This window comes from Camellia sinensis, chromosome 8, assembly GCF_055761805.1.
Source record: "Camellia sinensis isolate YWXY chromosome 8, ASM5576180v1, whole genome shotgun sequence".
NCBI lineage: Eukaryota > Viridiplantae > Streptophyta > Magnoliopsida > Ericales > Theaceae > Camellia > Camellia sinensis.
This window is the reverse complement of record NC_138968.1, coordinates 156,045,062-156,109,428: the sequence shown is the minus strand read 5'-3', so window position 1 is coordinate 156,109,428 and position 64,367 is coordinate 156,045,062. Positions and strand designations below refer to the sequence as shown.

The 64,367-nt window shown below is 35.9% G+C and overlaps 5 protein-coding genes and 1 long non-coding RNA gene across 8 annotated transcripts in view; 1 reads left to right on the top strand and 5 right to left on the bottom strand.

The window, feature by feature from the left end:
• Positions 1-5,809: 5,809 nt before the first annotated feature.
• On the bottom strand, positions 5,810-6,952 carry LOC145798207 (uncharacterized). Its single transcript, XM_082885700.1, has one exon. It carries the CDS (start codon positions 6,950-6,952, stop codon positions 5,810-5,812), a length of 1,143 nt encoding a protein of 380 aa, XP_082741826.1.
• A 9,551-nt stretch (positions 6,953-16,503) lies between these two features.
• On the bottom strand, positions 16,504-24,284 carry LOC114260158 (peroxisome biogenesis protein 22). Its single transcript, XM_028200215.2, has 8 exons — positions 23,597-24,284; positions 21,545-21,781; positions 21,407-21,454; positions 20,030-20,086; positions 19,849-19,950; positions 18,379-18,444; positions 17,779-17,880; positions 16,504-16,919 (listed from the first exon to the last, which is right to left on the bottom strand). Exons 1-8 carry the CDS (start codon positions 23,699-23,701, stop codon positions 16,815-16,817), a joined length of 822 nt encoding a protein of 273 aa, XP_028056016.1. The 5' UTR covers positions 23,702-24,284; the 3' UTR covers positions 16,504-16,814.
• A 2,859-nt stretch (positions 24,285-27,143) lies between these two features.
• On the bottom strand, positions 27,144-28,573 carry CYCP2;1 (cyclin p2;1). 2 transcript variants are annotated; one of them, XM_028200214.2, is made up of 2 exons: positions 28,146-28,573; positions 27,144-27,618 (listed from the first exon to the last, which is right to left on the bottom strand). In XM_028200214.2, exons 1-2 carry the CDS (start codon positions 28,472-28,474, stop codon positions 27,339-27,341), a joined length of 609 nt encoding a protein of 202 aa, XP_028056015.1. In that variant the 5' UTR covers positions 28,475-28,573; the 3' UTR covers positions 27,144-27,338. The 2 variants fall into 2 exon arrangements, with proteins under 2 accessions (XP_028056015.1, XP_028056014.1); XM_028200213.2 differs by having other exon boundaries at positions 28,047-28,571.
• A 2,742-nt stretch (positions 28,574-31,315) lies between these two features.
• Positions 31,316-34,782, bottom strand: LOC145797231 (uncharacterized). The gene is made up of 3 exons (XR_014338502.1): positions 34,026-34,782; positions 32,083-32,140; positions 31,316-31,556 (listed from the first exon to the last, which is right to left on the bottom strand). It is a non-coding gene; the product is annotated as an uncharacterized LOC145797231 (long non-coding RNA).
• Positions 34,783-39,813: 5,031 nt separating this feature from the next.
• LOC145798206 (uncharacterized) lies at positions 39,814-50,372 on the bottom strand. The gene is made up of 8 exons (XM_082885699.1): positions 50,007-50,372; positions 43,634-47,601; positions 43,405-43,555; positions 42,905-42,997; positions 41,824-42,058; positions 40,653-40,908; positions 40,437-40,562; positions 39,814-39,834 (listed from the first exon to the last, which is right to left on the bottom strand). The coding sequence occupies exons 2-8, from the start codon at positions 47,378-47,380 to the stop codon at positions 39,814-39,816; spliced, it is 4,629 nt and encodes a 1,542-aa protein (XP_082741825.1). The 5' UTR covers positions 47,381-47,601; positions 50,007-50,372.
• A 12,906-nt stretch (positions 50,373-63,278) lies between these two features.
• The window catches only part of BBX10 (B-box type zinc finger protein with CCT domain-containing protein), a 3,702-nt gene continuing 2,613 nt past the window's right edge, over positions 63,279-64,367 (top strand). For both annotated transcript variants that reach the window (XR_003628554.2, XM_028200212.2), the window contains exon 1: positions 63,279-64,367. This exon is cut by the window's right edge and continues 96 nt beyond it. Coding sequence is in view for 1 of the 2 variants with exons in the window: in XM_028200212.2 (XP_028056013.1) it covers positions 63,876-64,367 (492 nt within the window). In the remaining variant the exon portion in view is untranslated.

Genomic DNA, 64,367 nt, shown 5'->3' with positions numbered 1-64,367 from the left:
TTTATGGTATATTTATCTGAAAACTGCTTAGGTATGATTAAATTAGATTAAAATGAGCTAATTAAAGAATTTTGGACTTAATTACTAAACTACCCCTAATGGACCACTATCTCACACATTTGAGCCTTATACTTAATATGAACATTTGCTCAGCCATTTCTTTTGAGCACATCACCGACTAGAGAGAGGGAAATAGAGAGTGAGAGAGAATTGAGTTGAGCTTGAGTTCATTGGTGGAATTGCTTGGTAAATGGAGTGTAGATTGCTTAATTGAGCCCCTAGTCTTGCATTGGGGACCTAAGGTAGAGTAATTATCCTTTTGTTTACCTTGTTCTTGTATGATTCATGTCAAATTTAGAATTGAGCCATGGATTAGTTCTAGCATGTTGTAATAGAGCATAATTCATGCATGCATGTTAGTATTGTTGAGTTGTGAGTTGATTTCATGGTAAAATGGTGCATGCATGTCCATAATTTTGTAATGGTCCATGTTTTTAACTTGTTTTCGGATCAATTGGCTCCTTAGAGCATCTAATTGGAGCTTCAAATGATTTGAATTCATGCATGTTTGCATGTTCATCTTGTTCTTGAAAAATGGTTTGAAATTGGGTTTGAATTAAACACCTTTGGGCTTTGATTTCTCAAAATTGAGCTTTGAACCATGCCATTCTATATGTTTACTAGTGTTTTCTGGAAATTCAGCCCAAGAGGATCGGTTTTGATGCATTTAAACTTGGTTTTTGGCTTGGAGGTGCAATCTGGGTTTTCTAGATTTTGTATTTCCGTTCGAGCGGGGAAAGTGGCGCTCGAGCGTGGAATCCGAGCATCCAGCATTTCTCTGCACTGTTTTACAGTCCGCTCGAGCGGAGGATTGGGCGCTCGAGCGGAGTCTTGTGTCTCAAGCTCGAGCGGACGTCGAGCGGAGATTTCACCCATCTAGTACTTTTACGGTACGCTCGAGCGGAAGATTTGTACGCTCGAGCGTGTAGCCTTGTTGCATGTCCGCTCGAGCGGGGAAACCTGCGCTCGAGCGGGACTCTATTTTCTGAAAATTCTGAAAATGCTTTTAAAAGTGCATCTTTGCATCCTCATCCCATTCTAGGCATTCTTAGGCCTAGTTTAAGACATCTTCATGAGGGCATAGATGTAGAACACACCGAGGCATTAGGGATTAAGTTACTATCTTTCCCGGCTGTGTAGCTTAGTGTGTTCAATCTGTTAACTGTGTAGGATTGGCGACTGGGGAGACACGCTCTAGCATACTGTAGCCCAGAACTCTGTGAGTAACGATTGTGTAAAGATATGTTCATAAATGATTATTTTCTGAACAACTGAACTGTACTACTCTCTGAACTGATACTGTTAATTGAATGAATGTATGTCCTATATTCTGAACTGTATTGTGGCATCCTTAGCACCTACTGTTTACTGTTACTGTTACAGAGATCTCTGTCGGTTCCCTTGTTGGAACCACTACTGTTTACTGACTGATGGCCATCATTACTGTTCGGTCTTTTAAGACCTACTGTTATGCTAATGGGTGTACCACATATGACTGTACTGATCGAACGACTGAAATACTGTTTAAATGGACTGTTTTCATTACTGTAAGGACATTCATTCTTAACCTCTTTAAGCATTATGCTATTCACTGGGCTTTAGCTCACTGCTCATATATATATGTAGGTGTTCAGGCACCAGACCGCGGCTAGGAGCGTCAGGGTTACTCCAGTTTTGTCAAGCCAGCCTTTGTGCCTCACTGCGAGGTTCCGAGCCTATCATGTTAAGGCTTAGGGGCGTTTTACAATTTCCCCCTTCTGTACTGTCCTACTGTTCTTTATAGACTGAATGTTTACTGTACTGTTATGCAGGGATTGAGTCCCTAGTCTGAATGATTGTAAATATTGTGTATACTGTTTTGTACTGTTTATGTATAAATGTATGAGAAGTCTTTTGCATACAGACTGTCACAGCTCATTGGGCATTGTTTATTTACTGTTTTGGCTTTCGCCAGGCCCTGTACTCTGTATTACTGTATTACTGTTCTGCAGGCCTTCGGTAATCTCGGATTACTGGCCGGTTACGGTGCTAAACCCATAGGGCCGAGTTTGGGTCGTGACAGAGTGGTATCAGAGCGATACTTAACCACGAGTTATACCGCACACACGTGTCCAAATGAGATATAGGGTGTCCTAGAAAAGTAATTAGGGCATTTCATGAGCATGATAAGTGTGTGGTTATGTTATGACTGAATATATGCTAATGTGTTAAACTGTTAAAACAAATAACTGTTTATAGTGAAATGGATAACGCAAACACTGCAAATGAAACTGAAACCTCATCCTCTGAGGCCAGAATGGCCAGACTGGAACCAATGATGGAACTGATAACTGCAAGACTGGACCAACAACTGAATCAACAGCCCCCACCTGCTCCTCCGGTCGTACCGGAACAGAATGTGAATGTAAATGATGAGGACATAATTGCTCTCACCCAAAAGTTCAGCAAAATAAAACCGCCATCCTTTCAGGGAGGCCTTGAACCGTTAAAAGCTGAAGCTTGGGTTCTGGAAACTGAAAAATTATTTGAAGTTTTCCCGTGCTCTGAAGCACACAAGGTACTATTAGCCACATTTACATTGCAAGAAGAAGCTAGAAGGTGGTGGATGCTCATCCGTAATGAAAATACCATTCTGACTTGGACTCAATTCAAAGGAGTCTTCTTTGAAAAGTACTTCCCTCAGTGTGTAAGGGACAGAAAGGTGACTGAATTTGAACAGCTGAGACAGGGCACAATGTCCGTTGCTGAATATGAAACGAAATTCACCGAGCTTGCTAGATATGCACCGCATATGGTGGATACTGATTATAAGAAGGCCAAAAAATTTGAGGGCGGCCTTAATGTTGCAATTCTTGACCGAATAAATGTTCTGAAACTACCGAATTATGTAAATGTTCTTGACAGAGCCTTGATGGCTGAATCAAACATTGAAGCACTGAAAACTGAAACGCCATTGTCTGAATGGCGGGGTAAAAGGCAGAATTTTAAGTTTAAGAAAGGCAAGCATAGTCCATCGAACAAGAAACAGAATACGGGGTCAACGACTACGTCTAGTCAAGGAAACCGTACAATACCGCCCTGTTCTGAATGTGGTAAAAATCACAAGGGAATCTGTTATAAGATATCAGGAGCTTGTTACAGGTGTGACAAGGTGGGCCACATGGTTAAAGACTGTCCCTCTGCTCCACAAGCTAGTAGTAAAGCTACACCAAGCGTAGCGGCATCAACTGTTACACCGAAACCGAACCCCAAAGCTACTGGGAAAGAGCCTATGAAGCAGGGCCGAGTGTTCGCCCTAGTACCGGAAGACGTCCAGAATACCGAGATCGTTGTGTCAGGTATTCTCTCTATTTGTACACAGAATGCTTATGTACTGATTGATTCGGGGTCTACGCATTCTTATGTGTCGCATGCCTTTTCTCGAAAATTGAATAGACCCTTAGAACCCATGAACTATCTGTTAGCTGTATCATCACCCGTTGGGGGATCTATGACCTGTGCATACATGTACCCTGCTTGTGAAATCATTGTTGGAGATGCATATCTGTTTATTGATTTACTGCCATTGAACATTGATCATTTTGATGTAATATTGGAGATGGACTGGTTAACGAAATATCTTCCAAGGACTGGTTAACTCCACGAAAGGTAGATGATCATCTCAGTTACCTTTGAGGTCTAGTACACACAAACGTAATATATCTTCCAAGGTCTGGATCGTCCTTTCAGATTGGCCATCAATTTGTGGGTGATAAGCCGTACTAAACCTTAGAGTGGTTCCCAAAGCTTCTTGTAATTTGTTCCAGAAGTGAGACACGAAGCGGGGGTCTCTATCGGATACAATTGAAACTGGGGTGCCGTGCAAACAAACGATTTCCTTAATGTAGAGAGTGGCGAACTTAGAGAGGGAGTACATGATTTTAATTGGTAGAAAATGTGCCGACTTCATCAATCGATCTACGATAACCCATATTGCATCATTCTTCGAGACTGATTGCGGTAGCCCGACCACGAAATCCATAGTAATATGCTCCTATTTCCATTCGGGAATAAGGAGTGGTTGCAACATTTCTGCAGGTCTTTGATGTTCTACTTTAACTTGTTGACAACGCAGGCATTTGGAGACATGGTTTGCTATGTCTTTCTTCATTCTTGTTCACCAGAAGTGTTCCTGCAGATCGTGATACATCTTCGTATTGCCAGGATGGATCGCATACCTCGAGCTATGAGCTTCTACCAATATCTTTTTCTTGAGTTCTGGAAGGTCGGGTACGCAAATTCGATTTCAAAATTTTAGCATCCCCTTGCTTATCGTGAAGTTAGGATCGGGCGTGTTTCCTTGCTCCTCATACTTTTTCTTCAAAAGTTTATCTTCACATTGGCGGGCTCTAATTTCTTCAATCAACTCTGGTTCCACGATTATGTTGGTGAGTAACCCATAGATCTTGCGGGGAACGAGGGTACATGCCAAACTTTTGGTCGTTTTTCGACTTAATGCGTCTGCTACTACGTAAGCTTTGCCGGGATGATGATGGATCTCTATGTCGTAGTCCTTCATAAATTCTAGCCATCATCGTTGCCTCATATTCAATTCCTTCTGTGTAAACAGATATTTGAGACTCTTGTGATCAGTGTGGACCTCGCAGGCTTCTCCGTAGAGATAATGATGCCAGATTTTGAGGGCAAAGATCACCACAGCCAATTCTAGATCATGAGTTGGATAGTTCCTTTCGTGAGTCTTTAGTTGGCGGGAGGCATAAGCAATGACCTTCCCATTTTGCATAAAAACGCAACCCAAACCATTGTATGAGGCATCGCTATAAAATACAAACCCTTCTGCTTTAGCGGGGAGTGCTAGTATTGGAGCTGTCACGAGTCTGTTCTTCAATTCTTGGAAGCAACGTTCCTGCTTGTCCGTCCATTCAAAGGGTGTGTTCTTCTGAGTTAGCTGGGTCAAGGGTGAAGCTATCTTCGAGAAATCTTGCACAAAGTGCCGGTAATAGCCGGCTAGGCCCAAGAAGCTTCGAATCTCTGATACGTTAGTAGGTCGTGGCTAATCCACGATTACTACAACCTTTTGGGGATCAACTGAGATGCCATCTTTGTTAATGATGTGACCGAGGAAGTGTACACTAGTGATCCAGAATTCGCATTTCTTCAACTTGACATAAAGTTTGTGATCACGTAATGTCTGTAGAACTCTTCGCAAGTGGTGTCCATGATCTTCTGGCGATTTAGAGTATATAAGAATGTTATCAATGAAGACAATGACGAACTCGTCAAGATAGGGTTTGAATACTCGATTCATGAGGTCTATAAAGGCTGTTGGAGCATTGGTGACGCCAAATGGCATGACGAGGAACTCGTAGTGCCCGTAACGGGTTCTGAAGATAGTCTTTTCGATGCTTTCCATTTTGAATTTTAGTTGATGATAACCAGAACGCCAGTCAATTTTTGAGAATACTTGGGCGCCCTGCAGTTGATCAAACAAGTCGTCAATTCGCGGCAGAGAGTACTGATTTTTGATGGTGACTTTATTTAGCTCTCGATAGTCGATGTATAACCTCATTGTACCATCTTTTTTCTTTAAGAACAATACCGGAGCTCCCCATAGTGAGGTACTTGGTCGGATGAAGCATTTGTTCAGTAGTTTGAGTTTTTATTCTTTCAATTCTGCCATGGACATGCGGTAAAGGGTCTTTGAGATTGGTTGTGTACTTGGTTAGGTTTCAATGGTGAACTCGATTTCTCAATCAACTAGGGTGCCAGGCAGGTCTTCAGGAAAAACATTCGGAAATTCTCGAACCACGGGGATTGCATCGAGTGTGGGGGTCTCTTGTTGAGTATCAATCACATAACAGATACAACCACAACAACCCTTTCTTAGCAGTCGTTGAGCTGTCATGAAGGATATAATACATGGAGGGGGAGAGGCTCCAGTTCCTTCGAAGACAAGCTCGAGTTGGTTTGGCGGCCTGAGGAATACCTTTTTGGCTTTACAATCGATAGAGGCACAGTTGGCAGCTAACCAATCCATTCCTAAGATTACATCAAAGGTACCAATGCAAAGGGGTATCAAGTCTACGTGTAAGGTTTCACCTTTTAAGGATACAGTACAAGATTTGTATACATCAATACTAAGGGTGGAATTTCCAGAAGGAAAAGACACGGATAGTACATGTCCTAAGGGTTCAGGTGTTGATGCCAACTTGGTAGCAAAATGTGGTGTAACAAAAGAATGAGTTGAACCAGAGTCAAAGAGGACATGGGCTAAGTGACCACAAACAGAAAGTGTACCTGACACAACATTTTCAGTAATTTCTGGGTCTCCAGGCACCAGGGCAAAAGCTCTTCCTTGGCGTTTCTGGTCCTTCCTCACTCCTCCAAATATCGCGAGTTTTTGAACTGTTGCAGAGGGGCTAGTTGTAGGATTGGTAAGCTTTGGACAATCTCTCAGCAAGTGGCCAACTTGGCCACATCTAAAGCATGCTCCCGTATGTTGACGGCATTGTCCCCAATGGGTCCTTCCACAAGTAGTGCAAGCTGGAATGATGCCACCTCTGGGATTTGCAGGACCTTGATTGCTTGAACTGGTTGTGCCCATATTTACTCTCTTGGAAGGTGCAACACCGGGTCTTCTGTTATCTCTTTCCCAAAATCGCTTCCTCTGGCTTAGTTCCCCAGAACGTAGGGCCTTAATCCCTTTTTCTGCAATGTATGCTCGATCTACCACCGCCGCATAGGTTGGTAGCTTCAAAACCTTTAGCTTGTCCTTAATTTCAAGATCCAATCCTGTTTCGAATTTTCTAGCTTTTTGAGCTTCGGTGGGAATGACATATGTCGCGAACCGGGCCAGTTGTGTGAACTTACTTTCATATTCTGCCACTGTCATGGTTCCTTGCCTTAGATGTATGAATTCTGATGCTTTTTGTTCCTGTAGTGAATCTGGAAAGTACTTTTCATAGAATACTTCTAAAAATCTCGTCCAAGTCACAATATCTTCCTTCTCCAGGGTAAGAAGTCACCATTCTTGTGCATCGTCTTTGAAGGTGAAGGTGGCAAAAGTCACCTTCTAGCTTTCTGTGCAAGGTAGCACGCGAAAGATTTTCTCTATGTCCCTGACCCAAGCCTCCACTACTAGTGGGTTTGGACTGTCGATAAACGTGGTGGGTTTCAGATCCTGCAATTGTTTAATCGTAGTCGGTTCTTCTCGTCTCTCTAATGTCCCATTGATTATGCTGGTTTGCAAGGCCTGCAAAAAGTTGGTGACTGCTCTTTCCATGATTTGTTCCATTGGGATGGTACCGCTGACTGATGATCCGGTTTCATTTCCTTCGTTTGCCATTATTACAAGGTAAAATGATATAAGCGTGACATCATATTGATACAATTTTGATACAACGTCATATATAACATATTAGTTTTATTATCACCACAATCATATATAACGTATTAGTTTTGCTATTACATTAATATCACCACATTCATATATAACATATTAGTTTTACCATCATGTTAATATTACCACATTAATACCATATATATATATACATCATTGTTACCATACATAGGGCGTTAGTCTGGCGGTCACACAATAATGTCTAATCCTACTGATACAAAATATAAGGATTAGACTAATCATGGTCAGCTCTCAAAAAGGGTCTTCTGGTCAGACGTCTAGAATAGACCGTTAGGCCACCAAGAGAACTGGCTTTGGAAAAATGGCCCATGAAATAACCCCGGAAACTCACTCTGCATGATGGACTCAAACTTCCACCCACTGAGCTCTACTCCGAAGCAGCTCCATACTACCTGGACTATGTAAACAGGAGTACCGTGATCATAACCCCAAAATTCCCGTCCAGTAATCTATATCGGTGTCTCCAAGTATGATACACTATCGGTAAAGTCCACAGCTGGGGTATAGGCAATGTGCTGTGGAGGAGGTGTCATAGTGCGAAGGTGGCTACTAGGGTATGCGGGTCCCTTCCTCTCTACAAAGCCTACGGATAGAGGTGCGACCAGAAAATGTGGCAGTTCTAGGTCCGGAGCAAGACCAACAACGTGGGTCGGTCTTATGTACCTTTCACGAGTGCTGCCTCAGCTAAGTCTCCAGAATAAGAAATCCTCATCAGGGTCAGCCTGCAAATAAACGGGTTTTCCCATGAGATGGTCAAGTGTTGGATGGGCTTGCCTGACAAGACTCTCTGAGTCACCCCAGCCCTCTAATTGGTTCGGGAGGAGATGAGCTTCTAGGGGCTCGTACCAGAATAACTCCAATAGGTTTGCCATTTCCCACAACACAAGAAAACTTAGTCTAGACATATATATAACATGGTTTATTTGCGTTAGACATACCACATAATACCAAATAATGCAAGTTTAATATATATATATATATATATATATATATTTATTTATTTATTTTTATTTTTTATTTTTATTATTATTTTTTTTATTTTTTATTATTATTATTATTATTATTATTATTATTTTAAATTTCAATTTAAATAATCTGAATTGCAAATAATGTGAAAATTATACAGAAAAAATTTTTAAAAAAACTTATACTATATATATTTTTATTTATTTATTTATTTATATTTCTTTTTTTAAAAAAAAAATCATTGCTCTGATACCACTTTTGTCACAACCCAAACCCGGTACCCAAAAACTCGGCGTCATAACAAGATAAAAATGAAATAATTTAAATAATTTTGTAGTTGTAGCGCAAGCGGAAAAATTAAATAAATTAAAATAAAATAATTGGGTACCAAATGCTTATTTAAAAGGAAACAAATATAGTTACTTGAGCTTTATTGTATTACAAGAGTCCGAAAGGAAAAAAAAAAAAAAAAACAAATAGAAATCAAAAAGGAAATAAAACAACACAACGATTCATTTCCCATCTTGATCCTGCTAAACCTCGTCATCTGAAAGGGGTAACAGCTACAACCACATAGCAGAGTAAGAAATATTATACTGTGAGTATTAGGATACAAAATAGCCATAGATAGTTATTTAAACTAAAACATTAACATAATTTGAGTTAAATACGCAGATTATTTAACTGAATAAATAAACAACTATAACCACGGTACAGAAGAGAACAGAACAGGGGTCACTAGAGTGACAATCAGAACAGGGGTCAATGGATCCATGACAAACAGGGGACCACAAAGTGGTCAAACAAGGACCAATGGTTATTTAAGTCCCCCAAGGCGTGGGACTCCCGTAGTGGTACTTACACAATATAATTGTTTATAAGGTTATAGTCAAATATTCTTTAAAATATACACAAACATATCCATGAGTTTTCTTTTAACCAAATAGGGTTCAGAAATTAAACCATATAACTGAAATATTTATATAGTTTATAATAATTTATAAACATAACTTGTATAAAATAAATTATGGTGAATCAAAACATACGTAGACTATATTATGAAAACTCAAGACATATTTAAAACATATTATACTAGCTCAAGGTATAATATAATTCACCTTAACTTAATTTTTTATTCTTCCTTTCCTCCACTCAAAGATCCTCACCCCTGCCGTCCTCTCATCTTTTCTACTTTCTATTTCTTTTTTCAGTTGCCTTAAACATGCCAATCTTCCCTATTTATAGGGAAGTAATCCGTGGGTAACAAGTTACGGAAGGGTCCGTGTATTTGACGCGTGTAAATCTTGGCTGATCACCCTGATTCACCCTTATCTATTTATTTATTAACTTGTTGATTTTATCTCTTACTTTGACCATTGACTATTCTACTCTCTTAGGACTTAGGACTTAGGGTTGGTTTGGGGTGTCCTAAAAAAGTGCACTTTTTGTCTTTTTACGAAAAGATGTGCAGAAAAGTAGAGAGGTGATGTGATGAAAAAAAGATAAAAAGATGGATTATATAGTTCATGCCAAACCAACCCTTACTTTGACCATTAATCTCTTAAGACTTACTTTGACCAATTTACTATTCTAAAAGTTATTACCTTCGTTGGTAATCCATGATGACTCCTAAAATTATATATGACCATAAGTTAGGTTCACGTCTAAAAACCTCACTACCCAACTATAAACATCACTTACCACTTACTAAAATATTTAATTTGTGGTGTTTCACAATGTATTTCCTTAGCAATTTAATTGATAAAATTTCCAATTTTCTAAATTATGCATTTATTTTTTATTATTATTATTTTATTTTTGAGTTCTATTTATTGTAATATTAAATTTAAAATATTCAGGTGTCACATTTTTTTCTCTTTGTGATCTGCGTAAAGGTTGTTCTGTAACTGGGACAATTTCTTTTCCAATGTGAGAAATCTCTTGTGTATCAATAGGTTCAGGAATGGCAATTTCTTGGATAATCGTGGAAGGCATAAAATCACGATTTTCCTCCAAAGAAATATTTTTGAGATTCATACTCCCACTAATGTTTTCATCCTCTAAGAACACAGCATTCCTAGTTTCAACAATTCTTGTGCTGTGAGTGGGACAATAGAATCTAAAACCCTTTGATCTCTCAGGATATCTAATGAAATAACAACTTATAGTTCTAGGGTCTAATTTCTTTATTTGTGGGTTGAAAATTTTTACTTCAGTAGGACAACCCCGTACATGTAAATAATTCAAATTAAGTTTTCTACCAACCCACAACTTATAAGGAGTTATAGGCACAACCTTACTAGAAATCCAATTAAGAACATGTACAACAATTTTTAAAGCTTCACCCCACAAGTAATCTGGCAAAGAAGAGTCGCTTATCATGCTTCTCATCATGTCCAAAAGAGTACGGTTTCGTCACTCAGCTACACCATTTTGCTCAGGTGTACCAGGCATTGTGTAGTTAGCAACAATACCATTCTCAGCCAAAAATAAAGCAAAAGCATTTGGATTTTGACCCGACTCAGTGAATCTACCATAATATTCACCACCTCTATCAGATCTTACACTTTTAATTCGTCTGCCAAGTTGATTTTCAACTTCAACTTTATAGAGTTTGAACATATCCGGTGCTTCTGATTTTTTATGAATAAGATACACATAAGTATACCTAGAAAAGTCATCAATAAAAGTAATAAAATATTTATGTCCAGAAATAGTTGGAACAGTAAAGGGACTACATATATCAGTATGAATTGCGTCTAATAATTCAGTAGTCCTAGTAGCATCCTTTTTCTTTGTCTTTGTGTATTTTTCTTTAATGCAATTCACATAAGTACTAAAATCAGAAAAATCAAGTGAACTTAAAATTCCGTCTTTAATAAGACGTTCCATCATTTCTCTTGATATGTGGCCCAAGCTCTTATGCCACAACATGGATGAATTTTCATTCATTCGCTTTCTCTTTTTATTTACCAAGTCGTTTACATTAAAGGATAAAAGAGATTGTGCATAAGTGGAATCTAAATTCAATAAATAAAAATTATCATATAAAGTACTAGAACCAATCATATGAGAATTGTGGAATAAAGAGACTCTATTATTTCCAAACTTAAATTCATAACCACATGAATCAAGTTGTGAAACAGAAATTAGGTTTCTAGTAAAAACAGGAACATAAACTGTGTTTACTAAATCTAAAATAAAACCAGAGTCTAAAATTAGACGGAGGGTGCCAATAGCCTCAGCGTCCACTTCTATTCCATTCCCAATCGTAATGGTTCGTTCTCCTTTATATAGTTTCCGACTTGTAAGGTATATGGAATTTGTTATGTGAATACTTGCACCAGTGTCAATCCACCAAGAATTTGGTGAAACATCTACCAAAAAGGGATTCATAAGACACAAAGTATTGAGTGTTACCTTTCTTGTCTAACCAACTTTTAAAACCTAGACAGTCTTTTCTTATGTGACCTTTCTTTTGACAAAAATGGCATCGAATCTTATTTTCTTCATTAACCTTGTGAGTTTCATCATTTACATTCTTCTTCTTCTTACTTTTGCCTTTCTTGAAAATCTTTTTGGTTGGACCTAAGGTGGTAAGGTGAGCCATATCAGGCTTTTCAACTTTAAGCCTCTCTTCTTCTTGAACACACATGGCAATTAACTCACTCATCTTCCACTTATCTTTCTGCGTATTATAATTGATCTTAAAAGGACCAAATTGCGCAGGAAGAGAAGTCATAATGAAATGAACAAGAAAACCTTCAGAAATTTTTATGTCCATTCCCTTTAATTGAGAGGCCATGTTATTCATTTTTAAGATATGTTCACGAACACCACTCAAACCATCATATTTCATTGTCATCATTTTAATCATGAGAGTACTAGCAAGGGATTTGGAAGTTCCAATGAATTGTTCTTCAATAGATTTCATATAGCTCACTACACTTTCAGAAACAGGGATTGCTCCTTGAATTGCAGGCATAATTGAGCCTTTCATAATCATTAGACTTAAGCGATTAGAGCGTTCCCATTTTTCATATAAAGCCATGTGTTCCTTAGAACTTGTATCATTAGGCTTTGTAGGAATTGGCTCTCTTAATGCATAGTCTAAATCTATAATTCCCAAAACAATTCCAAATTGTTCCTTCTATTTCTTAAAATTAGTTCCACTCAAAGCTTCAATACCAAACAAGTAACTATTAATTGCAGTAGGATTCAATGCTGCAAACACATAATATCCATTACATAATATAATCAAGAAAACTACTTTTCACATGTCATAAAAATAACACTACAAGTTAAATATATCTAACTATAAAACATACTTAGTTAGATACGAAATCAAGTTATCCTTCCATTGGGCCGAAAAACAATATATTTTAACAATTAATAAAAGTAAATGAGATGACTAATAAAAATAAATAACATAAAATAAAATAAAATAATCATTAAGACTGTAACGAATTTATCACCGTTGGGCAGAAAAACTCAATGTCTCTTATTTTATTTTATTAACTAAAGCACGTGGGAAGTTTATCACCGTTGGGTAGAAAAACTTATTGCTATATTTATTATACTAATCATCTCGATTGTTCAAACATACATAATGTTGAACCTCCGTTGGGCTGATCAACAATGTTTCAACTCATAAGGTGTGTAACAAAACATTATAAGTGCATAAAATATTATCTTAATTACCACTTGTTCAATAATTTTTAATTTTTATTTTAATATCAATAGAATAAAAGATTGGTCAAAAATAAAAATAAAATTGAGCAAGTGTAAATCAAGGTTTTGCACTTGTTACACAAAACATCATCATAAAATGAAATTCATACTTATACGTTTTCATGCATCAAAATTGAGAATCATGCTCTGATACCAATTGATAGAAAACTTTGCGGATCATAAACTAAAACCATCAAGGATTTAGTTCTATACATGAAAACTATATGAATTTCTACTATATAAAATAAGTGAATACATACCTTGATCCATGATAGTATGAATCCTCTTGTAAGAAAGAGAAATCTTGAATGGAAGACCTTGATCTTTAAGTTCTTTACTTGTTTAAGATCTTCAAACCACTTCTCTCTCTCGGCGATGAGAGCCTTCTTGTCGTGACAACTTGAGTTTTGTGATAGAGAGTGTGGTTTGGGACCTTACACTATTTATACTAATATTCTTCTCATCAAAGAATCCATTCATTCAATAAACTTCATTAAATAGATTAATGTATCTTATACATTCATAATAGATACATAATGTCTCTAAGATTCATTCATAATGAATCTATCACATTTAATGCATTGACATTATCTCCATTAGTCTTCTATACATTATGTATATAGAGGTGTATTCATAAATGATTAGTCACCATCTAATTGATGTACATGTATTTTACTTAATGAGATGAATCTAGTATAATCATACATAAGCCTTATTAAATCATATTTAGGAAAAATTCTTACAACAACAACTATTGCCACCCACCATTTCAAACAATGATTTTGGCTTTGAACATTTCTGATCATTTTTTTAAAAAAAATAATGCAAAGACATCGGGTAGTTTGATTGATCACCCAACGAAAATTTAATTATTTCATTCATAAAAACTAATCCAAAGACATCGGGTAGTTTGATTGATCACCCAACGAAAATTTAATTATTTCATTCATAATTTTTTTTTTTTTTTTTTCTATCATGCGAAGAGATTAACATAAAACAACCAATTATTTTGACTTTTTTTTTCTTCTCATTTTGCCAAATTAAAAGACAATATCGCACAATAAAAAAACTACAAGCCTGGGAAAAGTATTGTTGAAGATTGTTGTATTTTGTTACAAAAAGTAAATAGAAAAGAGAATTTTTGATTTTTTTGTATAATTTATTAACTTTTTAATTTTTTTAATAATTTTTTGACTTTTAAACTAAACAGTGATATTTTTCACTTATTCAATCACAAATGACCATCTGTTCAAAAATAAATAAATAAATAAAAATTCACATATAACCATCAATTCTTTAAAAATAAATTGTTAGTTGATAATGCTTTAATACATGAAATTCATGTAAAAAATGTGATGGCATGTTCACGCTAAGTACATTAAAGCCTATTTTGAAAAGTGGGTCAAAAGTCACTTCTCAGCTTTTAACCGACTTCTCTCTCTCACAAAAAAATCAAAAAAAATCAAAAAATAATTTTTAATTATCTTCTCAAAATACCCCTAAATATAAAAAATTAAAATTTTGATATTGAAATATGTTAGCCAACAAAGTAGCAATGAATTACCACTAATAATAATAATAATACAAGTATGAAAAGATCGTATCATACCCACAAAATCATTCTCACATTAAGTTTTGTATCATAGTGGAACGATTTCGGATCTAATACATTACAAAACAACCTTTGATATAACATAAACAGAAATATAGAACAGAATAGATCATACTTGGCAAGACGACCTTGGGTCTAATCCATTACAGCTATATTATGGCAATTAGGTCATCACATAACAGATATTTTAACTTATCAGATATTCGGAATGACGTGGGTCTATCTTGTCAAATATACAAAACGACCTTGGGTCAATTTTTGATATACAGAATGATGTTGGGTCCATCATATACATTCATATCTCATCATATATATTGAAATTTTTATTAAATGTTTTATATGGGTATAAGATCTATATGGGATCCATATTGTGTAAATCTCACCCCCATATGAGATATTTAGTAAAAATTTTGATAGAATTTTTAAGATTTCTAACATTGCTCAGTATAATATTTGTGCATCTACTAATCTCGAACAAATTGAATATTAATAAAATGTGACATATATTCCTCAAAATAAACATATAAAGTAATAAAAAAACATATGATGAAAAAATAAATAATCCTAACATTATTGAATTGAATTTTATTTGAACAGACCACTCATGCCTCAATCCCCAACCAATCCATTTACGGAACAAATCCCAAAGTTTGATTCAGGAACTCTAACCTAATGCCATCCCAGAGACAGTGATAGCTTAGTAGTTAAGAACTCCTTTACCAAACACCACGTTTGGTACCATCCTATTTATTATTATTAAGATTAGATAAATAATTTAATTTTGTTGTATTTCCTAAAAACAAATACATATAGAAATAATTTAATTACTCATCTGATTCTGTGTGCAAAGTGAATTCAAAATTTCTCTCCGGCTTTATTACTGAATTACCATTGAAAGAATCATGAGAGAAGAAACGGAAGAGAGCTCACTGAAACACTTGAGAAACAAATATTGCATCCCTGGAACAGGTCTCCATTAAGGAGTTGTTTGGCGTATCCTAAATAAGTGTACTTTTTATCTTTTTAAACTAAAAAATTCAGGGAGAAAATATAAATGTTTGAATTAAATTTTTGACTTTTTATAAAAAAAATGTGTAATAAAAAATTATAAAAATTGATTTGTAGAAGAAAATTAAGATTAGGAATTGTGCAGCCATAATTGTTGACTTTGGTGAATAATGTTAACTTTTTAACTTTTTGACATCTTAGCTTTTTCTGGACATGCCAAACTTGGCCTAAATATTACATTTAATCAAACAGCGAAAGAATGTTTTACGGAATTTAATAGAATAATGTTAACTTTTTAACTTTTTGACATCTTAGCTTTTTCTGGACATGCCAAACTTGGCCTAAATATTACATTTAATCAAACAGCGAAAGAATGTTTTACGGAATTTAATAGCATATGACGCATAAATTACCACAAGAAAACATCCACAATTTCTATTATTGTAACCAATTAGGAGTCACTCTTCTATGAATGTAATAATCAACCACAAAAACTGATTACAGACTGACTAACTTGGCACAAACTGACTCCATCACAAATATTGTAAATTCCTCGGGGCTGAATAACAATTAGAAGAATAATACAGCAGAACTAAATACTACAGCATAAGACAGGTCTTGTGACACCAAAACTAAATTTGTAATAGTGTAGACCATAAGCCATGGGCTCTGACAAATTTCGACTTTCCAACAGTGTCACAAAAGATAAACAAATTATCATTCTTAACTGCATATGTTTAACTGGGATGAATTACAGACAACCATTTTATGAGTTTTAACAGTCAATGTTGATTAAATGTAAGCTAATCTACTGCACAAAGATGAGACACACAAAACTTTTTTGGCTCAATAGAGAAGTATTACACATTGGAGCTCTCAGCTGAAAATCAGCAACTCCTGGCGAGCACCAGAAAACATTTGAGTGACAACAATGACCTCGATACAAGGTATGATGCAGCACATTAAACCCTACGGAGCAAAGAAAACCTAAAAGAAGTGAAACACATGGCTTTCGCATCAAATGCTTCCAAAGAACTGTTCCAAGGATGGAGAGCTGAAAACATTAGCAGCAGTTCGCTCAGGTTTGATGGGAGAAATGTGGAGTTGATATTTGATGAATCGCTGCAACCAATTTATAAATTTAAAAAAAAAAAAAAAAAAAAAAACAAAACAAAAAAAAGAGTGGGAGAAAAAGTCAGCAACTGGCATGATGATTTATAACAAAATCAGATTTGGTTACATTGAATAATCCTTTAAAAATAATTAGCAATACAAAATGTGCAACGTCAATGTCATATCTTCCACAGCCCATGTGGCGTAACTAGCATTCTAACATATCAAATCTTGATGATAACATAAGATGCACAGTTTTGATACAAACAGGGATATCATCAAATATAGTATACCATCAAGCATCAACTATCTTTAGCAGTTTCTAAGAAATGAAAATATAATTCATTTTGCCTCTGCATAAAAGAGGAGCTCTCCATGGCAAGAATGCAATGCCATTTTTTTAAGGTAGCTTGTACAGAAATGAAAATTTAACTAGAGAGCTTTTTGTTTGAACACTTTAAAGCATGCCAGGAATTTGAAACCAGAGGTGAAATATTGCAAACTCAAAATGTACGAGTAGGAAATTAGACTTCATAGAGTATCCATTAAAAACACATCCAAACATTGTAATTCAAAGTCAATCAAACATTCTCCTCTCTTTTTCCTTTCCTTGTGGCTATGGGGTTCTCTCTAGTACTAATCATTGTAATGATATGATCTGTTAACATGACGCTGATATTAACTACAAAATTAGAAGGTTTTTGACACGTTTTCTCCTTAATGGTCGTTAACATACCTTGTTAAATGCATTGTTAGGTAGTTATATTTTCTGCCCTTTCTTCATCTTATTAAGTAGGTAGGTTGAACCTATAATTCATAATGCAATAGACAATTTGATAACTATGTGAATCAAGAATTTGAAGTTTACCGCCAGCTGATAAACGATTTCAGGATTTGAGTCAATATGCCAATCTGGCTCTAGTTGCCGAACGAAAGATGTCCGGCCATTCTCTATGCTACAAAAGAGAACCTGTAGGTGCATTGCATATGGGATAAGAAAATGGATGACAAAAATATGAAAGTAAAAAAAAAAAGAAAGAAAGACGTAAAAAAAAGTTGCAAAGGCATACGAGGAGAAGAATGCATCAATTAAATTAAAGATTAAGGTCGATGTATCTTAATATTACAAGTAAACCATATGTGATTAGCTAAGACCTTAACTCCATCAATACTCCTTCCTAGTTTCTTACAACTCTGGCTATAGAAGAGTACATATATCCTTTTCTGTATGAGAAGAAAATTTCAAGAGCCAAAAAACAAAGCAAAGATAAAAATTGTGTATCATCAACAATTTTTTTCTTTGATGAGTAATCATTAAAAAATTATAATTTTTGACATGCCACTTGATAATTTCAATGGCAAATCATGGGAAACCAATCTCAACAAAAACACATTTCCAGCTATTTAATGGAAAGAAAAATGTCAATTGTAATATTTTGAATACTGCCAGTAAGCTTACACTAATTACCTTGTCTTTGACCAAGCCACCAGATGTGAAGACCCCAGCATCTTCTAAAGCTGTGAGAACCTTTTTCTGCATAAAATTATTTATCTATGAATAACAAGGATACTATATTCTATTTATTGCAATTGACAAATATGGACCAATTGCGAAACCTAATAAATCACTGGTGCAAAAAGAAAGCTATGGCAACCTGCTAATGGTTTTAGTCTGCAAAAGAAACTCAGAAATCACAAAATTGGCAATGCTAGAGGAAGTCAATAATTATATACACTGCTGACTAGAAGTACTTATCAATTAACAAGCACCCATAGATATACGTATACATACCCACAAATGCAATTGCATATTTGTTGTCTAGTCATAAATATGTCCAACCTTGTCCTTACGATGATTTGCAATGAACATCAAATGGTACCAGTGAGGTCATGTTCAAGAGACATGACTATGGAGCAAAAAGACCATTAAACAGAAGTTTTTACATTGCATGAACTAGCAATAACAAGATCAAATGTTCTTGTATATTCCAATAACTTCCAATCCTTTCCTTCATATTCTCATTCGAATTTTAATTGAATTAAGATCTACTCAGAATCACTTTTGCAAGAGAGAGAGAGAGAACTGACATCGAGAAAATGTTTGTGGAGTGCATTTCTGAAAACTATTATTGCAAAATTTCATAGAAACAGCCTGTTAAAACTACTTAAAAATTAAAGCAGTGTTCTGTGTATTGAAGAACTTGCGCCAAACAAAATGACCTGAAAAGAAACAGTGTTCAAATACATCGTTTTCAAAAAATAAAAATAAAAATGTAAATAGTTAAATTGAAACCACAACGAACAACTTTTTGACAAAAGGGGGGTTAAAGTCACACCAGTAGTGGTATGCAACACAATTATAACATATCATGATTGACAGTCAAATAGTTAGAATATATGCAATTGGCCTGTATAAATTTTTTCTTGTGTGTTTTAGTTCAACAATGGAATCATATAATTAGGCTGTACTATATAGATGCCTACACAATTATTACATGTCATGATTGATGGTTAAATAGTTAGAATATATGCAATTGACCTGTATAAATTTTTTTCTTGAGTGTGGTTATTTTTAGTTCAACAATGGAATCATACCCTAGAGGCCTGCAGTTGAAAACCATACAAATAGAGAAATGCTATCAATTCCATAAGTATTCAGTCACGTTTCACATATATTCGCAAAAAAGAACTGTACGGATTTTGTGTTTTTTGTTTTGGGTGGGTATGAACAGATTTTGTTGATCCATCAATTTTAAGCATTTCATCTCATAATCACTTCCCCAACAAAAAGTAAATCAATAAGAAAACTTTAAGGTGCCAATAAGTAACTATGAAGTCAGCCTAACAAAATTTAGCATGCAGAGGAAAACAAATTATACTATTGATTAATAGTAAAAAAAAAATTAAAAAAAAAAAAAGCAGAAAGGTTTACACTCACTTCACTTTCATCATCCAGAACTCTTTCCATGAGATAAAGATCACAGAATTTTGTAATCTCCAGCAGTACTTCCAGCACAGAGGATCTCACAGTCGCTTGTTTCTGCTCAGAGCAAGGTAACCACAATGTCAATCATTTTCTAATTCAGGCACAAAATTTAATAGACAGAGAATGTCACCACCTGAAGCTCCTCTGGACTAGTTTCCTCAAGAACCACACCAAGTAACCGGCATGTTACCTGGAAAGGAAAACAATGAAAGCATTAGAATCATAAATTGAGTTAAAAGATACAAAGGATATTCTATCTTCCAAGTTCCTAAATGCAACTCAGATAAATGCAACCAAATCCATGCATAGGTTGTACAATATAAGTGTATCTTCAATAATTACATCACCATTAGTATTTTTTGTTGTTACTATTATTGTTGGTGGCGGTGGCAGAGGCTCTATTATTGTTGTCCTCAAGGAGGTTGAAAATGCATTAAATTTAGTATTGGGTACACTACCCGTGAAATAAAATAGCCAAACACAAATCAAATAACTTCAAGACGTGAGGATGACAACAAAATTATCCATCAAACTGTAAAAGATCCAATCCAAGGGGTAAATTAAATTACAAAAACTACGACAATCTCATAGTGAGGTATTAGTTGACAAGGAAAAAGGGTGTACTTAATATTTTCTAGAGAAAAATTAACGTGTCTAGTTAAAGATGCAACGTAATGAAAAGCATAAATCAAGAGAGGGTCAAGTATATCAAAAAGGAAATCATGAGAAAAATCAAAGATTAAAAAAGATAGAACCAAAGATTAAAGTAAAATAAAGAATGCCAAAGAACAAATCATGGAAAAGATTAAAATGATTCCCATGTGGTATCAGAAGACCTAGGGTGTGTTTGGTTTGTGTTTGTAGAGTAATTTTTGAGATAAAAAGTACGAAAATTTGTTTGATTTGCCTTTTTTTCAGAAATGGTTTTGGAAAATTGTTTTGGGGAGAGAGTTTTAAAAATAGTGATTGATTTGATGTGTATGAGAGAGAGTGAGTGATTTTGAAAAGTAGGTAACCAAACAAAATTTTGAGATTTTTTTTGAAAAAATTTGTTTGGTTTGATTACTCTTAAAAATTTGTTTGTAGAGAATTTTTTCCAATTTTTTTTTTGAAAAACAAACCAAACAAGGCCCTATTCTTCATTCTGCTGAGCTTCCCAAATTCTACTTGGCAAGAAAGTTCATTTCAAAGACCCCATTGGTGAACCAAAAATGTCCATCAAAATTCTAACATCATTGGAAAATAATCAATTTAGAATAATTGAGTTCTACGATTAAAAGTTTGACTTGCAAAATCTGTCAGGAGCATGCACCAGCCAAGAAAATTAAAATCATCTAATTTCTTAAAAAAGAAACATGCTCAAATTGACGAGAGAAGGATAAAACTTCCACTCACAACAGGAACCGGTTCTATCAAAAAATGACAGGCAATAGAAGTATAAAACAACATCATCTATAAACGAGCGACCTCTACTAAATAAGAAAAATACAAGAAAAACTAAACAAATTACCTTCCTTCCTTCACTCAGCTTCTGTCTAACTATTTGTCCTAAAGTTGGCTGCAGGCAGTAACAAAAAAATTAATTACAAATCAAATTAGTATGAAGCAACGTATAATCCAAAAACAGATAGAAAAAAGATTTAGTTGCCTTTATGGGCTGGAAGAACTCATCAATAACATTTTGTGCTCTTGAATCTTCTGAAGACAAGTCTCCGGAAAATGTCAAATTTGCATTTGAATGAGTACTGACGACACCAGAACTACTAGGAGTAGTAGCTTGCCGTTTAGGCTGTCTTCTTTGAGCCCCACTAGTTGATCTCAATAGTCTCCATGTAAAAAGTATGGCAATGGCAAGCCCTGCTAAAGCCCCAATAGACTGTGTATCCTGCAAATAATTACAAAGTAAAAACCATCATACTAGAGCAAATGCAGATTATCCAGAATATTTTTTTTTGATAAATAAATAATTTTATTGAAGGAGCATCAAGATGATGCAACAAAAACAAGACTACAAAAGTAATTACCAACTCCTTACCAACCCAACAAAACTTTGTAATGCTATAGCTTGTAGATACTACATTGTCTCATTAAAGAAAAAAATAATTAGAACTTCGGTGTTATTTTCCTCACCCACCCCCCCAGGGGTGCTATTTAAAGTGCTAAAGTCAACACAAGAATCTACTAGTAACTGGCTCTCCTTATGGGGCGTATCTTTAGAAATAGACACACTACAAAAGATTTAGTGCCACAATTGGCTGACCAATGTGCCCAGCTACGAAGCACGAACATGCGAACACATAAATTTTTATAAATTGCAAGACACGATTGGAGCCATGTTCAAAACATATATATTTATATTTTTATTATATGTATATTTTTAAATATTTAATATATATTTTATGTCAAATATTAATTTTATCAAATTTATCAACTTTAGGCATGCTATTTTAGTAAAAAAAATTAAAAATTTTAATTTTTTTTGAAAAAAATAGTACTCAACCTCATCGTGTCCCAACATGTCTACAGCGTGTCCAACTGTTTTCAACTGTTTTCAGTGTGTTGGACACCTGTACGCAACCTCCAGAGAGGTGTCCGTGCTTCATACGTGCCCAGTTTCCAGTATAAACACAGTACTTCAGTTTCATGTTCAATAGAGAAATTTCTGACTCTCTTCAGTAAAACATATTTGCAGGACACACCAAAGTCAAAAAAAAAAAAAACCAAAAATTGATAGACAAAGTAACTATCAATTTCTAGGATAAGGTCTAATCACGATAGCAAATGCTCTTCTTTTGCTTCTTTAAAGTCAATGTCCATGCTCTCTCAATAGCAAAAAATCTTCTAAAATGGTAAAGAAACAATACTAAAGACAACCAACAGCAATGACTTCAATAATGCAAAAACGATAAGAAATAAATTTTTAAAAATGACAGGTGTCTGTTAAACTAGACTATGCGACGAAAACAATAGTAAATTCTGACAAAAAAATACAAGTTGTCATGTAAGAGATATAGTCTGTGATTTTTCTTTGTTTCTATTTTTGACAAGTATGATGGCCTATGATTTTATCAAACTTATAATCCCAGGCATATCAGACTGGCAAAAGAGGATTCAGTAGCTGACCCTAAAGTGATCAAAGCCAGACTTCTCTTTCCTTTTGTTTATTTTTATTTCAAGTTGAATTTGACCTAAAAATCAGTAAGGACTAGCCTTCAATTCCGTCCAAATGTTTCACCAGTTTTCCTCTAGTTGTTAACAACATTCAAACGCCAATTCTTTTCTCAACTATCACTAAAACCAAATCATCAACGCTGTGCTTGTGTTTGGTTGGGGGATTTAGGAATGGATTTGGAAATGGAAAAGGTGTGTGAAAATATTGTGAAATCTCATATTTTATCTTTTTCTATTTTCATTTCCAAATCTCTTCCCAAAAACTCCCAACCAAACACAGATTCACTAGAGTACCAAAACACGCGAAAGAAATTCGATGCAATCACCACAAAAAAAAAAATAAATAAATAAATAAAAAAAAAAAAAATTAACGCCAAAGTTCCACTCAAATCCGTACCCACACTATATATATACATATATATATATATATAATTAAATATGCAAATACACAATAATACATACATACGAACATGTAAAATTCAAAGAGGACATGGAGAGAGAGAGAGAGAGAGAGAGTTAAGGAACGAACGAGATTATCGGGGGAGATCGAGAAGAGATTGGACATCTTGACAGTGAGATAGGCCCCAAATCTCTTGATCAGCTGTAACAACTCGTCTTTAGAGTAATCAGCCATGGCCGAACACAGAAATACGCCTCCGTCGGTTGCTTTGCTCGCTTCAAGAGTCGTCAAACTCTCATGTCTTCCATTGCAGACTCTAGAGAGAGAGATAGAGAGACTTGCTATTCGAGTTCTCAGATCTTGCCGTGGTTCCAACGGAGAGAGAGAGAGAGGGGGGTTCGATGAAATTTCTTTTGTATTTTCTGTTGGTCGTGTATAAAGAATTTATAGTAAATTACAAATACACCCTTTAAAATTTAATTAAAATATAAATTATTTCTATAATTTTTAAAATTATATTTTATTTTTAAAATTTTTAATTTCATAATAAATTATCCTTTTTACTAATAAATTATTAAATTAATTAATAATTTTTATTGAGATTAGAAACATATTTTAATTAATAATTTAAATAATTTTATTATTTTATAAGAGAGTAATTATAAATTTTATTTTTTTAATTAATTTTATTAAATAAAAAATTTTAATAAAAAAATATTTATAATTTTTTAAATTACAGAGACAATTTATATTTTAAATAAATAGTGCATTTATAATTCAAATCTATAAAGCAAGAAAGTGTATGCAAAATGAAATCAACGGTTTGGAAATTAATGGAATTAATACTTTGAAAGATTTGTGAGAAAATCAACGGCTTGGGAGTGATGAAATTTTTAATCTAAAAAGTCACTGTCTGATGGGAAGATCTAAGAGTAATGCTAGGGACACCAAATTTTCTGATGGGAAGATCTAAGAGTAATGCTAGGGATACCAAATTTTCTACTAAATAAATGATCAATGTCTCACTGGGGTCCGTAATTTTATGGGTCCCACACCCATGTGAGACATTTGATCATTTATTTGATAGAAAATTTGAAACCTCTAACATTTTCCATTAGATCATTTTCCAAGATCTAATGGATGGGGAGTGATTGGCAGAGCCCACGTGGCCGATATCTACAGGTTTCATTGAAAGCAATAACCAAACGAGGTAGTTTGAATGTTTGATAGATACTACAAAAATTTGTGAAAATATTTTTAAATAATTTATCTATTTTTTATTTGTTTATCAAAATAATAATAATATTTTTCAATAATACCCTTAATTTTTTTTTTTTTTTTTTTTTCATTCACTCACTCTAGCCCCCAAATTTTGAAATTTGACTTTACCACTGTTTTATTGAATTGTTTTTAGCATACCAAACGTGCTGTTTTACATTGTACGATATAATTTAATTTTTTTCGTCAACACTATCTTTCTCGAACCTTAATTTTTTTCGTCAATCCTATCTTTCTCAAACCTAATCTTTAATGAGGCTGTGTAATTTTTTGATAGAGTGTATAATAATTTAATGGGAAATTCTAACATATACACCTTTTAAAATGATGCATCATATGTACTCATAATTATGTTATTTTTTTCTCTAATTATGACAAATTTTATTATTTAGCTATGATATTATTTTAGTTATGACTTTTGAAGTTTTTAGTTATGCCTCATACTGTGTTTGGTTATGACATTTTATTTAAAAAATTATTGTACACAGCGTAAGCAAGTTTTGAATCCAAAATCTTGAGTTTCATTAAGAATATACTTATCACTTAAGCAACATATATATTATATGTATTAAATTCTTTATTATTATTAGTTATTTGAATTGCACATGTATCGCATGTGCCATCCGCTAATTATTTTAGTTATGACTCAAAAAGTATAAAATTATATCATTTTTTTCTTTAATTATAAAATGCATATAATATATACTTTTAGTGTTTTCCGTAGTTAATTGTAATCTATAATGGTGTTTTAAAACACATCAAAAATTTCTTACGTTTAAAAAAAATTAAAATTGAGGAATTAGATTTCAAATAACTTGAAATTAATAAAAAACTAAAAATCATCGCGAATCTTATACCTCCAACCCATCCATACTTCAAGGTTTTTTTAAATTAACTCCACTTGTTATTGTCAAAATTATAACTTGGCGTGCTATTCAAAGATCACAATTCACACTTTGAAGTCTTATGAGAGATACCATCTGTTTGGTAAATTTGATGGTCCAACTTTCATTTTGAAATCATAATTGAAACAGCAATGCTAGATATCATAAAAAATCTTTTATGAAAATAGTCATGAAAAATTTGTGACATTTGAATTATACTTACAATAAAACACCACACACTAATCAAGATAATCTAAGGGTCACAAATTTTTCATGATTCTTTTCATGACAAAATTTTCATGATCTGTAACATTTCTCTAATTGAAATAAAATTTAGTTGAAAAAGGGTTAGTTGCATTTCATCTAGGGCTGAGCAAGGAATCCGTTAAATCCGTAATCCGATCCAGTCCAGTCCAATCCGATAGGTTTGGATTGGTTTTTTGAATCCGCGGTTCGGTTTCGGATTGAATAATTAAAAATCCGTAGTTCACGGATTGGTTCTGGATTGAATCCCACGGTTCCGGATTGGAACCGATCCGGACCGTATACAAATAGTCTATATTTTTATTATGCATCCTCCCCCATAGTATCTTTTCTTATTCTATGTAAAATCTAAACTCAAACCTAAAACCGTATAATATCTTCTTTTATTACTTTTGTTTGTTAATTTTAAGTTTTAATTTGCAATGGTCTAAATACTTATGGTGAAACCAGTTTTCTTATGGTTGTTTAAATTCTAGAACAGTATGTCGTTATTATAGAAAAATATGTTGCTATTATGGAACTAATATAGCGCTATGTTTATATTTTTATGAAATTCAAGTGTTATATATATATTTTTGTTATTTAATTATGTGAATCCGTAGTCCTAAACCGATCCAATCCGTATTTAAATGGATTGGTTCGGATTGGTTCCATGATTTAAACGGATTGGATTAGTTCCAATTTTTAGGAACCGTAAATAACGGATTGGTCTTGGTTTTATCCCAATCCGGTCCAATCCGGACCATGCTCACCCCTAATTTCATCCTTGTACTTTAATAACAGATAAATAATCTATTTGTGATTTTGATCGTTTAAAAATTTTGCTTTATTCTACTAAAAAAATTATCTAAATTAACGCCTTCCAACAAAATAAAAAATTAAATTTAAAGAAAAAAGAAAAAAATGTCATTTGTTCATAGTTTTCATTCAAAACTCACATAATTAAAAATCAAGTTAATTATACACATTATTATAAAAACTAAATTATAAACTAGTTCAGTGTTTGACAAATTTAAATTTAAATTTAATTGAGCTAATATTTAATTAAGTTTGAAATTAGGTGTAACTTAAGCAAATAAAAAGTATTAACATTGGATAAACATTAGATAAGGGTTGAGTAAGAGGGTATTTGGAATGATATAAATAGTTATACTTTTTGATTTTTTACAAAAAGATGTGCAAAAAATAGTAAAAAGATGATGTGATTAAAAAAAGATAAAAAGATAAAAAAAATGTACTCCTATAGAAGATGTCAAATAATGTCTAAATATATATATATATATATATATTTTTTTTTAATATTTTGCTTTGTGGCATGACGGTCTGTTTCTGTCACATGTCATTGTATGTAACAAATAAAAATGTAGAAAAGCCATAATTAATAACATTACAAGAACAATAATTCAAAAAAAAAAGAAGAAGAAAAAGATGAAGCAAAAACCAAGTCATTCTGCCATTGGAGGAGGGGGTGAAGAACTCTGTGCATCTTCCACCAATATGTAAGTCTCATCTCCGACAACACCATTAGTGGTTAGCGGCCTCTCGACCTTCTGGCCTAGGCCATTCCACAGCATCTCCTTCTCTAAATGCAGGCAATAGCTCTCGAAAACCCGAGAGCTGACTGTAACTCCAAAATCCAACAAGAAAAGCAGCTCCAATTCAAGCTTGTTCAATTCAACCTTGTTTACTCCCCCAACTCGAGCATAGAATGCATTGTTGTAATGCCTATAGCATTGCAAACCAAAGAACAAATTAAGGATCAGTTTCATTTTAAGTATTATCAATGCTATATTTCCCATGGGAGATTATTTTTTAAGACATTGAATTACGGCCTTACAAAATTCAATATATCAATATTGATGGGACAGAATTTTTCAGAAAATTTTTATGCACATTATCAACAATGAAATGGGTGTCATCCAATAGGTCCAGCTGTCCAACACAGCCACAGACTGAAGATAAATCACTTGAGCTCCATACATTGAACCAAAATTACATAGACACTTAAAAGACTAGGGATAGTTACATTTATCATTCTACTAATACAAATACATGTATATATTTGAAATGATTGTCGAAAAAAATAAAACAAAAAATTTGTTAAGAAAATAAAACTCGAATATTGCAAAAAAAAAAAAAGAGAGAGAGATTACACATCGTCAAGGATCTTGGAGGCAACCATGACGCTAGTGACGAGCAACCTATGAACATTGAGTGAGAAGACGAGTGAGTCAGGGTGTCTATGCACCAACCTGTCTATATACACATACCCAACCACGAAACACGATGGACTACAATTCGTGTACTTGTATATCCTCTCCAAGTACTTCCCTATGCTTATATTCGGTGCTCTCACTCCATGAAAAGCATTCAAGCTCTTCCCAAACCGAACCGAGCCCCCCCACCTCATCATCCCCACCACCTCATCCTGCTGTGGTTCCACCTGCTGACTTAGCTGGTCGTTGCGTGCCACCAGCTTCTCCATCACGAAGGATAGCATGGTCAGGACTCGAGGTGTCGGTTCGGATTTGCTCAGCTCCGGCCGACAGAGCGAACTGTCGTTGTCCCCGCCGGCTAACATCTACACCATTGCTTTTTTTATGGTTATAGGGAGAGATTACTGTAAGATAATTGGGGGACTTTGAGACATTATTTTGGTGGGTAGGAAAAAGTGTGGCCAAGTGTGCATGTTATCCGGTTTGGGTGATGGTAGTACAACGGGTTTTAGACACGTGTCCTCAAACAAACGTGTCTTGATCACTTTTAGGGTTGGTTTGGGATGTTCTAAAAAAGTACACTTTTTGACTTATTGGCTTATATGGGTTGGGTTTGGGTTGGGTTTGATGTGATGTGTTAGAGAGGTGATGTGATTTAAATAGGATAGTGACTTTTTGACTTTTTGTATTATTTAGGTTATGCCAAACTTGGCCTTAATGTTATCCGGTTTGGGTGATCACTTTTAATTTTCTTTTTAATACCTCAAACAAACGTGTCTTGAGAAAATGTTCACAAGAAAAGAAATGTCACTATGAAATGTGTCGAGCTCGATTTGGGTTAGGTTTACATTTTAAATAAAGAGAAATTTAATTTAACATTTCTCTCAAGCTTCTAGTAATAAGAGAGATTCACAATATTTCTTTTTATAATTTAAGGTCTCTAGATATTCGATTGGGGTGGGCACAAGCGTGACTTAAGTGCTCTTCGTCTCTCGCGAGCAATACGCTTGCATCAACCTCAACATCTCTCACAACGACGATGAAGATGATGAAGAGACCCATTGCAAGAGACGAGCCTTCGTGAAGTCGAACTGGCCATTCGTAGCTTCTGGAATCAACATTGTGACTTAGACTCAAGTTCTTGAGTCGAATTCATAGGTACTCTGGATTTCAACTCTGATTTCGGCATCTTATTGTATACCCTTTCCTTTGTCGTATGTTACTCTCTTTTATTTCATCTCACATTTCTCTACAATTAATTGGGTTTTTTTCATTCCTCTATTTTTTTCCCTATCCAAACTATAATCCTGGTTTTTCTTGTTCTTGGCTTTGTAAGATTAGCTTTCTTTAAATTTTGTTGTTGATTATGTTCCTTCCAATTGGGTTCTCTGATTGTAATTTGGGTATGAGCTTCTTTACTAATTTAGTTTTTTTTTTTTTTTTTTAATTTTTGCATTTGATTCTTGATTTCATTCATTGAACCCATTATGGATTGTTTATCTATTTCAGACAAACTGATTTGTAGTTTATGAACTCTATAAATTTCTAGTTAAACAACAAGTTAATTTGAAGGCATGTTTAGTAGAAAAACAAGCTAGATGATGAAACGAAGTTCACCCATATTTGTGATGAAGTTTTAGTTTGGCCAGTGAAAACCATTGTATTAAAAGTTCTCTGGTTTGATTAAAACAATTTTCTCTGGTTTAAAATTGTGAACAAATACAGAGAAATTTGTGAACAAAACAAGAGAAATTTCAATTTTACCTGGATTTCTCTGGTTTGAACCTAGAGAAATTCTCCTTTCAGTGAATCTCTCTCTCTCTCTCTCTCTATATATATATATTGGTTGTTGTTGTTACTTATTTGGATGATCGGTTTGTGTATTGCACATCAGTATTGAGAAGGCAGAGAAATTTTGTGATTTGAACCTAGAGAAATTCTTGCGAAAACCAGAAAAATTCTTTAAAAATTCAGAAAAAATCTCTAGACTAGAATCCAAAGAAATTCTCTAGCCTTTCCGGAATTTCTCTGGGAAGAAATTCTCTGAGAAGTCCAGAGAAATTGAGAGAAATTCTCTAGGAAGTCCAGAAAATTTCTTTGGACCGAATTTTCTCTGGATCGATGTTAAAAGACTTTAGACATTATGAAAATATTGGATGTTCTTTATAGCATAAAATCTTAATACTAGGAACCTTAAAAAAAAAATCCCCTTAAACAAATTATGCTTAAACTTGACATTTTCCGACGTAGTGTTTAAAAATTCAATACCAAGTTAAGCTCTAAAATTATATTTTTATACTTCCAAATCTGTCAAATAAACTCATATATTTAATAATAAATATAAATTTAATAAAAAAAAATATTTTTGTAGTTAAGTTGGCATAAACATTTAGTTTTTATTCATTATATCCTAAGTTTAAAGTTTTGTGGGTATATTTTCCTTTGTTGGTGTATTTCTTTATTTTAAACAAAATAAAACAAAATAAATTATATATGTTCTTTTGTATACTACATAAATTTATAAAACTATATTAATAATTGGGTAAATCTAGGCTTAAAAATAATTCTCAAAAACCTAACTTAGTTAATAAATAGACCTAAAATTAAGTCCAACATGTCCCTATCAATTTAAATATCAATCTCATCAATCCCCTTGAAAATAAGGATTGAGTTCAGCTAAGGGTGTAAATCTGGCTCGGCCTAGTCCATGTCAGGCCTTATGGGCTCTTGCCAAAATTTGGGCCGGCCGGGCCAGCCCAAGGGCCAGAAAATTAAGCCCAGGCCTAGCCCTAAGCCTAGGGATATTCAAGCCTTGGGCAAGCCGGTAGGGTTAGGCCTGGCCTCGGGCTTGAGCGGGCCTGATCATTTTTTTTAATTTTTTCAATCAAAATTTTATTATTTTTCACTAAAAAAGACATTGGGCCTCAGGTGGGCCGGGCCACAGGCTGGGCCCACGGATCTGGCCAGGCTTGAAAATGATGGCTCAAGCCTAAGCCCAGAGGCTTAGGCCCAAACGGGCCTAAATGGGCCGGGTCTATCTGTCACGACCCAAACCCACCCCTGTAGGTTAGGCATCGTAACCGGCCAGTAATCTGTGGATTACCAAAGACCTTTGAACAGATAAGTATATAATAAGGGGTTGCGGAAGCAAATATATAAAATAGACAAGGTCCAATGAGCTGTGGTAACGTACATGAGACAGTAGATTTCAAAAACTTATTTATATATACATAAACATGCCAGTCCAAATACACAATATTTACAAGGTATTTACAGAATGTACTTCCCAAGACTTGACTTTACAGAGCATACACAAAGACTAGCATGAATACAAAAACATCCATGGCTTTAGACTTCGATCGGAACCTCCTCAGGAGGCACAACGGTTGGGTGACAAAAACAGAATAGAAGGCCGTCAACTCTGGCCCTGGTCACATGCCGGCTCACCTATATACATAATATAAACTGTGAGCGAAGGCCCAGTGAATAATAACAGAGTAAAGGGGTTTCAATGAATGAGTCCGTACAGATTCAGAAATCATAATTTAGTTTCGTATCAAATCCATAATTGGTCCAAATCATATACAGAAATAATAAGTCATGCTTGAGTTTACGTGATACATCCATTAGCAATAACAGAGCAGATACAAAACAGAGGCAGACACGTGAGGGTTACAAGTAACCAGTTCCTTAAAGGAACCTCCGGATCCGGGTAACAGAACAGAAGCTGAGCCCCCATGACGGGGCCTCCGGTACGGGTAACAGAGTGCAGACGGATATAAGTTCCATAAAGGAACCTCCGATACCGATTAATAGCCAACAGATATCACATGATGCTAAGGATGTCACGAATACATATCAGAAATTGAACAATCATTCATTGTACAGAACATATCATTTCGGAAAACATATCTTATTTTATCACACAGAAAATAGATACAGTTGAACATAACTTTACTAAGTTATTACTCACAGTTGGCCTTGAGACAAACAAACGGAGCAGATTAGTCAGACAGAACGCGACACATGACCTGCATAACACATAACAGATACACATTTGAAACACACGTTTTAATTGTAGAAAACTTACGTCGTTGGCTTTTAGTGTGTTTCTAACCTTTAATCCTCATTAAAGGGCCTTAAACATGGCCTAGGAATACCTAGGATGAAATGAGGATGCAAAAATGCCTTGAAAACCATATCTTAAATTTTGCTGAAGATAAGGTTGTAACATGCCCGGGGGGTACCCGCGCGCGTTAAACAGTTCGGACCCCCGAGATCTCTTTGATCTATTCTCACGAGTGCAATGTGAAACATAGATGAGAGTCCAGATTTGGCAACTTTTATTGAAAATCCATTTTATTGCAATTTTGTCAAAAATGGACTGCGTCATCAGATCTCAGAGTCGCCACCTAATATTTATTTTGGGAAAATTAGGAAACCCATAACTCGTGCCAAGGCCACTGTTCGTCGTAACCAAGGATGCTTGGCTCGGAACCTTAGGTATGAGAGGGGAAGGTCAATAATGAGCACCCCCGCCCACCCGATCAAAGATCGGCCTTTACTAACCATGATATGAATTTTATTTTATTTATATGTTCATGTTCTGATTAGTTAATAAATCCTAAAATTTACTATGTGAAGCATACAAGTATAGACTATGCCATTCATTTTGGAGTAATTTGATATCATGCATTTTGAAAGAGTTTTGACGATGTACAACCCAAATAAATTGAGTTTACAAGCATGAAAAATCAACATCATTCCAAATTAAGCGACACAACCTCCATCCACTGGCATTCATAGAGTTATATCACATAAGCAACTAGCCTCATGGTAGAATGCTAGACATAGTAAGAAAAACACACACACACGGGATGCTAAAGCATAAAAACTCACATGTTTGACGTCCCACGAACAAGCTGCAAAACAAAGTTAGTAAAATATGCATGATCTTATATACAAAATCCTAATGCAATTCACTCATGAGATGCAACTAAAGATTCGGCTTCTAAAATATGATATGTGAATCATCTCAAGAACATGAGGTAGCGCACATAATCACATAGGAATTGATTAAATCTACAAATGCAAACTTAGCCGAATCAAGATGCATGAAACATGGATGCAAAGCATAACTATGATGAAAAATAAATATGATGTTTATGTACAAATAAAGAAAGCGAGTAAAAGAACGGGATAGAAAGAAGAGGGGCGGGGAATTATTACAACATTTAAAGAATAATTACAAACCAAATTAGAGAGGGATGAGGAGAATATTACAACAAAATAAAAACCTCACAATACACTCAAAATAAAATAAATAAATAAAATAAAAGCTTCATGTTCTTTAGAACCGCCGGCGGAAATTGGTCAATATTGGGAGATTACGCCATCTTGTTCGGAAGAAGCTAACCGACCGGCCAAATAGGCCGGCCGGCGAACTAGGCCAAGCAAAACCTGTCTTGTTGCAAAACCAAGAAAAGGAACAAACAAAAAAAATATGTAGGTGGCTCAACTAACCACTACCGGTTAGATTAAAAAAGAAAAGAAAAATAAAAAAAAAAAAGTGCAAACTCACAATATAAGCCTAAAGCAATAAAACAAATATAAGATAGAACATGCAAGATTATAACGGAACTAATATGAGACTAATACACGAAAAAAAATAAATATGAGGTAAAACATGCAAGATTACAACAAAACTAATATGAAATTAAAGTATGCGAATAAAAATAAATAAATAAATAATTATGAGCGAAACAAACCACTAGGATTATAACAACACACTATGAAATATAAAGTAAGAAAATAAATATGAGATAAACAAACTACTTGGATTATAACAAAACACAATGAAATAAGAAGCAAGAATATAAATATAAAATATAAGAAAATGAAAGATTAAAAATTCACCTTCCAAAGAAAGATTGAACTTCTTGATTTCCAAACTTCCTCTTGATCACCCTCAAGTGTAGGAAGTGTGTTCTCAAATCCTCAATTCGAAATTATGGAGTTTATGGAGTTTGTGGTATGGAAAGTGGCTAACTCTTAAGTTTTTCTCACTTTCAATCACTAAACATTCTTCCTTATGATCGAGGCGATTGATCTTTGGCTATATCAGAATTTTTGGAGTGGTTTTGGTGTATGGAAATGAGGAATTTCAGTAGCCATGGAAGGTATGGGGTGTATATGGAAGATAGAAATATTTTTGGCTAAACAACTCAAATTTTCTCTCTTTTTTCACTCTTTTCTCACTCCTTTCTCTTCAATTTCGTGGTCCTCCTCCTCTCTTACAATATGATCATTCTATATAGGCAATGAGGGAGAGTAAAGGTCAAAAAGAAGGTGGGAGACAAGGTGGGAGACAAGAATGTGATAGGAGGGCAAATTTTCAAGGTGGTTGCATGGGATACTCCTTTATGGATGCAAACAAAATATCTTTTTGACTATGGAGGATGATTAGGTATAATGGAGGGTGAGTGGATGCACTTGAATGGCTCAAAAAATGGGTAAATGGGTTGTCCCAACCGAACCAAAACCAGGAAAAAATGGGCTATTGTTGTTTTGGGTCGAATCAACAAAATCTGCTTTTAAGCCCAACTTCAAATGGGCATATCTCCCCCATATGGTCTTGGTTTTAGGCAGTTCTTTAGTCCAAATTGAAGCCCCAGAAGTCTACTTTCCAATGGTGGTGGACTCACATTTAAATTCCAAGTGTACAAAGAGATATGCCTAATTTAGTGAAGGCTGTCTCGGGCTAGATCAACAAAATATGCTCTTAAGCTCAACTTCAAATGGGCATATCTCCCTTATTTGGACTTGGTCTAAGGTGGTTCTTGGGTCTAAATTGAATCCCCAGAAGTCTACTTTCTAATGGTGGTAGCCTCACATTTAAATTCCAAGTGTACAAACAGAAATGCCTAATTTAGTGAAGACTGCTCATTTCCTTCTTAATGATTTGATACTCATCCTTTTCCTAAACCAGCTTTCTTTCATCCCCTCCTATTTCCTTCAACTCCAAACCTATAAAGAAGATATTTTTAAATATTTTTCAAAAATTTCACCTCCCTTCCATTTATTTCTACTTTGTCCTTACTCGGTTTACTGAAAAGTGCAATATTTTAATCGAAATGGAAGCCTCGGGACATCGTAGAAACATTTAAAAAAAACATATTTTGAAAAGAGGGTTTTAAGGTCTAAAATAGTTTGGCCAAAAAAATGGGTGAAGGTTGGGATTAAAACTTAAATTCCATCTTTCTTACTGAGAATTTTGTGAGAAACACATTCTAATTGTCATCATCGGGTAATCAAAAGAAAGCGCCCGAGTCTTAGTGCCGGTCAAAATGGGGTGTCTACAGTTGCCCCTCTTTGACAGAGCTCAAAGTCATTTCATGACGTGAGTGAATGTCAAAGCCCAAAGACGACCCTTTTGACAAGGCCGTAAGACTTGGGCAAACAAACAAGATGCAATGCAAGTGGTTGAACCCGAAGGTTGCCTACGTATCCTTTTGCAAGGAATCAAACCAGCGTAGTTCAGGGGCAGAATGGAAGTGACATGCTCAAAATGCAGTTTGAAGGTTGGACTTACACGCTTTGCGAAGCCAGTTGTTTGAAAATTCATGATTATGTAATGCAATACAATGCCATGGAGTGATGATAAAGATATGAAGATGACAACAATGAAGAGGCAAGCTTCGTGCAAATGATATGAAACATAACAGGGGGTGCATTGCATTAAATGTGCCACAAAATCACATGCAAATGTGTCACAACATAATTTTAACCGAGTGAAACAACAGCCTAACGCGTCTCACGCGAAAGGAGGAAAGATGGTGTAAACACCAGACGCACTTGATGTTTTTAACCGAGTAAACTTGCAATCCCAACGCGTTTCACGCGATAGGAGGAATGGCGGTATAACCAACAAGCGTACCTAATCGTATCTCATACGGAGAGGAAGAAGGTTTTAACCAAGTAGAAAATGACAATGGTGTAACCAACAGGCGTATCTCAACGTATTTTATACGAAGAGAGGGAAGGTTTTAACCAGAGAAAATGACAATGGTGTAACCAACAGGCGTATCTCAACGTATTTTATACGGAGAGAGGGAAGGTTTTAACCAATGAGAATGACAATGGTGTAACCAACAGGCGTACCTAACCGTATTTTATACGGAGAGGGGGAAGGTTTTAACCAAGTAAAAAAAATGACAATGGTGTAACCAACAGGCGTATCTCAACGTATTTTATACGAAGAGAGGGAAGGTTTAACCAATGAGAATGACAATGGTGTAACCAACAAGCGTACCTAACCGTATTTTATACGGAGAGGGGGAAGGTTTTAACCAAGTAAAAAATGACAATGGTGTAACCAACAGGCGTATCTCAACGTATTTTATACGAAGAGAGGGAAGGTTTTAACCAATGAGAATGACAATGGTGTAACCAACAGGCGTACCTAACCGTATTTTATACGGAGAGGGGGAAGGTTTTAACCAGAGAAAATGACAATGGTGTAACCAACAGGCGTATCTCAACATATTTTATACGGAGAGAGGGAAGGTTTTAACCAAGGAGAACAACAATGGTGTAACCAACAGGCGTACCTAACCGTATTTTATACGGAGAGGGGGAAGGTTTTAACCAAGTAGAAAATGACAATGGTGTAACCAACAGGCGTATCTCAACGTATTTTATACGAAGAGAGGGAAGGTTTTAACCAAGTAAACGTCACATCCTAACACGTTTCACGTGAAAGGAGTAAAGATGGATTCGAAATCCAAACGCGTCTCACGCAAGTGGAAAAAAAGGTATGGTAGAATGACAAGGGGTAACCTCCACATGTAGAAGCCACCGATGCTGCTTTTCTTCCTGATCATATTCACAACTTTCCCTATTCTCCAACGGGGTGACAGACTAGGTTGGTTCAGTATCCAGAATTAAGGCGCATACACGCTACCTCAACCTATGGGGCTGCCATACAGATTTCAAGCCGGGGATACACCCCTGGGTATTTAAACCAGACTTTAGTCTCGGAAATTCCAAACCTTTTGCGTTCTAGGCATCGCCATTCGAACTCTAGTTTCCACCGTCGCAGTTGGTCTCCTAGGAACTCATTGCAATCACAGGCAGGTGGCTATACCAGACCATCTGATGTCATTCGGGCATGACAAACACCAAAGGAATTGCACCTTTAGAGGATTTAAGGTCTCCTAGACCATTCTTAGACCATTGAAGTCGTTCGGGCACGACAAACACCAAAGGAATTGCACCTTCAGAGGATTTAAGGTCTCCTAGACCTAGGGAGTGCACAAGATGGTGTGATGCGCAAGATAGCGCGATTAAATTGAAATTGCACAAGACAGTGCGATGGAATCGAAATTGTGCGATAGGTGCTTTATTATGCGTTAGATGCACAGAATGTAAGGAGGAATTGTATGCTCGAACCAAATACCGTATACATATACTATGTACAGACAAAATACATACAAATACGACAATATACACAGACATGCCTGTACGGTTTACATACATAGATTCGGGGAATATTCTGTTTGCAGCCATCAACGGAAAGATACCGTTACTGAGAAGGCATATTCCGTTTGCTGACGTCAACGCACGTACGCAAAACACGCAAAAAAAAAAAAAAAAAAAAAAAAAAAAAAAAGGAAAAATGGAAAATGCATAGACACGGGGGTTCGACCCTCTGATCTCAAGTTTGGCCTTCGAGTCCTCGACCACTGAGCCATGCCACTCTTGTGACAAAATATTCAAACAAACATATATATATATAGGTATATGAGACATATATATACATAAGACCAAAACAAAACAAAAGAAACATTTGTTTGTGGGGTTCGAACCCCTGACCTTGGGCTCAACCTTCCAGCCTTCAACCACTGAGCCAAACCACTGAACCCAAGCCACTCTTGTAACCAAAATGTTCAAACAAATATATATAATACATAGATATACAATATATATACATATATGTATAAATATACAATTCTCCCGCCTCTCTCTCTGTTTTTGTCTCACTCTCTCTTCCGTCATCTTCTTCGAGCGTTGTGTCTGGCGCACGATTTCAACAATCGCGGCGCCTGACCGACAGGCTATCCAATCGTGCCCCGATTGTCAATGATCATCTCAGCCTTCTTCCCTCATTGTCTTCTCCTTCGCTCTCTTCTTAAGTTGAGGCCTGCGAGATAGAAGCAGAGCCAAAGCCTGCAAACTTTCTCTGCCACCACTCTGCAACCTCTTTTTTTTTTTTTTTTTTTTTTTTGCATTACTCTCCTTTGCCATGGCTGCTTCACATGGTTCTCTCACTCTTTTTCCAGACCTGAATGAGTCCACGATAGAGATGACCAATTCTGACTCCCCTGAACCTCTACCACGGGCTCCTCCTCCTTCCCCTGTTTTCAACTTTCCAGCGATGTCAGTTGAACAAATCATGGCGGCACAGTCTAACATCGAAGAAAACTCGTATACGCTGAGGTCATGTGTGGAGACCGTGACAGCGGTCTCCAACTTGTCCCGTCGACTGCAGAATAGGATGTGTGAGGTACATCAGTTAAATGCACAACTCTCCCTCCTCCAACGTATGTACAAAGACGCTCGGGTAGAAATTGGTGTGCTGAAAAAGCAGAACAAAGAATTGAAACGACTGACGACCTCTGTGACTCGATTCGGAGTTTCTTCGCACAACCAATTTGATGGTCGGCGAGGAATAATCTCCTTTGGAAGTTCTGCCAAGGTTGAGGCAGAGTCTTCAAAAGCTTCGAAGGAGTAAAGATGAAACGAGGCAGTTGATGGTAAAGTTAGGCAATGAAACTATGTGCAAATGAAGCCGGTTGTAATCTTCTCCGCCGAGTTGCTGTCGAAAAACTGAGAAGATGCTACTCTCTCTCTTTTTGGTTTTCTTATTTTTGTTTGTTTGTTTGTTTGTTTTTTTTTTTTTTTTGTTTTTTTTTTATTTTTAGAGTGAGCACTTATAGCTTCAACTCCTTTTTGTACAACTTTGATCGGGTTTAATCCCTGACATTTAATAAAACAAGTTTGTTCTACAAATCTGGATAGCATGAATGGCACAACACTGAACATAAAAATCATTTTGTTTTAAACTTGAAAATGGTTGCATTTTAGTGAATTCTGAACTGAATATTGAGCCTATCACTGACCAAAACACAAAACACAACTTAATGAAATGAAAATGAAACAAAAACCATCCCAAAACACACCCTTTTGCGCTTGTCGGAGCAAAATGAACGCAAAACAGAGTAACACCGATCGATCGCCCGACGGAAAAAGATTGTCAGCGACAACTACTGTGCATTTTTTGGTGATTGCTTGATTAAGGTGACGAGAACTCGATAGTGTGGATAAAAGACAGAAAGCCTGACTCAACTGTGCCCCTAGTTCATCACTTTTCCTTTTTTTGTTTTTCCCTTTCTGCTAAAGCGATTTTGATCAACATGAGAGGTAAATTAGCACACTTGTTCCATTTTCTACCTTGAAATCATATAAGCCAAATTATGAGCACTGAAAATTTTCTCTTTTTGGTCCAAAGAATGGTCTGAGTTTTGAAAAATGGAATAATTTTTGAGAAAATCAGTCAACTTCATTAAAAGTCCTCAAAATCTATTTTTGCAAATGACCACTACTCGATCAACATGAAATCAACCCTTGAGATGTACACTTGAATTCATCTTGTGACTGAACTCGTCTGAAGGAGAAATAGGACAACTGAATCAAATAGGGACGAGCCATTAAATATGGATAGCCGAGCCGAATAAAGATACACCAATCAAACATGGACGAGATGAGTGAGTTGACAAATGATTAAGGCCGAACTTCAAGATGAAGCTGCCTACGTATCCCAAAGATCGGAATCAGGCCGTACGTAGTTCCGGTTAAGGTTCACTCGGGTATTGACACTCTCCTTTTGTGCTCTAACTTTTGCCAAAGTCGCCCTTTCGGGTTTTCAACCTTGCGAGCTTTTCATCATTTTCATATATATCTTTCTTTTTTCTTTTCTTTTTTTTTTTTTTTTTTTTTTTTATGCTCTAACTTTTGTCTGGGTCGCCCTTTCAGGTTTTCGACCCAGTGAGCCTCTCAAGGGTAGTACTTCTTCAGCTTGTCCATGTTGATTGGTTGTGAAAACTCCAAACCATCCAAATCCATGAGAATGACTGCTCTTCCTGACCAGATTGATTTAATGATGTAGGGACCCGTCCAATTGGGTCTAAACTTGCCCCTAGGATCGTGAATAGGAGCTCGGTTGTCTTTCAACACTAAGTCCCCTTCCCTCAAATTCCTGGATCTAACCTTTTTGTTGAATGCTCTGGCAATCCTGCGTTGATACCCCTGAATGTGGTATAACGCCTTCAACCTTCGCTCATCAAACAAAAATAGTTCCTCAAATCGGTTCTGTTGCCAATCAGCTTCTGTTATCTGACATTCAGCCATAATCCTTAATGAAGGCACTTCCAACTCAATCGGCAAAACAGCCTCCATTCCATATACCAAAGAGTAAGGGGTTGCCCCTGTAGATGTTCGGATTGATGTCCTGTATCCCCAAAGTGCAAAAGGCAACTTCTCTGGCCAATCTTTATAAGTTTCTACCATCTTACACAGAATGTTCTTGATGTTTTTATTTGCAGCTTCAACGGCTCCATTGGCTTGTGGCCTGTAAGTTGATGACTTGTGAAAAGCCACATTATACTTCTCAAGTAGAACTGCCACTTCTCCTTTGAAATGTGAACCATTGTCTGAAATTAATTCGTTTGGCACCCCGTATCTGCAGATAATGTTATTCTTGATAAATTTGGCCACATGTGATGTTTTCAACACTGAATATGACTGCGCTTCAACCCATTTGGTAAAATAGTCAATGGCAACCAAGATGAACTGATGCCCATTTGAACCTTTCGGTGTGACTGCCCCGATGACATCTATGCCCCAGACTGAGAAAGGCCAAGGCGAAGTCATGTTGTAGAGTTTTGATGGCGGGATGTTCACGCGATTGGCATGGATTTGACATTTGTGGCATCGCCTAACAAAGTTGATGCAATCACTTTCCATGGTTAACCAGTAGTATCCTTGTCTAAGGATTTTTCTAGCTAGCATTATACCGTTCATATGGGCTCCACACTCTCCTCCATGGATGGCTTCCATGATACGTTTTGCCTCTTCTTCTTCTACACATAGCTTGTGCATTCCTAGATGCCCTCTCTTATATAACTTATCTCCGCAAATGACAAACTGAGTGGCAAGACGCTGTATCCCCCTTTTGTCTTTGGTGTTTGCCCCTTGTGGATATGTACCACTTTCCAGAAAATTCCAAATATCAAAGTACCAAGGGTTTTCATCTTGAACTTCTTCCGTTGCGGCTATCATTTCATATGCGGGGGTGTACCTTTGTTCTATAAGGATCGGACGCATCTTGACCCCGACCGGTATATCTATCATTGATGTTAAGGTTGCCAACGCATCAGCAAATCGGTTGTTCTCTCTTACCAAGTGCGTAAAAGTCAGTTTTTCGAACCTCGGGATCAACATGTCCAAGGTTTGATGGTAGACTTTCATTTTTTCCTCTTTAACTTTCCAATCTCCGTTGGCTTGAGAGACGACCAAGTTTGAGTCCCCGATCACATCCAACCTTATTGCCCCTAGTTCCAGGGCTGCTTCCAATCCGGCAATGCATGCCTCATACTCTGCTTGGTTATTAGATACCCTGAATTGGAGTTTGAAAGCTAAGGGGATATGGGAATCATCCGGCAATATGAGCAACACGCCTATTCCATAGCCAAATTGATTAGACGCTCCATCAAAGTACAACTTCCAAGTGTCTTCTTCCATCTGCATGACCTCTTCATCTGGGAATGAGTACTCCACATCTTCTCCTCCTTCAATTGGGTGATCAGCCAAAAATTCTGCTACAGCCCTTCCTTTGACAGATTTGCGAGTGACATATTTAAGGTCAAATTCAGAAAGCAAGAGTAACCAACGAGCTAGCCTACCGGTAAGAGCTGGTTTCTCAAAGAGATATTTGATAGGGTCTAATCTTGAAACCAGAATTACCGAGTGAGCTAACAAGTAGTGTCTTAACTTCTTGGTGGCCCAAACCAAAGCCAAGCAAGCCTTTTCCAAGGAAGTATAGCGGATCTCGTAGTCAAGCATCTTCTTACTCAAGTAGTAGATGGCTTTCTCCACTTTCTCATCTGACTCTTGCGCAAGCATACATCCCATGGTTGATTCAGTCACTGATAAATACAAAATTAGCGGTTTTCCTGGCTCGGGCGGTGATAACACAGGTGGATTCCGCAGATACTGCTTGACTTGCTCGAATGCAAACTGACATCGATTATTCCATTGGAACTTCTTCCCTTTCTTTAGGAGACCAAACAGTGGTTCACAAGTCAAGGTTAGCTTTGAAATAAACCTCCTTATGAATTGCACCTTTCCTAGAAAACCCCGCACCTCTTTTTCAGTCATTGGTGGCGGCATTTCTAAGATGGCCTTAATTTTAGATGGATCAATTTCGATTCCCCGTTGTGTGATCAGAAATCCTAACATCTTACCCGCAGTTACCCCAAAGGTGCATTTTTGTGGATTTAGCCTTAGCTTGTATTCCCTAATTCTCTCAAAGAATTTCTTTAATGCAGTGTAATGGCTTTCCCGATCTTTGGACTTGACAATCATGTCATCTACGTACACCTCAACTTCCTTGTGGATCATATCATGCAAAAGAGTGGTAGCAACTCTCTGGTAAGTAGCCCCGACATTCTTCAAACCGAATGGCATAACCCTGTAGCAGTATGTCCCCCATGGTGTGGTAAATGCTGTCTTTTCTCTGTCCTCTGGAGCCATAAGGATTTGGTTATACCCTGAAAAACCATCCATGAATGACAGTAAAGCATGTCCTGCAGTGAAGTCTACCAATTCGTCGGTATGTGGCAATGGGAAATCATCTTTTGGGCTAGCCTTATTCAAATCCCGGAAGTCAACACAAACTCGGATTCTGCCGTCTTTCTTCGGAACTGGCACAATATTGGCTAACCAAGTAGGATATTCTGATACTAGCAAAAAACCAGCATTGATTTGCTTAGTAACCTCTTCTTTAATTTTTAAGGCCAATCAGGACGAATTCTCCGAAGCTTCTGTTTGACAGGTCGGGACCCAGGGTCGAGAGGGATCCTATGCTGTACAATCTCAGGGTCAATTCCTGGCATGTCTTCGTAGGACCATGCAAAAACATCTTTGAATTCTGTTAATAAAGCAACTAATTGTTCACGTTCCTCTGAAGATAATGTAGAACCAATTTGAATCAAGCGAGGATCTTTTTCAGTACTCACATTTACAGAAACAATTTCATCCACTAATGGCTTAGCACGCCTTTCTTCCTCCCAGTCGATTAAATTTTTCAAAGCCCGAGGAATTTCTTCCTCTTCGTTTTTATCAAAATTTTGAAAATTTTGGTCAATATTATGAACTATGGGCACATAAAAGTAAGCGGAAATCACATCTTCATTCAAAGCCTCAGGCTCACAAGTTGCAACAGACTCAAAAGAGAAAGAAAAAGAAGACTCAGATATTTTGGACAAACTTAAATCTGCTTCTAACCCCACAGGCCCACCAAACTCAGACTTAACAGCCAATTCAGAACTCTCAATACAACTCTTTTCAAAATGCCAATTTATTTGTGAGCCATTCACCGCATCCATGATGAAGCTTGAACAGTCAGCAGGTACCTCTTCCCCGATCATGGCAATGGTCATATCCCCCAAATTCATCGGTTCAGCGTTAGTATGTGATTCTATCAGTAAGTCAGCCAGTGTTAGACCCAGAACTTCCTCTGTGCTGCTTTCGGAGCTGATCTCTCTATCTTGTCTGATGTCGATACTAGGATCTACCCCCTCCTCATCACTGTCAGAAAGCTGATGATCGAAGAAGATCTCAAACCCAGGGTATCTCTTTTTCTCCACTTGATCAATCCAGGGCTCAGGGAAACCACAGAAAGGGAAGTCTTCTCCTTGGCGGACAAAGCGTCCGTTCAAGGTCCCACGAATTGGCTTATGAACTAACTCAAACTGCTGCCCGGTTCTCTTGGCCTTGATCCTCTCCCTGATCTCTTCAGTTTTCCTTTTCCAGTCATCAACTGTGGGTGCATACCCCAGTCCGAATGCATGTGGGTTATGAGGTACTTCACTGGCTGTAGTAATACTTTTCCTGCCACTTTGTCCCAATCCCATCCCTGGAATGTGACCTAGTTTACTCATGAAATAGATTGATTGGGCACTGACGTATACACCTTCATCTTCTGCCATGAGCGTTTGAACTAGCTGGGCCTCTGCCAATGTAAAACCTGATAGGAATACATCTTCTTCCCCATGCTGTATTTCTAGCAGTGGTGTTGTGACTTCTGGGGGAGGATGAATGGATGAATTTCCGAAGACAGTGGCAATTCCTCCGCCGTATGGGTACTTTACCAATTGATGTAATGTGGATGATACAGCTTTTATCTGATGAAGCCAGGGCCTTCCCAATAGCAAGTTGAATGTTGCGGGAACATCCATGACATGAAATTCAGCTTCGTGCTCAGATGGACCCACTGCTATTTGTACTTTGATTGTCCCCATCACTTCCCGACTAGTATTATCATAGGCCCGGATCAATTGAGTAGTGGGCGTGAAATCTGCCGGCTTTAGCCCGATTGCATAAGCAGTGCGTGTAGGGCAAACATTGATGGCTGATCCGGTGTCAATCAGAACAATCAGTATCCATTTCTTTCTGCATTCCAGTGATACGTACAGAGGCTTATTATGTCCCGATCCTTCTTGTGGCAACTCTTTGTCAGCAAAAGTTATTGCTGGGATTGTTTCTCTCGGGGTGATTAATGACACTAATTGCTCAGGAGTGGTGTCAATTGACAGCTTAGCCTTGCTCAACATTGACAACATTGCCTGTCGATGTTCTCGAGAAGCCATGAGAAGACCCCAAATAGAAATGTTTGCTTGGATCTTTTTCAGTTGTTTTAGAACCAGGTCTTCTTCTACCTCTTTTCCTTTTTCTTTCTCTTTCTCTTTCTCTACCTCTTTATCTTTGCCAGAGGGTTCTCCTTGGTCTAGATGTGGAGGCTTGAAGTAGCGCCCACTCCTAGTCAAATGATCAATTTCGTCTGCATACCAAGTCTCATCCGGCACATGGTTTACCCATTCATCATCAGTATGGGCCAGTTGTAGGTCATTATCATCCCACCATTCGCCTTCGTTGATTGAAAGGCAATTATCTAGCGCTGCTTGAATCATTCCAACAGTATGCTCTAACTGGCTTTCTGGTTCTTCTTCTCTTCCTTTGGACCTCTTTCCTTTGCCACATTTAACAGGTTTCCCGAAATCAAGTCTTTTTCTTTCAGTTTCCTCAGCAGAAGTTTCATCATTGCTTAACCAACTGTGACTGTAATTCTCCGGTTCCCACCATGCCCTCTGCACATTCTCAAGATCTAATTCTTCGAAGAAATGAAGATTAGCCAAGTCTTCCTCTGGGTCGGCCAAATCATCCAACCCCTTTTCAAGTACATCATCTCTGACAACATTGATAGAAAATGAGTCAGGCAGATCAACCTCAAGCTTTAGTTGACCATCGGGAATAATATACCGGCTAGGATCATACTTTTTCTCTGATAGTTTGCCAGCCTCAAGCATAGGTACTACCACCATAGGGTTTTTGGGTTTTGGCTGGGTTGGAGGTGCATCCATCATGCATAACTCAATGCCTTCAGGAATATATACCTCAGGTTTTGGTAAATGAGTAGGTGTGATATAGATACTAGGGTTGAAGGTGGATGAAAGTGTATGGATGAGGTTAAGATGAGGAGGTGATGGAACTCTGTCATGGGGTGGCAACGGGTTGGTAGTGACGTTGGGTTTTGGCGGTTGTGGGGGAGCTATGACTTTATTGTCTATGAGATCTTGGATCTTATGTTGGAGACGAAAGCAACGATCTGTGTCATGTCCTGGTTGTTGGTGGAAAGCACAGTGTTTGGTAGGGTCATGTTTGGCTGGGAGAGGTTCGGGAAGAGGTCGGGGGTCCAAAGGTTTCAAGTACCCTCTTTTTATCAAGATGTTCATTGCTTTAGAGAGTGACATATAGAGAGGAGTGAATGTTCTACTTGGAGCTCGGGTTGTGTTTTGCAGGCCAGCATGAGCAAAGGGATCGGCTATTTTAGTGGTGGTGGCAACCAAGTTGATTTCAGAGGGTTTCACAGCTGTGCTACCACTGGTGGTAGTATTGGAACTGCGACCAAAAGGTTTCCGAACAGGTTCCTTATCATCAATAATTCCCTGTTTGATGGCATCCTCTATCTGAACCCCTATCTCTTTTAAGTCATTAAAAGTGAAGAGCGGGAGGACTATCATTTTTTGTAACATCTTTCCATGTAGATTTCTGACTATCATACGAATTTGGTCCTTTTCAAGTGGTCTGTTGGTCATCATTGCTGCCTTTGCCCTCCATCTGGTGATAAAGGTCATGAAACTTTCATTGGGCTCTTGACGGGTGGCTTCTAATTCCCGAGTAGTCAATTCAATCTGGGTGTTATAAGCATATTGGGTGATAAAGGCCCCGGCTAACTCTTCCCAACTTTGTTTTACCGAGTCCTCTAACTTGGCGTACCAGATGGCAGCCACTCCTGACAAAGTTCGTCCGAATAAAGAGAGCTTTTGCGGACGAGTCAAACCCATAGGCTTTAAGACATCAGAGAATAGGCGAATGTGCACCATTGGGTCACCGGAGCCATCAAACCTATCAATGTGTGGCATTTTAAACCGTTCTGGCAACTTCACAGCTGTCTCAGTGTACCCGTCTTCGATGTCCGGGATTGAATTGACTCTTTGTGCCTTTTTGAAAAGTTTTTCCAACTTGGCTAGCTTTAACATAGTTGAGTCAGACTCAGGTGCTTCAGAGGGATGGAGCCCTCCCACTGGTTGTGGAAGAGGAAATGATCCTCCTGAAGTTTGTGCAGGAACCCTCAGATCTTCTGGTGAATTAGGTTCGGGAAACTCGTCAACCGGTGGAGGTAGAGGTGGAACTGGCTGAGTCACCGGAGGTGGTTGAGTAATGGATGCCCCAGATGAGCGTTGCAGTTCAGCAAGAGTATTGCCTTGAGCAGCAAGAGTAGTGCCTTGGGCAGAAACCGTAGTGGCAACAATATCCATGCTCCGTTGAAGGCCCAGTAGTATGTCTGCTATATTTTCTGGAATTTGAGCCATCACTGATTCTGGTGAGTTAAGTGGTGATGATCTAGCAGGTGAAGAAGGGGTATTCTGGACAGTTGATGAAGCTTTTGCTTTTCTTCGTGTAACCGGTGGCAAAGAAACTAACACTGGCTGACCCTGAACCAAATCTATACTTTTGCAAAGTCTACCAACTCGGGTCCACAGAACTTGGGGGATATTAGACCTTTCGGAAGCTATAGTGCTCGACTACCTTGCTGAAACAAAATGGGACCCCCAATCAGAATTTCATCAGCATCCCAGCTCGACTGATTACTGCTAACTCATGTTGGAAAAAAACTAAACTCAACCACACAAGCTGAAATGACTGAACCACTCATCTGAATCTAAGAATCCCCATACATTGCGCATAACACATAGCATGAAAGAGAACAAACACCCCTATGGGGGCTAGGGTTACCCTGTCCTAACTTTGAAATGATCTAGGGTTTCACTATTCAAACAAGCGGCATCATACATCCTAGAAATGGGAGAGCATCCTGTCCTAATTTTGGAAGGTACTAGAGCTCATTATATGTACAAGGTTGGCTCTACTTTACGGGTTGAAGCCAAGGTGACGTTACCAAAGAGTCCTTTGGGTCATAACCAATAAAGATCCCAGGAAATCAGAAGAGTCAAATAGCCTCTCTTCGGAGTCTGAGAACCTTAGATAGCAAAGCTAGATAGCAGGGCTACATAGCAAAGCTACCCTTTTGACAAATCTCAAAAGGTTACAACACAAGGCCTCTAAAGTATCGTAAAAATAGGTATAGTGTCACAAAAAGCTTACCTGTGCTCCCACCAGTATCTGGGCAACACAAGGACTTGAAGTGCACCAATGAATGCAATGCAATGAACATATAATTGAAAATAAAGGTCATATCATGGAGTTCGAGTCAAGGTTTCATAAAATCCCCAGCAGAGTCGCCAGAAACTGTAACATGCCCGGGGGGTACCCGCGCGCGTTAAACAGTTCGGACCCCCGAGATCTCTTTGATCTATTCTCACGAGTGCAATGTGAAACATAGATGAGAGTCCAGATTTGGCAACTTTTATTGAAAATCCATTTTATTGCAATTTTGTCAAAAATGGACTGCGTCATCAGATCTCAGAGTCGCCACCTAATATTTATTTTGGGAAAATTAGGAAACCCATAACTCGTGCCAAGGCCACTGTTCGTCGTAACCAAGGATGCTTGGCTCGGAACCTTAGGTATGAGAGGGGAAGGTCAATAATGAGCACCCCCGCCCACCCGATCAAAGATCGACCTTTACTAACCATGATATGAATTTTATTTTATTTATATGTTCATGTTCTGATTAGTTAATAAATCCTAAAATTTACTATGTGAAGCATACAAGTATAGACTATGCCATTCATTTTGGAGTAATTTGATATCATGCATTTTGAAAGAGTTTTGACGATGTACAACCCAAATAAATTGAGTTTACAAGCATGAAAAATCAACATCATTCCAAATTAAGCGACACAACCTCCATCCACTGGCATTCATAGAGTTATATCACATAAGCAACTAGCCTCATGGTAGAATGCTAGACATAGTAAGAAAAACACACACACACGGGATGCTAAAGCATAAAAACTCACATGTTTGACGTCCCACGAACAAGCTGCAAAACAAAGTTAGTAAAATATGCATGATCTTATATACAAAATCCTAATGCAATTCACTCATGAGATGCAACTAAAGATTCGGCTTCTAAAATATGATATGTGAATCATCTCAAGAACATGAGGTAGCGCACATAATCACATAGGAATTGATTAAATCTACAAATGCAAACTTAGCTGAATCAAGATGCATGAAACATGGATGCAAAGCATAACTATGATGAAAAATAAATATGATGTTTATGTACAAATAAAGAAAGCGAGTAAAAGAACGGGATAGAAAGAAGAGGGGCGGGGAATTATTACAACATTTAAAGAATAATTACAAACCAAATTAGAGAGGGATGAGGAGAATATTACAACAAAATAAAAACCTCACAATACACTCAAAATAAAATAAATAAATAAAATAAAAGCTTCATGTTCTTTAGAACCGCCGGCGGAAATTGGTCAATATTGGGAGATTACGCCATCTTGTTCGGAAGAAGCTAACCGACCGGCCAAATAGGCCGGCCGGCGAACTAGGCCAAGCAAAACCTGTCTTGTTGCAAAACCAAGAAAAGGAACAAACAAAAAAAATATGTAGGTGGCTCAACTAACCACTACCGGTTAGATTAAAAAAGAAAAGAAAAAAAAAAAAAAAAAGTGCAAACTCACAATATAAGCCTAAAGCAATAAAACAAATATAAGATAGAACATGCAAGATTATAACGGAACTAATATGAGACTAATACACGAAAAAAAATAAATATGAGGTAAAACATGCAAGATTACAACAAAACTAATATGAAATTAAAGTATGCGAATAAAAATAAATAAATAAATAATTATGAGCGAAACAAACCACTAGGATTATAACAACACACTATGAAATATAAAGTAAGAAAATAAATATGAGATAAACAAACTACTTGGATTATAACAAAACACAATGAAATAAGAAGCAAGAATATAAATATAAATATAAGAAAATGAAAGATTAAAAATTCACCTTCCAAAGAAAGATTGAACTTCTTGATTTCCAAACTTCCTCTTGATCACCCTCAAGTGTAGGAAGTGTGTTCTCAAATCCTCAATTCGAAATTATGGAGTTTATGGAGTTTGTGGTATGGAAAGTGGCTAACTCTTAAGTTTTTCTCACTTTCAATCACTAAACATTCTTCCTTATGATCGAGGCGATTGATCTTTGGCTATATCAGAATTTTTGGAGTGGTTTTGGTGTATGGAAATGAGGAATTTCAGTAGCTATGGAAGGTATGGGGTGTATATGGAAGATAGAAATATTTTTGGCTAAACAACTCAAATTTTCTCTCTTTTTTCACTCTTTTCTCACTCCTTTCTCTTCAATTTCGTGGTCCTCCTCCTCTCTTACAATATGATCATTCTATATAGGCAATGAGGGAGAGTAAAGGTCAAAAAGAAGGTGGGAGACAAGGTGAGAGACAAGAATGTGATAGGAGGGCAAATTTTCAAGGTGGTTGCATGGGATACTCCTTTATGGATGCAAACAAAATATCTTTTTGACTATGGAGGATGATTAGGTATAATGGAGGGTGAGTGGATGCACTTGAATGGCTCAAAAAATGGGTAAATGGGTTGTCCCAACCGAACCAAAACCAGGAAAAAATGGGCTATTGTTGTTTTGGGTCGAATCAACAAAATTTGCTTTTAAGCCCAACTTCAAATGGGCATATCTCCCCCATATGGTCTTGGTTTTAGGCAGTTCTTTAGTCCAAATTGAAGCCCCAGAAGTCTACTTTCCAATGGTGGTGGACTCACATTTAAATTCTAAGTGTACAAAGAGATATGCCTAATTTAGTGAAGGCTGTCTCAGGCTAGATCAACAAAATCTGCTCTTAAGCTCAACTTCAAATGGGCATATCTCCCTTATTTGGACTTGGTCTAAGGTGGTTCTTGGGTCTAAATTGAAGCCCCAGAAGTCTACTTTCTAATGGTGGTAGCCTCACATTTAAATTCTAAGTGTACAAACAGAAACACCTAATTTAGTGAAGACTGCTCATTTCCTTCTTAATGATTTGATACTCATCCTTTTCCTAAACCAGCTTTCTTTCATCCCCTCCTATTTCCTTCAACTCCAAACCTATAAAGAAGATATTTTTAAATATTTTTCAAAAATTTCACCTCCCTTCCATTTATTTCCACTTTGTCCTTACTCGGTTTACTGAAAAGTGCAATATTTTAATCGAAATGGAAGCCTCGGGACATCGTAGAAACATTTAAAAAAAACATATTTTGAAAAGAGGGTTTTAAGGTCTAAAATAGTTTGGCCAAAAAAATGGGTGAAGGTTGGGATTAAAACTTAAATTCCATCTTTCTTACTGAGAATTTTGTGAGAAACACATTCTAATTGTCATCATCGGGTAATCAAAAGAAAGCGCCCGAGTCTTAGGGCCGGTCAAAATGGGGTGTCTACAAAGGTCCACGCTCGAGTGTGGATTACCTCGCTCGAGCGGACATGCAGATATTGAAGCTTTGCTCGAGCGTGAACTTTCTCGCTCGAGTGGACTGTAAAATCGACAAAATTACTAGATGCATGATTTTCACGCTCGACGGGCGCTCGACCCCCGCTCGAACGTGAGACTCAGAGTCTCGCTCGAGCGGACTGCAAAACACACAAACTTCTGGGTATACACATTTCACGCTCGAGCGTAACTATCGACACTCGAGCAGAAGTGCATGTACTCAGGATTCACGCTCGAGTGTGAAAGTACCCGCTTGAGCGTGGGTCGAATTTCTGGAAAATCCAGATTGACCTCCAAGCATGTAACTTAACCTTTAAGCCTACAAAAATCATTTTTCTGGGCCAATATTTGAGGAAACATAAAATAACTTATTAAAAATCATTTTAAGAAATCATGGCCCAAGAGCAACCCAATTTGTGCAAAATCAACATGAACTCTAAGAATATGCCATTAATACAACATGCAAGAATCTCATTGAATCCAAACCCTCCAAAACATGATCAAACTTGATAATTTGATGGACAACAAGATGAATGACCATAATGTGAGTGAAATTAACACATGTATGGAAGAAATCTTAGAATTCAAACTCAAAGCATAGAAATTTATGCATGCATGCATGCATGGACTCTCAAAACCACACTTTGAGCTAAATCTTGATTTTAAATACCAATTTCACCATGAACCTAGCAAGAACAACTCACATTCATAATTAAAAGGTTGAATTCTCTACCTTTAGGCCTTCAATTCCAAGTATGGAGACTCAATTATGCAATCCTCTCTTCAATTCTTCTAATTTTCCAAACAATTCTTGAAGAACTCTATTTCCTCCTAACTCTCACTCTCTCTAGTCGGTTTTGGCTCAAGGAAGTGGCTGAGGAGAGATGCTTCTCAATGCAATAAGGTGTGTCTCAAATCAAGCCACTAAGTGGCATTTGTGTAATTAGGCAAACTAATGCAATTTAACATTATTTAATCTACTTTACACATTCCAAATCGAATTTTAATTAAGCCTACTATAAAATCACATAAACTCTAACTAGTATAACCCACTAATCAATTTCTGACTCAGTTGCCGATAAGGCTTTCAATTCGCAAATCGAAACTAAAACACGAACAGATCTTCCTACACTGAACAGATAGAGACACATAAATAATGCAATACATATGCAAATTAATCCCAGATTCTTTCTAAATTACTGTTAGGCATAATTAAGTGCGGATAAACATTAATCAGAGGTTGGGATTATTACACTATCCCAGGCTACGGGCAGGTTTCGGACTGCCCACGGGCTGTGGGCCATTTTTACACTCCTAAGTTCAGCAGACCAATAGGCCTGTGGCCACCGCAGTGTGGACCAATCACTTTTATGTCATTTTATTATTATTTTTTGTTATATTTCTATCCCAAATCCCTTTTCTTCTTTTAAAATTCTTTTCACCAATTTAAGATACAAATATAATTTAAATAAATTTAATCTTGAACATATTAGGAAATGGATTAGATGAGTTGACAACACACAATTAAAAATGGAGCCATCTCTACACACTTCAATTAGGAGCTAGAAAATCAATTATTGCCAAAGCTAAAGATTAATAATTTATCCCATATTATGTAGAAATTATCAAATGTTCCAGGAACATTCGTGGATGTGTGTCCAACCAATTATATTTTATTATCTTTTCATATTATTTCTATTTTTTTAGAGTCATGTAAGTATACCTTCCTTACAATTGGACGAACACATTGCCACCTTGAAATTCCTGAAAGATTAGATAGGGGCTTTTTAATTGGGTTAGTCATTAGACTCTTTGTTGTATAGTTTATTTATTTTATTCCCTATTGTCGAGTTTTTTGTTGGTTGACTTTCCCTATTATGGGATTATTTAATTATTGTACTATGATTCTCCTAATTTAATTCTCTTCATATTTGTTCCCACCTATTGATAAAATAAATAAATAAAAATAGAGTTCACCACAGACACGTAAAAATGTTTTTTTTTTTTTAAATTAAAAAAAATGAAAACTTAGGCTAATTAGTATGGCAATGAATAGCTCACTCATTCATTGTTGACAAATAATTGGATGATTCACATTGTTTTGTTCTTTCTAACCATTATCTCAAGTAATTCAAAATTTCTACTGTTGGAACAATTTTCTTGTAAAATAAAAAATAAAACAAATCAAACAAATAAAATAAATTACTTATCGAATTTATTTTATCGAACTAAATAAATAATTAAAAAATCAAATTGAGTGTGCGACACTCTGTCCTTAAGATAGATTAACCCTACTACGGTGCTTATGGATAAAAGACGTTTATCTCCAAGAATATAATGATCTTCACAAATTGTAGTAGCACTCCAAACAATTTGTATGGCGAACCAAACCTGTATTCTATACTCTCAAAGAATTCCCTATAAATTAATATGTAGAATTATGTAAAGAAAGAGCAAAATGGGAAGGGAATAAAATTTTTCTAGATGTTTTTCAGATGTGTAAACTGCTGGAATAGGGCTGGTATTTATAGGCAATTTGACAGACCCGAACAAGTCTGAATTCAAACCGAACAGATGTAGATTCAAATGAACAGGTGCAGTTCAAAATATGAACAGATAACTGCAGCAGTTTTTATCTGTTCGAAACTGTAGCAGTTATAAAACTGTCCGGAAGAATTAATCTGTCCGGTAGTTTCTGGGACTGAAGGAGGCACAATTTTTGGACAAAAAATTTGAATTCAAATTTGAATTAATTCCAATTTGAAATTCAAATAATTTCCTACAAGAATTTGAAAAAATTCAAATAACTTTTGTCCAAAAATTAATATTAGAACCGACCCGACCCACAACCCACACTTGCGCCCGGCTTGGCTCAGTCGGTCAGTCGGATGGACGGACAGCGGCAGCGCGCGTACGCGTGTGTGGTGGTTTGAGCCAAGGTTCTATTATCCATAACTCCTCCCTTCTACAAACTTGAGATGCCTTTTGGGCCCAACCAAAGTGTTGCCAATTCGAGCTTATTTACCTACACAAGCTGTCTTAAACTTTCAATGTAGGACAAGCCTTACAAGGAAACCCACACTTAATTCTTTAATTGTCCATTCCACGAACTCGAAAATGATGTCAAGTTCCCATTCGCTCATAAATGGTTTTGACAAACTGTCTTCACGGTGTGACTTGCCAAACAGTAAGGAACACGTCACCTCTTCGGATCAACCCCAAAAGACGTTTGGGGCCCACTCAAAATTGGGCTCAAAGTCGGCCCAAAATAAGCCTATAAAAAAAAAAAAAACCAAATTTCCAACAATCCCCCACATGAATGGAATTTGACGGAGAGAAAATACAACAATATGATCTAATTTTAGAGAGTACATAAATTGAGAATTTTCTGCAAAGGATAAGTAGTTTTTAGCTTTGAACCTTCCCTTGTGAGACACTATCAGATTTACTAGCTAACCAGTGAACATGATGTTTTGAGCTGTTCAGTCATTTGTGTAAACCAAGACAATAGAACTCACATAGTATATCACCAGAAACAGTTTAGTTCTCACTATTGTGTTTATTTTGGCCCTAAACAACCTGGTGTTTCATGAGTAATCTAGAGAATTGTAGCCCTTCACAAGTCTCATAGAACTGACCCAGTTCACACTCATATAGGTGATTCTTATAAAGAGTATCCTGCCATACTCCACTAGGTATACCTAGATATAAGAATCATTAAAAATATTACTTAACCTAAAACGCTACAAACATCACTATTTCATCATAGAAATGGGTAGGAGTTTGACTCCCCAATAATCCTTATCAGTTATGCACAACTCGGTTATCCTTTTGAACCTAGATCTTGGGATCCCCAGTCAACTAGGTTGGGTTGCCGTTTTGGTAACTTTTATTTAATAGACTTAAGTCCTATTCCCCTTGATGAATTCTCAACTAACTCTCTTGCTAACCCTTTGGTTAGTGGATCCGCTATGTTGTCTTTAGACTTCACATATTCAATGGAAATTATTCCATTAAAGAGTAGTTGTCTTATAGTGTTATGTCGACGACGAATGTGTCGCGACTTACTGTTATACATATGACTCTATGCTCTACCTACTGCTGATTGACTATCACAATGTATATATATAACAGGTACCGATTTTGGCCATATTAGAATATCTTCAAGGAAGTGGCGAAGCCATTCTGTCTCTTTTCTAGCTTTATCTAAAGTTATGAATTCTAATTCCATAGTAGACCTAGGAATGGAAGTCTGTTTGGAAGATTTTCAAGATACAGCTGCACCACCAAGAGTAAAGACATGCCCACTAGTAGATTTTGAGTCTCTAGTATCCGATATCCAATTTGCATCACAGTATCCTTTCAAGTACTGCTGGATATCTAGTATAATTCAGCCCAATGTTACGAGTAAATCTAAGGTATCTTAGAACTCTTATAATTGCTTTCCAGTGTTGTACTCCCGGATTACTCGTATATTTATTTAATTTACTTACTGCATAAGCTATATCTGGACGAGTGCAGTTCATCAAGTACATTAAACTTCCAATAATTTGGGCATACTCTAATTGAGAAATACTTTCCTGTATATTCTTAAAAAGAAACAAATTAACATCCATAGGTGCTCTAGCAAGATGATCACCATTTTTGCTAAACCTGTCAAGTATTTTCTCAATGTAATGTGATTGTGACAAAGTATAATCTTCTGATGTTTTGGTAATTTTCATACCAAGAATTACATCAACAATCCCCATGTTCTTCATATCAAAATGTTTATTTAACATTTTCTTGGTAGTTTTAATCATATGAGCATATCATCTACATAAAGACATACTATGACATAACCTTTATCTGTGTTTTTAATATAAATACATTTGTCACACTCATTAATTTTAAATCCATTTAGCATTATTGTCTTATCAAATTTCTCATGCCATTGCTTTGGCACTTATTTTAAACCATATAATGATTTAACCAATTTACACACTTTCTTTTCTTTTCCTGGAACAGAAAATTTTTCTGGTTGTTCCATGTAAATTTCTTCATCTAACTCACTATTTAAAAAAAACAGTTTTCACATCCATTTGATGAATTTCTAGATTATACAACGATGCAATAGCAATTAGCATTCTAATGGATGTTATTCTAATAACCAGTGAGTATGTATCAAAGTAATAAAAACCTTTTTGTCTAAAACCTTTGACCATAAGTCTTGCCTTGTATTTGTCAATTGATCCATCTGCTTTCATTTTTCTTTTGAAAATTCACTTGTATCCAAGAGGTTTACAATCTGGTGGCAAATCCACCAATTACCAAGTGCGATTTTGCAAGATGGATTCAACTTTACTATTAACAGCTTCTTTCCATAAAGGAGCTTCAGGACTGGACATAGCCTCTTTAAAAGTTAAAGGCTCATTTTCTAACAAAAATGTTAAGAAATTTGGACCAAAAGATATTGAGGTTCTAGCACGTTTACTACGCCTAGGTTCCTCTTCATCATTTTGATCTATCTTTTGCTCTTGTTCTCGATCATGAGTAGTAATAGTTTCATAATATCTTTGATTAGCACTAGTCTCATGTCCAGTTTTATTTAGAAATATATGTTCAAAGAATGATGCATTCCAAGATTCAATAATAATATTTATATGCATTTCGGAATGTTCTGATTTATGAATCAAAAACCGATATGCACTACTATTCTTGGCATAACCAATGAAAATGCAATCAATGGTTTAGGACCTATCTTAGTCTTTTTAGGACTAGGAATAGCCACTTTAGCCAAATACCTCTACACTTTTAAGTATTTGTAAGATGGTACTCTCCCATGCCACATTTCATAAGGTGTTTGAATCACTTTATTTCGGGATACTTTATTAAGTATATAATTACCAGAAAGTATTGTTTCCCCCCCACAAGTTCTGAGGTAATTCAGAATTTATTAACATGGCATTCATCATTTCTTTTAAAGTCCTATTTTCCTTTTTAGCAATTCTATCTTGTTGAAGTGAATAAGAAGCGGTGGTTTGATGAATTATTCTATGTTCTTTACAAAATTCACCACAAGGTGATTTGTATTCACCACCTCTATCACTTCTAAGTTTTTTAATTTTCTTACCAAGTTGATTTTTAACTCCATTCTTGTATTGAATAAAAGTTTCCAAAACTTTATCCTTGATTCGAATTAAATAAACATAATTATATCTAGTATAGTCATCTATGAAAGTGATAAAATATTTTTTCCCGCCTCTAGTTTGAATTGATTTAAAATCACAAATGTCACTATGAATTAATTCAAGTGGTTCCGTACTTTCAATTGAATGAAAAAAAGTTTTGGATAATTTTGCCTCAATGCAAATTACACGTTTATGATTTGAATCAATGTCAAATTTAGGTAAACATTCAATATTAATTAATCTACGCAAAGATCCATAATTAACATGTCAAAGTCTACTATGCCATAAATTTGAAGACTCAAGCAAGTAAGAAGAAGATGTATTTTTATTAATACCAAAGGGTACAACAGTCATTACATTCATTTTGAAAAGGCCATCTAACATGTAACCTTTTTCTACATACATTCCGTTTTTAGTAAGTACAAACTTGTCACTTTCAAAAACTAGCCTAAACCCATTTTTATTCAACAAAGATTCAGAAACAAGATTCTTGCGAATGTCCGGTACATGCAGCACATTGTTGAGAGTGAGTTTCTTTCCAGATGCCATCTTCAGAATAATCTTTAATTGCCCTTCAACTTTAGAAGTAGAGGAGTTGCCCATAAAAAATTGTTCACCATTGTCCACTATAGAATAAGATGTGAACATCTTTTTATCGGTATAGATATGGCGAGTAGCACCAGTGTCCACCCATCATTCTTTAGGATTTCCGACAAGGTTTTCCTCGGAAACAATTGCAAAAAGATTTATGTCATCAACACCTTTGGAAATTTTGTCCACTTCGATCATATTGGCTTGAGCAGTCTTCTTGCTTATTCTTCTTTTGCTTTTGCCTTTGCTACGGCAATCTTTGGCCCGATGTCCCTCTTTATCACAGATGTAACACTTGCCATTAAACTTGTACTTTTTAGTTTCCATCTTTTTAGAGCCTTGTGATGAACTTTTTCCAAAAAACTTCCGTTTCTTTGCTTTTAGAGCATGTTCCACCACATTTGCCTTAGACTCCATTGGATGCTTACCAGCCCGCTTTTTCAGAATTGCGGTTGTCCTCCTCAATCCTCAAACACACAATCAATTCTTCTAAAGACATTTCTTTGTGCTTGTGTTTGAGGTAGTTCTTGAATTCCTTCCAGCCTTGTGGTAATTTCTCAATTAAGGTTACAACTTGGAAGGATTCACTGAGAGACATGCCTTCTGCATGAATGTCATACAGAATGAGTTAAAGATCTTAAACTTGGCTAATCACAGTCTTAGAATCAACCATCACAAAGTCCAAGAATTTTCCAACCACAAATTTCTTTGAACCAGCGTCTTCTGTTTTGTACTTTTTCTCCAAAGACTCCCAAAGTTCCTTTACTGTCTTGATAGGACTGTAGACATTGTATAATGTGTTGTCAAGTCCGTTCAAGATGTAGTTCCGGCAAAGGAAATCAGCATGTTTCCAGGCATCAACTGCAGTAACCACTTGTCGGTCAGTTTCATCCTCTTTCAAAATAGGAGCATCCTTACGGAGAAAATGAGCCAGGTTGAGAGTAGTAAGATAGAACAGTATTTTTTGTTATCATCTTTTTAAATCAGTTCCTAAGAACTTCTCTGGCTTCTCACATGATTGACTGGCACAATCACTACAGAAGGGGTTGGAGCAATTGCAGCTACCACACTAGTACTTGTTTGAGCATTAGTTTGATCAGTTTCAGTAGTCATGAATTCTAAATTATAAAACAAAATTATAATTAGAATTTTATACTACACAGAAAATTAAACCATAAAACATAGAATTTAAATTCTGTAAAATAAAAGAAACAAGAATTGTAACTTTTATTTTCAATTAATTTGTAAATAAAAAATTATTTAAACAAATTAATTCCACATAGAAAAATTATTTCTGTAACACTTCAAAAATTAAAATACTGAAAATAGAATTTTAATTAATGAACACTCAGAAATTATGTCTTAAGACCAAAATTAATTTTTGACAAACTTCACAAATAAATATTCTGAATTGTTAATGATACCAGTATATTACTACTAGTTGTCAAAAAAAATAGACAGTATATTACTACTATCTGTCAAACAGTATAATACTACTATTTGTTTTTCAAACCAAAATATTATTTTGTAAAACCACAGAAAATAATTTCTATAAGAAGAAGAAAGAAGAAAGGAAAGAAACAAAAAATTCTGTATAAACGAATAATTCGAATCTGTCTTAAGATTGTTGGAACAATCTTCTTGTAAAATGAAAAATGAAACAAATCAAACAAATAAAATAAATTACTTACCGAATTTATTTTACCGAACTAAATAAATAATTAAAAGATCAAGTCGAGTGTGTGACACTTTGTCCTTAAGACAGATTCGCCCTGCTACGGTACTTACGGATAAAAGATGTCTATATCCCAAGATACAATGATCTTCACAAATTGTAGTAGCACTTCAAACAATTTGTACGGCGAACTAAACCTGTGTTCTATACTCTCAAAGAATTTCCTATAAATTAATATACAAAGAAAGAGCAAAATGGAAAGGGAGTAGAATTTTTCAAGATGTTTTTCAGATGTGCAAACTGCTGAAATAGGGCTGGTATTTATAGGCAATTTGACAGACCCGAACAGTTCTGAATTCAAACTGAACAGATGTAGATTCAAATGAACAGATGCAGTTCAAAATATGAACAGATAATTGCAGCAGTTTCTATCTATTCAAAACTATAGCAGTTATAAAACTGTCTGGAAGAATTGAATCTGTCCGGCAGTTTCTGGGACTGAAGGAGGCACACTTTTTGGACAAAAAATTTAAATTCAAATTTGAATTAATTCTAATTTGAAATTCAAATAATTTCCTGCAAGAATTTGAAAAAATTTAAATAAATTTTATCTAAAAAATTAATGTTAGAACCGACTTGACCCACAACCCACACCTGCGTCCGGACGGCGGCTCGCGTGGTGGTGGTTTGAGCCAAGGTTCCATTTGTTCATAACTCCTCCCTTCTACAAACTTGGGGTGTCCCTTGGAGCCCAACCCAAGTGTTGCCAAATAGAGCTTATTTAGCTATACAAGCTTTCTTAAAGTTTCAATGCAGGATAAGCCTTACAAGAAAACCCACATTTAATTCTTTGGGTGTGTTTGATTGGACGAACTGGATAAGAGGGGATTAGAATCTATCGGATTTGAGTCTTGGGACTGTGAATCCTCCGGACTATTTGGTTGAATTGGATATGTATCATGTGTTTGTTTTTTCATGAGATTAGATGTTTGGAAAGAACTATTTTTAGTGAATCCAACGTTTGGTTGGACGGACTGAATAGGATAAATGACCAAAAGACTATTTTACCTTTTTTCAATAGTTTATTAAATAATAGCAATATTAAACATATCTTTAATATTTTAATTATTTTTATCTAGATTAAATAAAAATTTATTTAATTTTATTTTTTACACAATTAAATAAATTTATTTTTAAAAAATTAAATAAATAAAATATCAATAATTAAAATTTTAAATAAATTTGTTTTTAAAAATAATAATAATTAAACAATGAAATTAAATAAAACATCTATTAAAATTTAAATAATGAAATTAAATAAAATATAAACAAAATTTTAAAATAAAACATCAACAAAGTATCTATAAAAAATTATTTAAAAAAAATTAAATAAATAAAACATCAATAAAAAGTTAAATAAAATTATTTTATTTTTTAAATTGAGACATTTAAATTTTATTGAATTTTACTAAATATAATATATAATTAAATAGTAGAGGGTCAAAATGATCATTTTACTACCTCATCCCAACAGTGGATTGTCCTCCCAAAATTGTCTCACACCCCTCCCAGGACACAATAGTCCCCCATATGGGGGATAAGGAGTCCGATCGGACTCCATGTCCTGCGGACTAAAAAAAAAATAAACGGCGGATTGGATACTTACTCCGGATTACAATCCACACAGTAAATAGTCCCCCCTTATCCCCCCAATCAAACACACTCTAATTGTCCATTCCACGAACCCGAAAATGACATCAAATTCCCATTCACTCATAAATGGTTTTGACGAACCGTCTTCACCGTGTGATTTGCCATGCGACAAGAAACACGTCACATTTTCGAACCTACCCTAAAAGACATTTGGGCCTACTCAAAATTGGGCTTAAAGTTAAGCCTATAAAAAAAAAAAAAACAAATTTCCAACATCTACAAATGCCAAGTCAAAAAACTGTGAAACCTAAATTCATTTACCACAGAACAAAAGACTAGAATTATATTAAAAAGAGTAATACTAGCAAACAAAGAAAATTATAAAAACCTTTTTTTTCAACAAATTATAATATGACACCAAAAATGTTTGGGATCCCCTTTTTTTAGATTTCCATAACCCTTTCGATTTCAACCATTGATGTATGTGTGGGGCTCACATCATCAATGGTTAAGATCTAAAAGAGATGGTGAGAATCTCAAAAAAAAAATTAGGATCTCAAATCATTGTTGATATAACGCTCACCACTTTAGGTTGTTAGGTTCCATTTGGCATACTAATATGATATATCAATTTTTAAAACAAAAATTATCCAAAAAATTCAGACTTTGATTGGTTTCATTTTCAAATTTTTTTAAAAATACAAAAATAAATGTCAAAAAGACATTTTCAACTTTTTTTAGAATTATTTTTAGCCCAAACATTTAAAAATAATTAGTATTTATTTATTATTTTATACACTAAATTAATTTTTATTTTATTTTTTTAAAATTCTTCAAAACATGACTTTGTTGTGGAAAATTCTCTGATAAGATTCATTAATATAGGACATGTGATAAAAACAAGCACTGGCCCGTGACCACTTTTATCGCTTATTTCAGAGGAAAAATTCAGTGTAATAATAGTGCTGATGTGGTATTATTAATACATAATAAAATCAAATGATGTAAAAGGTAAATGAGATATTTATTTATAATTTTTTTTATTATTTATATTTCAGTTAATTTAAATTATTTTTTTTATATTTCAATAAATTTTATGGGTGACATAGCCACTAAAATACCTTTAATAATATTCACATTAACAGTGTGAATGTTCTATAATATGAACATTGACATTTTCAATGTGAATGTGAAAATATGATAAAATATGAATGTTTAGATTATCATATTAACAAGAGTTAAAAATATATTTGTAAAGGTAAAATTATTTACAAAATACTTTAAATGTGAGAATTAAAATTTAGTACATTAAATGTTCAAATAATAAAATTTATTAGAATACAATAATATGTTATGAATTAATTGAGATATAAGTACTTAAAAAAAATTCCCTAATAAATCATCCAAAATAAATTCTAATTTTCAAGTACTACATGTATATGAAAGGTGAATTTGCATACAATTTTTTTTTAATCTTCTATGTATACATAGCACTTAAAAATTAAAATTTACTTATCACATCATATAATAATTTTATTGTATTTTATTTATAATACCACGTGAGCGATATCACCGTTATATTAAATTTTTTCTCATCCTAGTATTAAGTTAACACACGTGCTTAGCGTTCCCAACCTTTGACCGTCTGGTTCGGAGCAAGTTATACCCACGTGTGTCTCCACATTCTTTGGGTACCGAACGAGTAAAAGGGTGTGACCATTACAGTTCTCTCATACCCATCTCTCTTCACCCAGTTCGCCACGTGGCAAACACCCAATGCCTCCAATAAATACCAAACCTCCCCGGTTGACTCAAAAGCTCCCCCACAAAAACAAAAACAAAAACAAAAACAAAAAAATCTCAACCCACATGAGCAATACTTCTCTTCTTCTTTTGTTTTACTTTTTTACTTTTTTTTAATCTCTGTTATTTCACTTCTGGAAATCAAAAACTTTGTATTGCTTCATTAATGGCTTCTTGTTTCCTCGATCTTGGTTAATTAGTACATTCCCAATAATTTCGTGGTGGGAATTTGATTATTAGACCTCATTTTAACAGAACCCTCGTTCACTATAAAAGTTTTAAATTCATTTGAGTTCTAGTACCAAAAATTAAAAAAATAAACATTGAAGAAAAATGCATTTCTTTTCAAGTTTAAATGTTGATTTGGGGGATTAGGAGGGAGATTAGTTAGTGGGGTAGCTGAATTCCCGCCACAACAATTTTTTTTTTTCAAAAGTTAGTTATGTTCGGTGAGAATAAAACTAATCAGGTCAAGGTAGCCAAGTATGGAGCCTGTGTGTGAGTTTTGTGGGGTTGTGAGGGCAGTGGTTTACTGCAAATCAGATTCAGCCAAGCTTTGCTTGCGCTGCGACACCTGTGTCCACTCTGCCAATTACCTGTCGCGTAGACATTCTCGTTCGCTCATATGCGACAAGTGCAATTCGCAGCCAGCAATTGCACGTTGCATGGATGAGAAAATGTCTCTGTGCCAGAGTTGTGACTGGAATGGCAATGGCTGCTCAGGCCCAGGTCATTCGCGCCAACCACTACGTTGTTATTCGGGTTGTCCTTCTTTGGCTGAGTTTTCGAGGATTTGGTCCTCTGTTCTTGATGTCCCTCCTTCTAATGGTGGTTTTGAGCAAGGTTTTGGTCCCCCTGGTACACTGCCCATTAATGACAATTGCTTCCTTAGTCCTTGTTTGGAGAATACCAGTAATGAGGGGTCAGTTGGGTTGGTGACGAGCGAGTTGAATTGTGACAAGTTTGAACCTTGGATC

Coding starts and splice junctions, on each gene's coding strand:
- LOC114260158 (XM_028200215.2), bottom strand. CDS start 23,701: ATGGCTGATTACTCTAAAGACGAGTTGTTACAGCTGATCAAGAGATTT. Junction 20,087..21,406: donor AGCTGAGTGAAGGAAGGAAG/GTAATTTGTTTA, acceptor TTTCCTTTCCAG/GTAACATGCCGGTTACTTGG. Junction 18,445..19,848: donor TTCTGGATGATGAAAGTGAA/GTGAGTGTAAAC, acceptor AATTTTATGCAG/AAAAAGGTTCTCACAGCTTT.
- LOC145798206 (XM_082885699.1), bottom strand. CDS start 47,380: ATGGCTCAAATTCCAGAAAATATAGCAGACATACTACTGGGCCTTCAA. Junction 42,998..43,404: donor TACATTATCTTCAGAGGAAC/GTGAACAATTAG, acceptor ATGGTTTTTCAG/GGTATAACCAAATCCTTATG. Junction 39,835..40,436: donor CCAGAGCATTCAACAAAAAG/GTTAGATCCAGG, acceptor TTTCTCCTTCAG/ACGAGTTCAGTCACAAGATG.
- LOC145798207 (XM_082885700.1), bottom strand. CDS start 6,952: ATGACAGTGGCAGAATATGAAAGTAAGTTCACACAACTGGCCCGGTTC.